This window comes from Oncorhynchus mykiss, chromosome 13 (assembly GCF_013265735.2).
Source record: "Oncorhynchus mykiss isolate Arlee chromosome 13, USDA_OmykA_1.1, whole genome shotgun sequence".
Taxonomy (NCBI): domain Eukaryota; kingdom Metazoa; phylum Chordata; class Actinopteri; order Salmoniformes; family Salmonidae; genus Oncorhynchus; species Oncorhynchus mykiss.
Window position 1 is genome coordinate 62,886,843 of NC_048577.1, and position 72,089 is coordinate 62,958,931.

Below are 72,089 nucleotides of genomic sequence, written 5' to 3' on the forward strand. Positions count from 1 at the left end.
AGATACAGCCCTGGAGGTCATGTGTTCTTACCCAGCAACAGGCCTGTGGAGCGTGGTTAGATACAACCCTGGAGGTCATGTGTTCCTGCCCTTCAACAGGCCTGTGGAGCGTGGTTAGATACAGCCCTGGAGGTCATGTGTTCCTACTCTTCAACAGGCCTGTGGAGCGTGGTTAGATGGAGCCCTGGAGGTCTTGTGTTCCTACCCTTCAACAGGCCTGTGGAGCATGGTTAGATACAGCCCTGGAGGTCATGTGTTCCTACCCGGCAACAGGCCTGTGGAGCGTGGTTAGAAACAGCCCTGGAGGTCATGTGTTCCTACCCTTCAACAGGCCTGTGGAGCGTGGTTAGATGGAGCCCTGGAGGTCTTGTGTTCCTACCCTTCAACAGGCCTGTGGAGCGTGGTTAGATACAGCCCTGGAGGTCATGTGTTCCTACCCTTCAACAGGCCTGTGGAGCGTGGTTAGATACAGCCCTGGAGGTCATGTGTTCCTACCCGGCAACAGGCCTGTGGAGAGTGGTCAGTGACTATCCGCAACACAGGTGTGTGTATCCGCAACACAAGTTTGTAAGGCAATTTTGTTTCCCACAGATAGTAGAACGGCAGATACCCAAGTTAAAATAGCAGCACTCTGTCAAAACTCTGTGAGTGCCGCTGCCAAAAGAGAGCGATGTCTCCCTGTCAGCCTTGGTAGTATTATGCGGCGAGAGAGAGGGCTGAAATATTATGCTGGCTCCATCCACAAGTTGAATGTGATTTGGACTGCCCTAATATATCGTTGCATGGCTGCCAGAACCCCATTGCCATGCTCTGGTCATTCATTCACAGCAACCACTCTAGTCAACACCGGAAACCTTAAAGCGGCAATCAGCAGTAGAAACAATAACAAAGTGGCCTCCCCACCCCTGGTTCAGTAAAAAGCTGAGCGATAGGGCTGGAGAAATGTAAGCACTCTCAAATTCATAGACAGAACTATGGATGCAAGTACTGACCTTCCTTGATACAGTATGTGTCTATACAACATTTCTATACATATATATGGTTTACAAACATTGGAATAAAACAAGCTTATGTTTTGGGTTCTGATGGGGTACGACAGTTGAATTAAGCTCCTGAGGCATGTATAAGTTCTATTCTTCAAGAATCAATGGGTACATATAACTCATTTATAAGTTATATTCTTCAAGAATTAATGGGTACATATTCCTCATTTGTAAGTCCAAAAACGGATGTAGCAGCAGCTGATTTGGCCCTTTAACACCAAGAAGACTGCAGGTGCCTGCAGCCAAAGAGCTGACTGGACATTGAATTGGAGTGCTTCATAAATTGGGGGATTCTGACTCGCTGTACATGTGCAGTGTTTCGCAAGTAACTGTAAATGTTCACACCAGTGGTGAAGCCATTATTGCAGAATCTCTTATGAATTTTTTATGTCCCACGGAGCCCTATTATATCAATTGTTTTTTCACAGCAATAGCTAGACTTACCTCGTCCTCTGCATAATGAATGGCTTAGAATCACACTAGTGTGTAGGCCATACCTTCGACTTCAAGTCCTCGGGATCTTGTACCAATACCATTGCTGCAAACAAACAAACGGTGTCCATGGGGACCATGAGGGCTTAGTTCCTGTTGGAATTCCATGTGAAGGTTTGAGGTGGGGGCTACTGCGGCGCTGCAGGGCCCTCCTGAAGCCCCGCAAATCATACACAGGTAGAGCTGATGATGATCAAACAATTAGATGGGAAATAATCTGGCAAACGCTGATCTGTCAAACAATGACATTCAGAGATATGACCAAACACAATGTAACTGTTCTCACCTGACAGTCCTGCAGACCCCACTGCCTGGTGACTCCCCTGACAGTCCTGCAGACCCCACTGCCTGGTGACTCCCCTGACAGTCCTGCAGACCCCACTGCCTGGTGACTCCCCTGACAGTCCTGCAGACCCCACTGCCTGGTGACTCCTCTGACAGTCCTGCAGACCCCACTGCCTGGTGACTCCCCTGACAGTCCTGCAGACCCCACTGCCTGGTGACTCCTCTGACAGTCCTGCAGACCCCACTGCCTGGTGACTCCCCTGACAGTCCTGCAGACCCCACTGCCTGGTGACTCCCCTGACAGTCCTGCAGACCCCACTGCCTGGTGACTCCCCTGACAGTCCTGCAGACCCCACTGCCTGGTGACTCCCCTGACAGTCCTGCAGACCCCACTGCCTGGTGACTCCCCTGACAGTCCTGCAGACCCCACTGCCTGGTGACTCCTCTGACAGTCCTGCAGACCCCACTGCCTGGTGACTCCCCTGACAGTCCTGCAGACCCCACTGCCTGGTGACTCCTCTGACAGTCCTGCAGACCCCACTGCCCGGTGACTCCCCTGACAGTCCTGCAGACCCCACTGCCTGGTGACTCCCCTGACAGTCCTGCAGACCCCACTGCCTGGTGACTCCCCTGACAGTCCTGCAGACCCCACTGCCTGGTGACATTCCTGCACACCCCACTGCCTGGTGACTCACTTGTACCCTTTTCACACTACCACGCGTGCCGACCCAAACCAACCCAGCACGGGTTGGAACACATGACCTCCAGAGCTGTATCTAACCACGTTCCACAGGCCTGCTGAAGGGTAGGAACACATGACCTCCAGGGCTCCATCTAACCACGCTCCACAGGCCTGTTGCCGGGTAGGAACACATGACCTCCAGGGCTGTATCTAACCACGCTCCACAGGCCTGTTGTAGGGCAGGAACACATGACCTCCAGGGTTGTATCTAACCACGCTCCACAGGCCTGTTGCTGGGTAAGAACACATGACCTCCAGGGCTCCATCTAACCACGCTCTATGAGTCACACTGGTCCTTTTACACACAGTTCCAGCAACTGTGGTGGATGTGTAACCAGACCGCTGAGCATAGACCAGGTTGGTTTGGCTCAGCTTGGTTTGGCTCAGCTTGGTTTGGCTCACTCGTGTGAAAAGACCTAGGTTCCCTGTTTCTAAATCCATTCCCGGGGGACTTAGATATGGCATATTCTTGATCTATCCCAGCATTAACAGCCCAGCACTAACAGCCCAACACTAACAGCACTCAGCACTAACAGCCCAGCACTAACAGCCCAGCACTAGCCCTTCATTAGTAAAATCTGATGTGTTGGTGCTCCATTAAACCAAAAATGTGCCCACCATAGGAGTGTTTCCATAGGAATGGCTGGAGAAACATTGCTTTACATAAGCCTCATCTGGTTTCACCAGCACAATGCACACCTACTGTTGTGTTGTTTATAAGGCATTGTATATTGCAAAAAGCTTCATTTTCTAATTTAAGTGAGCTTGGAACAAATTGGGGTTTTAAAAGCTGTGGTTGTGATGTTGTAAGGCATTGTTCATTTGCATAAAACTTAATTTGCCCAGTGAGCAGAACCAAAGAAGGCTTAAAACAGTTGAAACTTACAGTGTCATTAGTCTGTCTTTGTGCCAGCCACCTCGTAAGGACAAGAGCTTAGGCTTTTTATATTGTGGTAAACTTACATCATTTTGAACATAATTATATGGTCAAATTTATCAAACTTTAGAACCAGTTTGCATTTAATAGTATACTGTATTTGCATTTTATGCGCAATACTAACCTACACTGACTTCTCACAACATTCTAGAGGTTACAAGATTATTCCAATGCGATACTGTGGGTATAATGTCAGTGTATTTTACAGATGTAAAAACTAAGACCGGGATTAAAACAAACCACAATGTGCAGACATCACACTGCACATTAGAATATGCCACGTTCACGTGTTAGACAGAACTAGGAAACTCAGAAATGTCTGACTTGCTTACTGGTTGAATGCTGCACATGTATAACTATAACCAGTTAGCAAGGCAGACATTTTCCAGTTTCCTAGTTCCGACTAGCATGTGAACACGGCATAATTTACAATTGAATGGAACCAACCAACTCCACAGAAAACTGCCTTTATTAATTGTCAACTGAGGTGTTCTACCAGCTCTGTGATGTTTGTTTGAATCCCAGCCTTAGAGGGGAAAAAACGTATTTTTTTCCTGATAGCTCTTTTTTGTTTGAGGAACAATTCCCTCTGCCAAGTTTGCGCCTGCTATTTACAAAGACACAAACCCTATTATAAAATTGCCCAATTGGCAGATTGTCTGCTCAAAGAAGAATACATTGATGCTACAATTAGGTTAACACATGGACACTGAGCAATATTGATACATGCATGACTATTGACAGCATTTACACTGACATGACATTGCAGCAAACAACAACAGAAGCTGAGAGACCCCAACGTCGTATGTTAATGGTGGTCATGAGGCAAAAAGGGATCCCCTAAATTAACAGAAATATTGTCTAGAAATCGGCTAGCAAAGTTCCCGGTATTTTTTTGTCTTGCCTACTACTTACTAAAACTACATACTGTGCACTACAATACAATACAACTTTATTGTCCATGTTACAGTGAACGGCGCCAATTTATCTCATGCGAATACGGTGTTTTCCTCAATCAGCTGAAGGTGCAGTTTAGTCCTATGAACCGTGGTTATGTGAGTAACCTTGGATACCGCCTAACGGAGTGGTAAAAACTGTTTCTAGCACTTCTGGCACATCTTGAAATAGTTTTCTACGAATTTGGCTCTGCATTTTGAACGGTTGGAGCTATTACCAACTATGACCCATTCCTGAAAGCCTCTCAGTGTGTGTCTTCTGCTTCCACACACGATGCAACCTGTGCAGGACTTGTTAGACGAGAGAGTGATACATCTGAACAGCCTAACTAAAGGAAATCAATTGATTCACCACAAACTCTCATACACAAAGAGAATCAGAAGAATCAACCACAACATTTGGTTGATATTTAATTGTGTTGGCAAGAAACATGAATAATACTTTAAATAAACTAACCCTTAAAATCCTGTTGTTAAAAATCGGGGGAGAATTAGTGTACGTTGACCACTTTGTGTGTTTTTAACCAAATTGATGTTCAATGTCAGTGAGTTGACAGATGATATTCACAGACTGTTAATTCAATGTATTTTTGCCTGGTGGGATGTAAACACTTTTATTCATATTATTCGATTAACACAGAATTTCAGGGCCAAATGCTGCAGCTGTAGCATATTTATTAACCACATACTGTTTATGGTACAGTAGGTCTATGAGTCACAATGACTACATACTGTATATGGTACAGTAGGTCTATGAGTCACACTGACTACATACTGTATATGGTACAGTAGGTCTATGAGTCACACTGACTACATACTGTATATGGTACAGTAGGTCTATGAGTCACACTGACTACATACTGTATATGGTACAGTAGGTCTATGAGTCACACTGACTACATACTGTATATGGTACAGTAGGTCTATGAGTCACAATGACTACATACTGTATATGGTACAGTAGGTCTATGAGTCACAATGACTACATACTGTATATGGTACAGTAGGTCTATGAGTCACACTGACTACATACTGTATATGGTACAGTAGGTCTATGAGTCACACTGACTACATACCTGTATATGGTACAGTAGGTCTATGAGTCACACTGACTACATACTGTATATGGTACAGTAGGTCTATGAGTCACACTGACTACATACTGTATATGGTACAGTAGGTCTATGAGTCACACTGACTACATACCTGTATATGGTACAGTAGGTCTATGAGTCACACTGACTACATACTGTATATGGTACAGTAGGTCTATGAGTCACACTGACTACATATATGGTACAGTAGGTCTATGAGTCACACTGACTACATGTATGGTAGGTTTATGAGTCACACTGACTACATATATGGTACAGTAGGTCTATGAGTCACACTGACTACATATATGGTACTGTATGCCTCTGAGTCACACTGACTACATATATGGTACTGTAGGTCTATGAGTCACACTGACTACATATATGGTACAGTAGGTCTATGAGTCACACTGACTACATATATGGTAGGTCATTGAGTCACACTGACTACATATATGGTACTGTAGGTCATTGAGTCACACTGACTACATATATGGTACTGTAGGTCATTGAGTCAAACTGACTACATATATGGCAGGTTTATGAGTCACACTGACTACATATATGGTACAGTAGGTCTATGAGTCACACTGACTACATATATGGTACAGTAGGTTTATGAGTCACACTGACTACATATATGGTACAGTAAGTCTATGAGTCACACTGACTACATATATGGTACTGTAGGTCTATGAGTCACACTGACTACATATATGGTAGGTTTAGGAGTCACACTGACTACACATATGGTAGGTTTATGAGTCACACTGACTACATACAGTGTATGGTAGGTCTAAAGCTATGTTGGTTTATGAGTCACACTGACTACATATATGGTACTGTAGGTCTATGAGTCACACTGACTACATATATGGTACTGTAGGTCTATGAGTCACACTGACTACATGTATGGTAGGTTTATGAGTCACACTGACTACATATATGGTACAGTAGGTCTATGAGTCACACTGACTACATATATGGTACTGTAGGTCTATGAGTCACACTGACTACATGTATGATAGGTTTATGAGTCACACTGACTACATGTATGGTAGGTTTATGAGTCACACTGACTACATATATGGTACAGTAGGTTTATGAGTCACACTGACTACATATATGGTACAGTAGGTTTACGAGTCACACTGACTACATATAGGGTACAGTAGGTCTATGAGTCACACTGACTACATATATGGTACTGTAGGTCTATGAGTCACACTGACTACATATATGGTACTGTAGGTCTATGAGTCACACTGACTACATATATGGTACTGTATGCCTCTGAGTCACACTGACTACATATATGGTACAGTAGGTCTATGAGTCACACTGACTACATATATGCTACAGTAGGTCTATGAGTCACACTGACTACATACATGGTACAGTAGATCTATGAGTCACACTGACTACATATATGGTACAGTAGGTCTATGAGTCACACTGACTACATATATGGTACTGTAGGTCTATGAGTCACACTGACTACATATATGGTACAGTAGGTCTATGGGTCACACTGACTACACATATGGTACAGTAGGTCTATGAGTCACACTGACTACATATATGGTACAGTAGGTCTATGAGTCACACTGACTACATGTATGGTAGGTTTATGAGTCACACTGACTACATATATGGTACAGTAGGTCTATGAGTCACACTGACTACATATATGGTACTGTATGCCTCTGAGTCACACTGACTACATATATGGTACTGTAGGTCTATGAGTCACACTGACTACATATATGGTACAGTAGGTCTATGAGTCACACTGACTACATATATGGTAGGTCATTGAGTCACACTGACTACATATATGGTACTGTAGGTCATTGAGTCACACTGACTACATATATGGTACTGTAGGTCATTGAGTCAAACTGACTACATATATGGCAGGTTTATGAGTCACACTGACTACATATATGGTACAGTAGGTCTATGAGTCACACTGACTACATATATGGTACAGTAGGTTTATGAGTCACACTGACTACATATATGGTACAGTAAGTCTATGAGTCACACTGACTACATATATGGTACTGTAGGTCTATGAGTCACACTGACTACATATATGGTAGGTTTAGGAGTCACACTGACTACACATATGGTAGGTTTATGAGTCACACTGACTACATACAGTGTATGGTAGGTCTAAAGCTATGTTGGTTTATGAGTCACACTGACTACATATATGGTACTGTAGGTCTATGAGTCACACTGACTACATATATGGTACTGTAGGTCTATGAGTCACACTGACTACATGTATGGTAGGTTTATGAGTCACACTGACTACATATATGGTACAGTAGGTCTATGAGTCACACTGACTACATATATGGTACTGTAGGTCTATGAGTCACACTGACTACATGTATGATAGGTTTATGAGTCACACTGACTACATGTATGGTAGGTTTATGAGTCACACTGACTACATATATGGTACAGTAGGTTTATGAGTCACACTGACTACATATATGGTACAGTAGGTTTACGAGTCACACTGACTACATATAGGGTACAGTAGGTCTATGAGTCACACTGACTACATATATGGTACTGTAGGTCTATGAGTCACACTGACTACATATATGGTACTGTAGGTCTATGAGTCACACTGACTACATATATGGTACTGTATGCCTCTGAGTCACACTGACTACATATATGGTACAGTAGGTCTATGAGTCACACTGACTACATATATGCTACAGTAGGTCTATGAGTCACACTGACTACATACATGGTACAGTAGATCTATGAGTCACACTGACTACATATATGGTACAGTAGGTCTATGAGTCACACTGACTACATATATGGTACTGTAGGTCTATGAGTCACACTGACTACATATATGGTACAGTAGGTCTATGGGTCACACTGACTACACATATGGTACAGTAGGTCTATGAGTCACACTGACTACATATATGGTACAGTAGGTCTATGAGTCACACTGACTACATATATGGTACTGTAGGTCTATGAGTCACACTGACTACATATATGGTAGGTTTATGAGTCACACTGACTACATATATGGTACAGTAGGTCTATGAGTCACACTGCCTACATATGTGGTACTGTAGGTCATTGAGTCACACTGACTACATATATGGCAGGTTTATGAGTCACACTGACTACATATATGGTACAGTAGGTCTATGAGTCACACTGACTACATATATGGTACAGTAGGTTTATGAGTCACACTGACTACATATATGGTACAGTAAGTCTATGAGTCACACTGACTACATATATGGTAGGTTTAGGAGTCACACTGACTACACATATGGTAGGTTTATGAGTCACACTGACTACATACAGTGTATGGTAGGTCTAAAGCTATGTTGGTTTATGAGTCACACTGACTACATATATGGTACTGTATGTCTATGAGTCACACTGACTACATATATGGTACTGTAGGTCTATGAGTCACACTGACTACATGTATGGTAGGTTTATGAGTCACACTGACTACATATATGGTACAGTAGGTCTATGAGTCACACTGACTACATATATGGTACTGTAGGTCTATGAGTCACACTGACTACATGTATGATAGGTTTATGAGTCACACTGACTACATGTATGATAGGTTTATGAGTCACACTGACTACATATATGGTACAGTAGGTTTATGAGTCACACTGACTACATATATGCTACTGTAGGTCTATGAGTCACACTGACTACATATATGGTACTGTAGGTCATTGAGTCACACTGACTACATATATGGCAGGTTTATGAGTCACACTGACTACATATATGGTACAGTAGGTTTACGAGTCACACTGACTACATATAGGGTAGGTTTATGAGTCACACTGACTACATAGCTATAGGTGTACCATGTGATAAACATTTGATTCAGACATACTCCACAACGTGTTTTCACTTATCATGTCACTTTGAGTGTATAGTCTCACACATATTGCCATTCCACAAGGTGATACGTGAGTAAGTTGTGATTGATTAGTATGAGAAACCATTTTCAGCCCCAAGAGTCAACACAATTTAATGTTAGCAACATTAGGGTTTGAAAGGAGTTTGAGCATAATAAAAACCCAGGTAAGATGACACAGATGTCATTTTCTATACGGGAGTAGTTCACTTCGGTTGAACTTCAGTTGAACTGTGTGGGATTGAGTTTTAGTGATGGATACCTTCTCACAGATCCAGAAGTGCGATTCACTGCACAGTGTATCGCTCCAGCTTTCCTCTGGGCTAGAAGAATATGACCATCGTTCAGCACAGTCCTCCCTGCCATGATAGTTATTAGACTGTCCGCTCCCCTTGTAACAATACAGAGAACCTCCAATGTCCAGTGGCATTTAATGATCAACGCTTTCTTTAGGTGATAACACTGTTCTTCACTCCTGGACCTGGAACACACTGGAATAAATCAGCTAACATCGGTATAGCGTTGCAAAAATCTGCTAACTTTACAACAATTCCCTAATTACCCCATGATTCCAGCCATGTTTTAACCGGGATTTCTGGATAACCGGGTCATTTTTAGAAAGCTAGAATTCATGCCTGTGTAATGCATGGATAAATACCTAACAATAGCAGAGAAAAATCATGAACATAATTCACTGACTTTCTACTCTGCCCACTCACATATGATACTTCAGCTCTCTCTCTCTGAAATGGTTTTAATCCGTCTGTCATTTTTAAACAGACTCCCTTAGTGTTCTCTCTCTCTCTCTCTCTCTCTCTCTCTCTCTCATTTCCTCTCATCTCCCCTCTCCCCTCTCTCTCTCTCTCTCCTTTCCTCTCATCTCCCCTCTCCCCTCTCTCTCTCTCTCTCTCCTTTCCTCTCATCTCCCCTCTCCCCTCTCTCTTTCTCTCCTTTCCTCTCATCTCCCCTCTCCCCTCTCTCTCTCTCTCCTTTCCTCTCATCTCCCCTCTCCCCTCTCTCTCTCTCTCTCGTTTGTTTATGATCACCAGGTCTGCGTCTCTCCTCAGACAGTCCTGTCTGTTCTCATCCCAGGATTTCACCTCAATAGAGATGAAGCACAAACTGGATTCCAAGTTCCTCCGTCCCTGTTGAGAAGGTTGATCTGTTGATGAGAACAGAGGAACAGACTGAAAAACACCCACATGGACACACACCTTTCATGACAGTTAACTCATTCTCAGGGTTTATAACTCACCTAGCACAGAGAGCTTGTCTGAAGATCGTCTCTCTCAACCTGCATCTGATCTCTCTCTGTAGGAAGGGTTTTGTTTCTGGTAAGTACAGTAGCTGATCTCTCTGTTTAGGAAGGGTTTTGTTTCTGGTAAGTACAGTAGCTGATCTCTCTGTTTAGGAAGGGTTTTGTTTCTGGTAAGTACAGTAGCTGATCTCTCTGTTTAGGAAGGGTTTTGTTTCTGGTAAGTACAGTAGCTGATCTCTCTGTAGGAAGGGTTATTGTTTCTGGTACATACAGTAGCTGATCTCTCTGTTTAGGAAGGGTTATTGTTTCTGGTAAGTACAGTAGCTGATCTCTCTGTAGGAAGGGTTTTGTTTCTGGTACATACAGTAGCTGATCTCTCTCTGTAGGAAGGGTTATTGTTTCTGGTAAGTACAGTAGCTGATCTCTCTGTTTAGGAAGGGTTATTGTTTCTGGTAAGTACAGTAGCTGATCTCTCTGTAGGAAGGGTTATTGTTTCTGGTAAGTACAGTAGCTGATCTCTCTGTTTAGGAAGGGTTTTGTTTCTGGTACATACAGTAGCTGATCTCTCTGTAGGAAGGGTTATTGTTTCTGGTACATACAGTAGCTGATCTCTCTCTGTAGGAAGGGTTATTGTTTCTGGTAAGTACAGTAGCTGATCTCTCTCTGTAGGAAGGGTTATTGTTTCTGGTAAGTACAGTAGCTGATCTCTCTTTAGGAAGGGTTTTGTTTCTGGTACATACAGTAGCTGATCTCTCTGTGTAGGAAGGGTTATTGTTTCTGGTAAGTACAGTAGCTGATCTCTCTGTTTAGGAAGGGTTATTGTTTCTGGTAAGTACAGTAGCTGATCTCTCTGTTTAGGAAGGGTTATTGTTTCTGGTACATACAGTAGCTGATCTCTCTGTTTAGGAAGGGTTTTGTTTCTGGTACATACAGTAGCTGATCTCTCTGTAGGAAGGGTTATTGTTTCTGGTAAGTACAGTAGCTGATCTCTCTGTTTAGGAAGGGTTATTGTTTCTGGTAAGTACAGTAGCTGATCTCTCTGTAGGAAGGGTTATTGTTTCTGGTACATACAGTAGCTGATCTCTCTCTGTAGGAAGGGTTATTGTTTCTGGTAAGTACAGTAGCTGATCTCTCTCTGTAGGAAGGGTTATTGTTTCTGGTACATACAGTAGCTGATCTCTCTGTAGGAAGGGTTATTGTTTCTGGTACATACAGTAGCTGATCTCTCTCTGTAGGAAGGGTTATTGTTTCTGGTAAGTACAGTAGCTGATCTCTCTCTGTAGGAAGGGTTATTGTTTCTGGTACATACAGTAGCTGATCTCTCTGTAGGAAGGGTTATTGTTTCTGGTAAGTACAGTAGCTGATCTCTCTGTTTAGGAAGGGTTTTGTTTCTGGTACATACAGTATCTGATCTCTCTGTAGGAAGGGTTATTGTTTCTGGTAAGTACAGTAGCTGATCTCTCTGTAGGAAGGGTTATTGTTTCTGGTAAGTACAGTAGCTGATCTCTCTGTTTAGGAAGGGTTATTGTTTCTGGTAAGTACAGTAGCTGATCTCTCTCTGTAGGAAGGGTTATTGTTTCTGGTACATACAGTAGCTGATCTCTCTGTTTAGGAAGGGTTATTGTTTCTGGTAAGTACAGTAGCTGATCTCTCTGTTTAGGAAGGGTTTTGTTTCTGGTAAGTACAGTAGCTGATCTCTCTGTTTAGGAAGGGTTTTGTTTCTGGTAAGTACAGTAGCTGATCTCTCTCTGCAGATTAGTTGGGTTTATGAACCTTTTTTTAGTCCTTTGTTACTACTGGTATGCAATTGACTTTTGGCACTAATTGCAGGTGGAAACCCCAAGGGGAACTTGTGACTGAGGGCAGCTACTGTGTGTGGGACTAAAATAGCCCACTGAGACAGTATTTCAGACTAATGATCATTGTTCTACATTGTGAGGGTGAGGAGTTGCGTATGTTAGGGTCATTAGGATGTGCTGCAGCATACACAACAAACCAATTTCCTTTGTTAGCCCTCATAGTCCGTATGATTTAATGTTACTGTAGCAAGGTTTGAAAGGAGTTGGAACATAACACAAACACACACAAGACTGCCATGATGCAAGTACAAGGCAGGCATCTGTCTACTAGACAATTATTAGCTTAAAGCATTTTGAAACTTGGATCATTTCCTTTTTTCCAAATTAAATTCTACAATGCCTATTATCATTACGATACACAATCACAGAGACAAGTGGACTGAGAAACCAAAACCAATCTTCCCTACAGCAATAATGTCCTAGTGATTAACGTTGTGTCTTTCTTCATCTCACAACAACTCATTGATTAGCAAAGAGCCACAACATGAATAAATTAGTAGATTGTGACAATGTATGGAATGTGCTGAAAGTAGCTTCTGGGCTGTGAACCCTGAGTAAACCAAAGAGGAAATAGAGGAGCTAAGTAATCAAAGCCTTATTAACTACTGTTGCCCTCCAGCCATTGAGGATGCGAAAGCATTGCTCCTTTGTAGCATTCAAATCTAGTGAATTGCTATGTAATGTTGCCAGAAAGAGTGTCTTTTTGTGTGTCCTTGTGTATGATTGGATCCTTGCACATTTCGTTCAATTAGCAAAATAGAGCTGCTGCCCCCAATAATGAGACCATGTGTCCAGAGAGGGATGAATTGTGGAGCCAAGTTATTTTGCCCCTGAGACTGTCCTAATATGGACCAGTAGCTCAGAGGAGAAAGCTAGAACATGTAACATACAAGTCAGTCTTTTGGAGTTGCAATGAACTGAAGAGTTTGATCAGTGGTCACAGTCAGGGGTCGTGTTCATTAGGACACGCAACAGAAAAAAATGTAAAATGTTTGGCAACAGAGAATGAAAATGACTGATTCTGAATGGACCCTTCCAGAAGTCCCTTCCAGTTTCAGTCCGTTCTCTTTCCCTCTTCAGGCCATGGCGATAATGGTGACTCCATGGTCACGTCCCATGAGATGGGCCTTACGTGCAGCCAGCATCAGCAGCAGGCCTGCGGTCACTTCCAGGCTGAAGGAGAGACAGGCCATACCCAACGACCAGCCATAGGACACATGGACGCTGGCCAGAATCTCAGGTTCCAACAGTTCCCGAGCCCGTTGGCAGTAGCTGACGTAAACACTCAACCCGGAGAGGGTGAAGAGACCTGGATGGATACAGACAGATAGTCAAAGTTTGGCCGGGATTCAACCAAAGGCACATTATAGAGCAGCACACTAGACAGCTGACAATACACTTTTTAAAGTTAATTTACGTTCTTGCCATCATCTGCAGTATTTACCATGAATGCGACCTCCACCAAAAGCTGTCTAGTTCGCTGTTCTGGAATGTGCATTGGATTGAATCCAAGTTACTCAAATACAGTGAGTGATCAAGTATTTCCTTCATTGTTCTAATTATAGATTGACTCTTGGGAGTGTCCGGCGTTGACATCTATTTATAATTGATCATCATTCTGTTGGAGGCATAAAAAAGCATTGGAGAAGATCTGAGGTCCCTCCCCTCGGACCATCTCTTCCAATGGGTTTCAAGAGGAGGTGAGGTGAGAGGATTGTGGGAAAAGACATTTGAGATCCGCTAGAGGTATTAGCACACAGCTGTCATGCAACACAATGTACAAGGTTATCTAGTGGGTCTTGACCTCAGAGTTGTAATTATCAGTATTCTGACCTTCTGGTCAGTGCATTCAACTAAGGTTGGCAAGAAAAACACATGCCACAGTAAGTGTGACAGACATCAATGTGCTTAGCTTAACCACTTCATCCCTAATAAGCTCACCCCAAGACTAGAACCCTGGACAACTGCCTCACAAACACACCTGACCGCCCTCCTTGATAACGTCTTAGCCAACTCACCCCGAGACTAGAACCCTGGACCACTGTCTCACAAGCACACCTGACCACCCTCCTTGATAACGTCTTAGCCAACTCACCCCGAGACTAGAACCCTGGACCACTGCCTCACAAACACACCTGACCACCCTCCTTGATCACGTCTTAGCCAACTCACCCCGAGACTAGAACCCTGGACCACTGCCTCACAAACACAAATGACCGCCCTCCTTGATCACGTCTTAGCCAACTACACTAGTGAATAGCTATAAATTCAGCAGTGTGACTAGAGGCACTTCAAGCTGGGGAGTGCGGTTACAAATCCCCATCTGTTTCTACAGTATAAGACCTGTTATAGCTATGAGGGCAAAAAGAAATGATTCATGAGACCATCTCTCGACCGCTGAGCTAATATCTCAGACATCTCAACACTCAATTCCACAGTATAGCCACAGTCTAGTTGTTTTCCCATAAACAAAAGACCAACAGGCAATATTACAACCGCAGGCTTTGTTCGCTGTTTCCTCTCATTTTCCCATGGAGACCACCGAGGTCAGTAGTATCGTCATAGAGCTAGCTTGTTCCAGCTTGTTGTCCACAGAAACACACTACTACTATCCATTGAATTCAACCTATTTACCTAATCAGTTTTTAACTAAACCCTGTGAGGTATAATACATAATTGATGCATTAAGTTACAGTATAACGATCTGATGGAGATGATGTAATCCCAGCTAGATGGGCTTTTCACGCTGTGTCAACATTATTATAATCTAGTTATGAGGAAAATGTTTGCAAACATTCCAAAGTCCTCTCAATCTCTCTGTCAGTGTCCCAAATGGCACCCTATTCCCTACATAGTGCACTACTTTTTGACATGGGCCAATATACCTCTGTTCAAAAGTAGTGTACTATGTAGGGAATAGGGTGCCTTCTAGTACACAGTCTGTTTACATCCTCATCATGTTCTTTATCTTTAGTTCAAATCAAATCAAACTGCATTTGTCACATGCGCCGAATACAACAAGTGCAGACCTTACCGTTGTTGGATTCGACATTTTGAACATTGAGATATAAAATAAATGATAGAGAAGAAGCATAGAATATCTGTAGAAAGACAGATAGCTGTGGAATGTGTTGGAATGTGTTGGGGGACGGGAGCAGAGCACCGTGTTGATACAGGGGAGACAGATGGACATCTGTGGATTAGGTGAAGGAGGGGTTGAGGTGAGGAGGTGAGGAGAAGTGTTGGGTTGACTGAATACAGCTGTACAGAACCTTTGGGAATAATTAAAACTTGGTTAAAGTTTCTCTAGTGTCTGTGAGTTATTTACTCTGGAAAATAAGAACCTAACACCGTGAAATGCTTACTTACAATCCCTTAACCAACAGTGCAGTTCAAGAAGAGTTAAGAAAACATTTACCAAATATACTAAAGTAAAAATGTATAAAAAGTAGCACAATAAAATAACAATAACGAGGTTATATACAGGGGGTACCGGTACTGAGTCAGTGTGGAGGATATATACAGGGGGTACCGGTACCGAGTCAGTGTGGAGGATATATACAGGGGGTACCGGTACCGAGTCAGTGTGGAGGATATATACAGGGGGTACCGGTACCGAGTCAGTGTGGAGGATATATACAGGGGGTACCGGTACTGAGTCAGTGTGGAGGATATATACAGGGGGTACCGGTACCGAGTCAGTGTGGAGGATATATACAGGGGGTACCGGTACCGAGTCAGTGTGGAGGATATATACAGGGGGTACCGGTACCGAGTCAGTGTGCGGGGGTACAGGTTAGAGGTCATTTGTACATGTAGGTCGGGGTGAAGTGACTATACATAGATAATAAACAGCAAGTAGCAGCAGTGTACAAAACAAATGGAGGAGGGGGGGGGGGGGGTGTCAATGTAAATAGTCCGGTGGCCATTTGATTAATTGTTCAGGAGTCTTATGGCTTGGGGGTAGAAGCTGTTTAGAAGCCTCTTGGTCCCAGACTTGGCGCTCCGGTACTGCTTGCCGTGCGGTAGCAGAGAGAACAGTCTATGACTTGGGTGACTGGAGTCTCAGACAATTTTTTGGGCCTTCCTCTGACACCGCCTGGTATAGAGGTCCTGGATGGCTGGAAGCTTGGACCCAGTGTTGTACTGGGCCGTACGCACTAACCTCTGTAGTGCTTTACGGTCAAATGCCAAGAAGTTGCCATACCAGGCGGTGATGCAACCGGTCAGGATGCTCTCGATGGTGCAGCTGTAAATGCAATACATGAAACAACTAGTCCATTGTAAATGCAATACATGAAACAACTAGTCCAATGTCATAATGACTTTAACACACAGACAAAAAAATATATTTTGCATACTACGTGAAATTAATTCACAAACAGCAATAATGATAGATGATTATATTTAGATCTTTGAACTGTGTGGCATTTACACACGAACAAAGAACAGACATTCAAGGGATACAAAAAGCTATAATGATTGTCCATTTACAAACATCTGTGCCCCTTATTAGAATAGCCTGGCTTTTTAAATACCCATCTAAATTCCAGACTTGATCTAATTTCACGCTCAGCTCAGAGCCCTAATTACCTGGACTATGAGCTGAATAATCAAGCGGAGGGAGGTGTTTTCTGAAAACGTCTAACTTTACAACAGATCATAACCTGAACACGTCACAAGGTGTTAAAGGGGCAATCCGTGATTGGTACATCCATGATTTTCACTTTTTTATTTTTCAAAACTATTTGTATAGTTTTTTTTCCACAGTTACAGTGCAAACAGTAGTTGAATTATAATACACATACAACATACATTCAAATACAACATGGGAACAAAAACATTTTTGTATTTCTGATAGACTGTATAGACATTGAATAACTTACAGAAGCCTCATTCCTCTCTTAAAATCTATGTTCACTCTACCTTTTATTTATTTATTTTTATTTAACCTACTTGAATATAATATATGTAAACTTTGTGTAAACTGTCTTTCTCTAAATGTTATCCCTAGCAGCACCATATCACCAAGTACAATTCTGAGCATGTGAATCTAAATGTGCCTGGCGAATTAAGGTGATTCTGATTCTGAGGTTAGTTTAACTGTCGTACCCCATCAGAACCCAAAATATGAGCTTGTTTTACTCCATTGTTTGAAAATAGTGTAAACTTAAACAACCACTATATGGCCTCTAAACATGGTTCTAACTAGACGTTTGAGCTCATGGATGGTCAGTCTTTACATCCATAGCTCTCTCTATGAATGTGACAGTGGTTACATTTCTCCAGCCCTATCCCTGAGACGTTTACCCAAACAACCAATCCTGGATTCCCCCTTTAAATACAAGGGGTGGAGGCTGTACCTAATTTGTAAATATGATTAACATTAATTAATTCAAGCAGCGCCTTTGAGAGTGAATTAGGGCCAATTACACTGATGTTCTGCTAACAAGGAAGCAGTAGACGTGCGTTTGTTACTAATGTGGCCTTGGAAGAGATTATACATTTTGATGGACCACTTCCTCTGTACACAACTAAAATATGTTGTTGCAACATGAATCTTATTGAAGCATACTTAGGTTATGTAGCCTCCTTAGATTTGGTCATGACACTTCTCTAGATTCAAAACTCTTCAGAATATGAAAAACATTGGTCTGAAATACAATGATGCAAATAGATATACTTGTCAGTCACAAGAGAATGTCATGGCCCTGAGGGAGAAGTCTGACACACAGAAACATGAGCTGGCCTGTGTGTCCCTAATACATGTAAGCCTGTCTGTTTATCCGTAATAAACCTCAAGGGTCATTGCAGACACCCGAGTGTTTCTTTTTCTTTGATTCTGGGAAAGTCATTAAAAAGTGAAGTGTCCTCCCTGTCCTGGGGGGTCATGTTAAATGTATATTTACAGAGCCTTCAGAAAGTATTTACACCCTTTTACTGTTTCCAAATGTTGTTGTGTTGCAGCCTGCATTTAAAATGGATTACATTGAGATGTTTGCTCACTGGCCTACACTGGCCTTCAAAATGGAAATATGTTTTTCTACATGTTTATCAATTAATTAAAAATGAAAAGCTTAAATGTATTGAGTCAATAAGTACTAAACCCCTTTGTTATGGCAAGCCTAAATACGTTCTGAAGTAAAAAAAAATTCTTTAGAAGTCACATAATAAATTACATGGACTCACTCTGTGTGCAATAATAGTGTTTAACATGAATTTCAAACACAGATTCAACTACAAAGACCACAGAGATTTCCAATCCCAAGTAAAGAAGGACACCTATTGGTATATGGATTTAAAAAAATACACTGGATGGTGAATCAATGCACTCAGTCACTACAAAGATACAGGCTTCCTTCCTAACTCAGTTGCCAGAGAGGAAGGAAACCGCTCTGGGATTTCACCATGAGGCCAATGGTGACGTTAAAACAGTTGCATAGTTTAATGGCTGTGATAGGAGAAAACTGAGAATGCATCAACAACATTGTAGTTACTTCACAATACTAACCTAATTGACAGAGCGAAAAGACGGAAGCATGTACAGAATAAATATATTCCAAAAAATGTATCCTGTTTGCAACAAGGCAATAAAGTAAACGCTGCAAAAAAATGTGGCCAAGCAATTACCTTTTTGTCCTGAATGCAAAGTGCTATGTTTGGAACAAATCCAATAGAACACATTACTGAGTACCACTCTCCATATTTTAAAGCATAGTGATGGTTGCATCATGTTATGGGTATGCTTGTAATTGCTTTGGACTGGGAAGTTTTTCAGGATAAAAAGAAACAGAATGGAGCTAAGTGCAGGCAAAATCCTAGAGGAAAACTTGGTTCAGTCTGCTTTCCACCAGACACTGGGAGATTAATTCACCTTTCAGCAGAACAATAACCTAAAACACAAGGCCAAATCTACACTGGAGTTGCTTACCAAAAAGATAGTGAATGTTCATGTGGCCGAGTTACAGTTTTGACTTATATATATATATTTTTCACCTTTATTTAACCAGGTAGGCCAGTTGAGAACAAGTTCTCATTTGCAACTGCGACCAGGTCAAGATAAAGCAAAGCAGTTCGACACATACAACAACACATAGGAACACATGGAATAAACAAACATACAATCAATAATACAGTAGAAAAATCTATATACAGCATGTGCAAATGAGGTAGGATAAGAGGTGCAAAGGAGCAAGATAAATTAATACAGTATGGGGATGAGGTAGATTGGATGGGCTATTTACAGATGAGCTATGTACAGGTGCAGTGATCTGTGAGCTGCTCTGACAGCTTAAAGCTAGTGAGGGAGGTAAGAGTCTCCAGCTTCAAAGATTTTTGCAGTTCATTCCAGTCATTGGCAGCAGAGAACTGGAAGGAGAGGCGGCCAAAGGAAGAATTGGCTTTGGGGGTAACCAGTGAGATATACCTGCTGGAGCGCGTGCTACTGGTGGGTGCTGCTATGGTGACCAGTGAGCTGAGATAAGGTGGGGCTTTACCTAGCGGAGACTTGTAGATGACCTGGAGCCAGTGGGTTTGGCGACGAGTATGAAGCGAGGGCCAGCCAACGAGATTATACAGGTCGCAGTGGTGGGTAGTATATGGGGCTTTGGTGACAAAATGGATGGCACTGTGATAGACTGCATCCAATTTGTTGAGTAGAGTGTTGGAGGTTATATTGTAAATGACATTGCCAAAGTCGAGGATTGGTAGGATGGTCAGTTTTACGAGGGTATGTTTGCAGCATGAGTGGAGGAGGCTCTGTTGCAAAATAAGAAGCTGGTTCTAGATTTAATTTTGGATTGGAGATGTTTAATGTGAGTCTGGAAGGAGAGTTTACAGTCTAACCAGACACCTAGGTATTTGTAGTTGTCAATATATTCTAAGTCAGAACCGTCCAGAGTAGTGATGCTGGACGGGCTTGCAGGTGCGGGCAGTGATCGGTTGAAGAGTATGCATTTAGTTTTATTTGCATTAAAGAGCAGTTGGAGGCCATGGAAGGAGAGTTGTGTGACGTTGAAGCTTGAAAATGAAAATGATAAAATGAAATGAAAATTGTTGTCTAGCAATGATCAACAATCAATTTGAAGAATTTTAAAGGTATTATTTGGACAAATTGTAGGACAATCTGGGTGTGGAAAGCTCTTAGAGAATTACCCAGAAACATAAGCCTGTGTGTTACCCTGATAACACTGAAACATAAGCCTGTGTGTTACCCTGATAACGCTGAAACATAAGCCTGTGTGTTACCCTGATAACGCTGAAACATAAGCCTGTGTGTTACCCTGATAACGCAGAAACATAAGCCTGTGTGTTACCCTGATAACGCAGAAACATAAGCCTGTGTGTTACCCTGATAATGCAGAAACATAAGCATGTGTGTTACCCTGATAACGCAGAAACATAAGCCTGTGTGTTACCCTGATAACGCAGAAACATAAGCCTGTGTGTTACCCTGATAACGCAGAAACATAAGCCTGTGTGTTACCCTGATAACGCAGAAACATAAGCCTGTGTGTTACCCTGATAACGCTGAAACATAAGCCTGTGTGTTACCCTGATAACACAGAAACATAAGCCTGTGTGTTACCCTGATAATGCTGAAAGATCATAGCTGACATTGCTCTCAGTGCTCCCTGTTGAATACAATTTCTTTGTGAGTTTTAGACAGCGTTTCATTGTGGGTAAGAGTGTTTTAGGGTTTTAGACAACTTTTCATTGTGGGTAAGAGTGTTTGTGGGTTTTAGACAGCGTTTCATTGTGGGTAAGAGTGTTTGAGGGTTTTAGACAACTTTTCATTGTGGGTAAGAGTGTTTGTGGATTTGAGACATTTCTTTGTGGGTAAGAGTGTTTGTGGATTTGAGACATTTCCTTGTGGGAAAGAGTGTTTGTGGATTTTAGACATTTCCTTGTGGGTAACAGTGTTTGTGGGTTTTAGACAACGTTTCATTGTGGGTTATAGTGTTTGTGGGTTTTAGACAACTTTTCATTGTGGGTTATAGTGTTTGTGGGTTTTAGACATGTCTTTGTGGGTAAGAGTGTTTGTGGATTTTAGACATTTCCTTGTGGGAAAGAGTGTTTGTGGATTTTAGACATTTCCTTGTGGGTAAGAGTGTTTGTGGGTTTTAGACAACGTTTCATTGTGGGTAAGAGTGTTTGTGGGTTTTAGACAACGTTTCATTGTGGGTAATAGTGTTTGTGGGTTTTAGACAACGTTTCATTGTGGGTAATAGTGTTTGTGGGTTTTAGACACTGTTTCATTGTGGGTAAGAGTATTTGTAGCACCCCTCAAAGGTGTTTGTCACAAACATTCCCATGAGAGACTGGACAGGCACAAAAACCATACAAGACCAAAGATCTGATTGATTGGAAACAATGTCTTGTAATGTGTGTGTTTGGGCATGTTAGCCAATGACCAGGCCCTATGGTAATAATCATTTGTGACTGAGAAAAGCAACAACTCCATGTCCTGAGGGTGATGTTCTCATGTCAATACTAGCACAACACTTACAATGGATGCCCAATACACTGCGTCATAGTTCATGAACTATGAATACTAAGTGGGATGCTAGTGTGGATATTATAACAGAGACAGATCTGACTCTAGAACAGAGCTAGCTCTAGAACTGACTCTAGAACAGATCTGACTAGAATAGATCCAGCTCTAGAACTGACTCTAAAACACATCTGGCTCTAGAACAGATCTAGCTCTAGAACTGACTCTAGAACAGATCTGACTAGAATAGATCCAGCTCTAGAACTGACTAAAACACATCTGGCTCTAGAACAGATCTAGCTCTGGAACTGACTCTAGAACAGATATGACTAGAATAGATCCAGCTCTAGAACTGACTCTAAAATATATCTGTCTCTAGAACAGTTCTAATGTCCAGTGTCCTCTGTTCTAATATCCACCCTAGCTTCCCACTGAGCCAGACTGTTTTAGGGTCTGTTGGGAGACTGGCATAATGAGAATTTGAGTAAAGTCAGATGTGAGCACAGGTGTGGGCTCAGGAGATGGTAGGGCTATTACTACGGTAAACAGGACGGAGATGACTACAGTACGTGGTGCTCATACTGAACAGCCTCTCCCTCTGGAGGACGGGAGGTTGTTGTGGTGGACAGCAGGGCCACAAGCAGGAAAACAAATGTTGATTGATGTACACTGAAAAACAAATCCACATGTATATCCACAATGGGCAACCAGTTTTTCCTGCAGGTAGACTCCTGCATGGACCAGAACAACACGTTATGCCCGCAAATGAAGACTAATGTGTCAAATGAAGTGCCTCTGTAGATTCTATTTCGGCTGTGGAATGTTGTTACTGGTTTCAAAGAGGATTACAATTGTTTTATTGATAAAAAAATAAAAACAGCTACCGAATCTCAGAGGAACAAACAGAAGGAGAGAGGTACACTATGAGTGAACAGCCTCTGTGTTTTATAGTCTTGGAATACAGTACTTCAAATTGGGTCACATTTACCATGCTGTACGTAAAATGTCTCCACACATGACTGTAAGTCGCTTTGGATAAAAGCGTCTGCTAAATGGCATATATTGTTATATTATTATATTAATATATTATATTAGGACCTTGCCTTTCTCTAGCTTGTCATTACTTCCCACTCTAAAGCCAAATGTAGGAATTTTCAGAAAGCTCGGTCCTCAAGCTCAATTAAACCTATTTAATCTATTTCCTTTTGCATGGATACCCTTCATTCACCTTCTCCATAAGGACAGCCTTAAAATAGGCCCAGTGCAGGTGTTACGGATGTCACGTTGCTTTCACAGCGAGTACCACTTCCCCTTGATTCGTTCCAACGGTTTGAGCCACCCAAAGGATACCAAATGGACGGCTCCAACCACCACATTTCAAACTCGGTTACTTAGGCAGAGCCATTAGCTACCGTGGTGGTGGTGATGCAGTGTTCCTTTCATCCCATTAAGCAGCTCCATACCTCCATTTAATGGTAGGCTGGTAGGGCTTTTCAGGGGTGTCCTATTAACAGCCGTACTCTTAGCTACCTGTAATAATGTCCAGGGGTGATCCAAGAGTTACCTAGATACATAGATTTAGATTCCATTTTATAAGGCTGTAACTGGAATGGATGCTTTAGAGGAAATTATCATCCCAATATAAGGAGGAGGATTTCAACAGTTCTTATCATCCCAGAGTAAACATCTTCCTTTTTAGTTTGCATGCTTCATCCACAAGTAGGATTTTCTACTTGAACCAGGATTAAACGATGTTCCTTTAGGTTTGTGGCATTCAGCTAATCTTATACATGATGTGATGGATGTTGTGTTGACTGGTTTCCTCCAGCAGGCTGCTCTCCAGCTGAACTCTGGACAAGCTAGCCTCCAGCGATAATCACGCAACCTGCCAGACTTCTCAAGGAAACTGTTACTCAGAGTGAGGTGAGGGATATTTGTCAATGGTCTATGTTCCTTATGGAGTGGTGTCGGAGATAGAACTGCATTGGAGCTGTCAAATCCGTGATCAGCTGCTCTTGAAATAATTGAAGCCACACCCACTCCACTCACATTAAAAGTTCAGAAGGAGAAAGTGAAGGCTATATAGAAGTAATGTTCAAATCAACTAAATAATGAGGATTTTTCTCATCCTAACTGAGGTGTAGATTACATCTCACATTCCAGTGTTCGAACTTGTAAACAAGGCTACATGGGATTTGTCTTAATGCTAAAGTAGATCTGACTGAATAGAGCTATACCTCCTACCACGTAGAAGACATAAAAATCCAGCCCATACATGGCATCTATATTAGGACATTGTCAGTTGTCTGACCAAACTCCCTCAGTTGTTAGACCAAACTCCCTCAGTTGTCTGACCAAACTCCCCCAGTTGTCTGTCCAAACTCCCTCAGTTGTTAGACCAAACTCCCTCAGTTGTCTGACCAAACTCCCCCAGTTGTCTGTCCAAACTCCCTCAGTTGTTAGACCAAACTCCCTCAGTTGTCTGACCAAACTACCTCAGTTGTTAGACCAAACTCCCCCAGTTGTTAGACCAAACTCCCTCAGTTGTCTGACCAAACTACCTCAGTTGTTAGACCAAACTCCCCCAGTTGTCTGTCCAAACTCCCTCAGTTGTTTGTCCAAACTCCCTCAGTTGTCTGTCCAAACTCCCTCAGTTGTCTGTCCAAACTCCCTCAGTTGTCTGTCCAAACTCCCTCAGTTGTTAGACCAAACTCCCTCAGTTGTCTGACCAAACTCCCCCAGTTGTCTGACCAAACTCCCCCAGCTGTCTGTCCAAACTCCCTCAGTTGTTAGACCAAACTCCCTCAGTTGTCTGTCCAAACTCCCTCAGTTGTTAGACCAAACTCTCCCAGTTGTCTGTCCAAACTCCCTCAGTTGTTAGACCAAACTCCCTCAGTTGTTAGACCAAACTCCCTCAGTTGTCTGTCCAAACTCCCTCAGTTGTCTGTCCAAACTCCCTCAGTTGTCTGTCCAAACTCCCTCAGTTGTCTGTCCAAACTCCCTCAGTTGTCTGTCCAAACTCCCTCAGTTGTCTGTCCAAACTCCCTCAGTTGTCTGTCCAAACTCCCTAAGTTGTCTGTCCAAACTCCCTCAGTTGTTAGACCAAACTCCCTCAGTTGTTAGACCAAACTCCCTCACTTGTCAGATCAAACTCCCTCACTTGTCAGACCAAACTCCCTCACTTGTCAGATCAAACTCCCTCACTTGTCAGATCAAACTCCCTCAGTTGTCAGACCAAACTCCCTCACTTGTCAGATCAAACTCCCTCACTTGTCAGACCAAACTCCCTCACTTGTCAGACCAAACTCCCTCTCCCTCAGTTGTCAGACCAAACTCGCATCAGTTGTCAGACCAAACTCGCTCAGTTGTGAGAGTAGAGTAATGCTTTATTGATCCGTACTTGGGAAATTGTTTTAGCAGTCAACATCATCAATACATAACAATGACAAACATATGATCAAAAGCACACATTAAGACAGATATGAAGGCACCTGCACCTTAGTAGCCATAAAAGACACAATCCAATTCAAGGAGTTACGAAATGCTGTTGTTTATCCTCCTCTGGGGAAACAAGCAACAACAACATTTATAAGAAGAAGACATCGTAAATCAGTTAATCATTGAAAAGCCTCATGACTGTGGGTAAGAATGATCGTCTAAACCTCCCTGTGGAGCTTCTGGGCAGGATGAACCTGCTACTGAAGCTGCTCCTGCGCTTCATTCCCTGCTGTAGAGTGGGTGTGTGGCATTGTCCATGAGCATGTGTGTCTTTGCTTGCAGCATTTTTATGAACCTGCTAGCCCAAACTATCTCAGTAGTTCAAACCTTCTCAGTAGTTCAAACTATGTCAGTAGTTCAAACTATGTCAGTAGTTCAAACTATGTCAGTAGTTCAAACTATCTCAGTAGTTCAAACTATCTCAGTAGTTCAAACTATGTCAGTAGTTCAAACTATGTCAGTAGTTCAAACCTTTTCAGTAGTTCAAACCTTTTCAGTAGTTCAAACTATCTCAGTAGTTCAAACTATCTCAGTAGTTCAAACTATGTCAGTAGTTCAAACTATGTCAGTAGTTCAAACTATGTCAGTAGTTCAAACTATGTCAGTAGTTCAAACTATGTCAGTAGTTCAAACTATCTCAGTAGTTCGAATATGGATCCTGTAGATAGAATAAGCCCTTCTAATTTAGCTTGTTGATACCATTGAATTAAGCAGGACAAAAAAACATGCCTTGGCAAGGTATGGTGTCATGCATTGGATTTTGGATTGACAACAGTCAGCATCGTTATGTTTGTGACACCAATGTAGGCCTATCTAATGTTATATTCTAGGATCAAATCAATTGGTGTAGTACACACTTTATCAGATGTTATAGTGGTTGTAATGAAATCCTTGTGTTACTGGCTCCTAACGGAGGAACAAAAAAAACAAGTACACAAATAATAATAAAACACTGGGAACAAGAAATGATGAATGTTAGGACTAAACTAGTTAAATCATGAATGTTAGGACTAAACTAGTTAAATCATGAATGTTAGGACTAAACTAGTTAAATGATGAATGTTAGGACTAAACTAGTTAAATGATGAATGTTAGGACTAAACTAGTTAAATCATGAATGTTAGGACTAAACTAGTTAAATCATGAATGTTAGGACTAAACTAGTTAAATCATGAATGTTAGGACTAAACTAGTTAAATCATGAATGTTAGGACTAAACTAGTTAAATCATGAATGTTAGGACTAAACTAATTAAATCATGAATGTTAGGACTAAACTAGTTAAATCATGAATGTTAGGACTAATCTAGTTAAATCATGAATGTTAGGACTAAACTAGTTAAATCATGAATGTTAGGACTAAACTAGTTAAATCATGAATGTTAGGACTAATCTAGTTAAATCATGAATGTTAGGACGAAACTAGTTAAATCATGAATGTTAGGACTAAACTAGTTAAATGATGAATGTTAGGACTAAACTAGTTAAATGATGAATGTTAGGACTAAACTAGTTAAATGATGAATGTTAGGACTAAACTAGTTAAATGATGAATGTTAGGACTAAACAAGTTAAATCATGAATGTTAGGACTAAACTAGTTAAATCATGAATGTTAGGACTAAACTAGTTAAATCATGAATGTTAGGACTAAACTAGTTAAATGATGAATGTTAGGACTAAACTAGTTAAATCATGAATGTTAGGACTAAACTAGTTAAATCATGAATGTTAGGACTAAACTAGTTAAATCATGAATGTTAGGACTAAACTAGTTAAATCATGAATGTTAGGACTAAACTAGTTAAATCATGAATGTTAGGACTAAACTAGTTAAATGATGAATGTTAGGACTAAACTAGTTAAATGATGAATGTTAGGACTAAACAAGTTAAATGATGAATGTTAGGACTAAACAAGTTAAATGATGAATGTTAGGACTAAACAAGTTAAATGATGAATGTTAGGACTAAACTAGTTAAATCATGAATGTTAGGACTAAACTAGTTAAATCATGAATGTTAGGACTAAACTAGTTAAATCATGAATGTTAGGACTAAACTAGTTAAATCATGAATGTTAGGACTAAACTAGTTAAATCATGAATGTTAGGACTAATCTAGTTAACAACCCAAATAACACTATCGTTAATCCAAACGTGATCTATGAGTATATACACCAAAAATATATATGAATAATGATATCTACAGCAACAGATATATTACAGTGAGCTCTGTTGAGAATCCAGTATATTAATCAACCGTGTAGCAGTACATGGGACAGCAGCCTTGTCTGTGTGTGTGTGTGTCTGTGAGTGTGTGTGTCTGTGAGTGTGTGTGTCTGTGAGTGTGTGTGTCTGTGAGTGTGCGTGTATGTGCGTGTGTTTGTGAGTATGGGCATATGCATGTGTGTGAGTACAGGAGTCTGTGTGTGTATGAGGTGTGTGTCTGTGTGAGTTTGTGTGTGTGTGTGTTTTGTTTGAGTGAGTCTATCTTTGTCTCAAGTAGAAGGTGTGCACATCCAGTACAAAGACGGAACAGATGGATCTCTGTAATGTCTGTAATATTGGACAGGTAGGAGAAAAAAACTGGAAAATATAGTGCTTTGTGTTTTCATCACAACATTCATTCAAACCAGCCTGCTGCCTGAAGACCAGAGTGAAAAATAAGTAGCACTCGGAAGGTCTAGTTCAAACAGGCCCAGACTAAGTAATACCATAGCCCAGTAGAACTCTGAAGGCCTGTTCAAACAGGCCCAGACTAAGTAATACCATAGCCCAGTAGAACTCTGAAGGCCTGTTCAAACAGGCCCAGACTAAGTAATACCACAGCCCAGTAGAACTCTGAAGGCCTGTTCAAACAGGCCCAGACTAAGTAATACCGTAGCCCAGAAGAACTCTGAAGGCCTAGTTCAAACAGGCCCAGACTAAGTAATTCCATAGCCCAGTAGAACTCTGAAGGCCTAGTTCAAACAGGCCCAGACTAAGTAATACCATAGTCCTGTAGAACTCTGAAGTCCTAGTTCAAACAGGCCCAGACTAAGTAATAGCACAGGGAAACAAATATCGGAAAAATAACGTTGCTTATCAACTGTTTGGAAAAGTAGACTGGTTCAATCAGGTCAAAACAGCCCAGAAGATTCTGATATCCTGGTTCAATCAGGTCAAAACAGCCCAGAGGACTCTGATATCCTAGTTCAATCAGGTCAAAACAGCCCAGAAGACTCTGATATCCTGGTTCAATCAGGTCAAAACAGCCCAGAAGACTCTGATATCCTAGTTCAATCAGGCCAAAACAGCCAAGTAGACTGATATCCTGGTTCAATCAGGTCAAAACAGCCCAGAAGACTCTGATATCCTGGTTCAATCAGGTCAAAACAGCCCAGAAGACTCTGATATCCTAGTTCAATCAGGTCAAAACAGCCAAATAGACTGATATCCTGGTTCAATCAGGTCAAAACAGCCCAGAAGACTCTGATATCCTAGTTCAATCAGGTCAAAACAGCCAAATAGACTGATATCCTGGTTCAATCAGGTCAAAACAGCCCAGAAGATTCTGATATCCTGGTTCAATCAGGTCAAAACAGCCCAGAAGACTCTGATATCCTAGTTCAATCAGGTCAAAACAGCCAAATAGACTGATATCCTGGTTCAATCAGGTCAAAACAGCCCAGAAGATTCTGATATCCTGGTTCAATCAGGTCAAAACAGCCCAGAAGACTCTGATATCCTGGTTCAATCAGGTCAAAACAGCCCAGAAGACTCTGATATCCTAGTTCAATCAGGTCAAAACAGCCAAGTAGACTGATATCCTGGTTCAATCAAGCCAAAACAGCCAAGTAGACTCTGATAGCCTGATTCAAGCATGCCAAGCCAGTCTGATTCCTTGCCATTACCACAGGGTATTTTCCCCCCACTACCGTGATCAGCAATCACTCCACCCTCTGATCAATGCTCCATCAAATATTGAAATGATCCATTTAAATGGACGGTTTTGCTGTTTAGCACTCCTCCTGATCAGAACCAAGACAATGTAGCTGTATACCAGCAGTGATATCAGCTGTGTAACACAATAAGATTTGATCAGAATGTGGATTCAGAAAGAGAATGATCTGTTGTAGTGTCAGTGGGAGGAAAGGGATGTTTTTTTCAGTAATATACATCTGTTCTTGACAGCTGCCACAGTTGGCTGCTCTATGTGAGTGTTTCTCATAACAAGTTGGCAATTGCAAATTAACTCTCATCTTAATATCTAGAAGTCTAGGCTATTCTATCTCTCTTTGTCTCGCTCTTTGTCTCTCTCTCTTTGTCTCTCTCCCTCTCTCTTTGTCTCTCTCTCTTTGTCTCTCTCTGTAAATGTGAAAATATATTTATGTATTATATATAGAGTATAAACACATTGTTTTAATAATTAGTATAACGTTGATCTTAATTATCTTAACCCACAATGGCGTTTAAAGACTGCAAAGCTGGCAGTCAGTTGGTTAGTTGTTTTGAGTTTGAAATGCCAGGTGTTGAGTTGAGAAGTCAAAAAGCGGAGACAGTGGAGATGACAGATGTGTGTGGTGATGACAGAGGTGTGCGGTGATGACAGAGATGTGCGGTGATGACAGAGGTGTGTGGTGATGACAGAGGTGTGCGGTGATGACAGAGGTGTGCGGTGATGACAGAGATGTGCGGTGATGACAGAGGTGTGCGGTGATGACAGAGGTGTGCGGTGATGACAGAGGTGTGCGGTGATGACAGAGATGTGTGGAGATGACAGAGGTGTGTGGTGATGACAGAGGTGTGCGGTGATGACAGAGGTGTGTGGTGATGACAGAGGTGTGTGGTGATGACAGAGGTGTGCGGTGATGACAGAGGTGTGTGTGGTGATGACAGAGGTGTGCGGTGATGACAGAGGTGTGCGGTGATGACAGAGGTGTGCGGTGATGACAGAGGTGTGTGGTGATGACAGAGGTGTGTGGTGATGACAGAGGTGTGTGGTGATGGCAGAGGTGTGTGGTGATGGCAGAGGTGTGTGGTGATGACAGAGGTGTGCGGTGATGGCAGAGGTGTGCGGTGATGACAGAGGTGTGCGGTGATGACAGAGGTGTGTGGTGATGACAGAGGTGTGTGGTGATGACAGAGGTGTGTGGTGATGACAGAGATGTGTGGTGATGACAGAGGTGTGTGGTGATGACAGAGGTGTGTGGTGATGACAGAGGTGTGTGGTGATGGCAGAGGCTTGGCGTAGGACTGTACCATCCTACTCTGGACTACTGATGAGTGGTGGGCTTTCTGGGCCAACAGCTGCCAGGGCATCACCCAAGTAGGTAGAACTGGTATTGGGGGAGTAGTTACAAAGTCAAGTACTCTATAGGTAAGTTACATGTAATATAATAAAACTACTACTATAATAATATAGAAATGGCATAATACTATCTTTATGTGCATTCTTGGCTGAAGATTAATCAAACCTGCATTGGGATAAGGAACATAAATAACATGGCTCCTTCTTTCCCCAACAAAAAAATATATATTTTTGAGGTAAAGAAGTATAAACTAAATAATATACTAGCTTACGTATAATGCTTTATATACAGTAAGTGTGCCTCACAGAAAGTGTTGCAGAAACAGTCATGGTTTTATTTTATTTCCCTGTGGGGCCAATTTGAAATGTGTGTGTATTTTGCTTATTCATCACAGCACTTCACTCAGTCTCAGCTGGATTAGATCTCATATCTGATTCTGTCTGGAGGTGCTGAGTGCTGTCATCAGAAGCTATTCACAAGGAAAGCTTTTTTCTTGTCAAGTGGGCATCACGTAAGGTGTTCCTATCTCCATTAGGTAGACCAAGAGCTGTTTTTTTGGGAGGGATAAAAATGTAAGGGTTAGACATGACGAGACCTGACACTCTCATAATGTTTATTCTGCTGCTGCAAGAAAGCAAAAAACCTGATGAATGAAAGATGTCTTCTTTGTGTGAGATTGTGAACCTACGCTCTTTTTCGGAGGCTAGACAGGAACTCATCCCTTCCCAGCAAAGGCATCTATATTTCCAGAAAGGCTGTTACTGACGACAAGAGCAGGGCTGTTCAAGGCTTTTTTATTCCACTAGAGCAGGGCTGTTCAAGGCTTTTTATTCCCCTAGAGCAGGGCTGTTCAAGGCTGTTTTATTCCCCTAGAGCAGGGCTGTTCAAGGCTGTTTTATTCCCCTAGAGCAGGGCTGTTCAAGGCTGTTTTATTCCCCTAGAGCAGGGCTGTTCAAGGCTGTTTTATTCCCCTAGAGCAGGGATGTTCAAGGCTGTTTTATTCCCCTAGAGCAGGACTGTTCAAGGCTGTTTTACTCCCCTAGAGCAGGGCTGTTCAAGGCTGTTTTATTCCCCTAGAGCAGGGCTGTTCAAGGCTGTTTTATTCACCTAGAGCAGGGCTGTTCAAGGCTGTTTTATTCCCCAAGAGCAGGGCTGTTCAAGGGTGTATTATTATCCTAGAGCAGGGCTGTTCAAGGCTGTTTTATTCCCCTAGAGCAGGGCTGTTCAAGGCTGTTTTATTCCCCTAGAGCAGTGCTGTTCATCGCTGTTTTATTCCCCTAGAGCAGGGCTGTTCATCGCTGTTTTATTCCCCTAGAGCAGGGCTGTTCAAGGCTGTTTTATTCCCCTAGAGCAGGGCTGTTCAAGGCTGTTTTATTCCCCTAGAGCAGGGCTGTTCAAGACTGTTTTATTCCCCTAGAGCAGGGCTGTTCAAGGCTGTTTTATTCCCCTAGAGCAGGGCTGTTCAAGACTGTTTTATTCCCCTAGAGCAGGGCTGTTCAAGGCTGTTTTATTCCCCTAGAGCAGGACTGTTCAATGTCGGTCCTGGAGGGACAAAATACTCCTGTTTTTCATCTCCTGTTAATCAGGTACTGGTTCAGACCTGGGAAACCAGGTGAGTGCAATTAATAACTACCAGGTGAAAACAAAGAACCAGAAGTGTTTTGGACCTCCGGGACGTAGTTGAAAAGCCCTATCCTAGAAGCTGGAAGCAGCAAAGGGTCAGCTGCAGAGCAGTGTCCCTGGGTCAGGTTAGGGGTTCAGTGTCTTGCTGCAGTGCCCCTGGGGTAGGTTAGGGGTTCAGTGTCTTGCTGCAGTGCCCCTGGGGCAGGTTATGGGTTCAGTGTCTTGCTGCAGTGCCCCTGGGGCAGGTTAGGGGTTCAGTGTCTTGCTGTGTTTCCCCTGGGGCAGGTTAGGGGTTCAGTGTCTTGTTGCAGTACCCCTGGGGCAGGTTAGGGGTTCAGTGTCTTGCTACAGTGCCCCTGGGGCAGGTTAGGGGTTCAGTGTCTTGCTACAGTGCCCCTTGGGCAGGTTAGGGGTTCAGTGTCTTGTTGCAGTGCCCCTGGGGCAGGTTAGGGGTTCAGTGTCTTGCTACAGTGCCCCTGGGGCAGGTTAGGGGTTCAGTGTCTTGTTGCAGAGGCACGTACATAAGACGTGATGTCTTATGTAAAAACTGAGCTTCTGGGCAGGCCTGTCTCACTGTCAATGCTATTGGATAGAGAACAATCTCCACAGCTGTTCACCCCATATTAGTGGACAAATGGAGATTGTCAAATCAAAACCCAACCTTCATTTACCCAGTGTGATGCACAGATGTTACAAACTCTGTTGTAGACAAAACTGACTTTACGACCAAAACTATTATATTTACACTGTTGGCAATTATGACACTAGAATAATTGTTTCTGACTCATATTGATGCCTCAAAAGGATTAGTTGCCTTTTAAAAGGCAGTCGCTCTTTAATCCACAGTTGTTGTTGTTGTTTTTTTGGGGGGGGGCTATTCATCTTCTGTGGCTAAATGATGCGCTCTGGTGTATTTTACACTCCTGTGGCTGGATCTACGGGCTTGGGCTTCAGCCCCGAGAAGCCCCTGCATTCAGCCCCGAGAAGCCCCTGCATTAAACCGGCCCTGACTGAAAGTATTCAGTACAATATCTCAACCTTTCAAGACATATTTGCTGTCATCTCTAAAAATCCTTGAATGAGGTTATTTAAGCCTGTTTCAGAGAGAAAACTGAGTTGATTTGAAAGCTGAAAGCAACCTTCAATTGAATAAAGACAACAGTATGAGAATGTGTGTACTCAAATCCTCCCACACATCCACACACACTGACAGCTAGAAAATGCCCACTGGTCTTTAACCTTTCAGCATCTTGCACTGTACAATTTCAGCCTAAAGCAGTTGAACAAGACATTCATATCAGTACAACATAGAATCAATCTAAAATAACCATTTCACTGCCACAAGCTCCAGAACAACATGAAAACAAGGGTTCATATTGTTTTCTTTCAAAAGGTTCACCTTGAGTGCCAGGTGGGCAGAGTTTGCACTTTTGGACTATTCTATTGTATCCCATTGTGCTGGGAAAGCTCAAGCAAACACAAATACTATTTTAACCCTTGTCTGAAAACCAGGGTTGTGTTCATTAGGGCACACAACAGAATTTTTAAAAATCTATAAAAAAAATAAAATAAGAGTGTTTCTCATTGGACAAGTCCATGTAGTCCCCGTTTCAGTCCATTCTCCTCCAATTAGTGCCTAATGAACACAACCCAGGCCTGAACACCAGGGGATGCTCCAGAAAGTCACTTACTGCAGAAGAGGAAGTAGGATGCGGAGCCGGCCAGCAGGCTGGGATTCCTGGCCAGAGAGCTGACCAGACCACAGATCCCTCCCAACACCACCAGCAACAGACTGAGAGGCAGCAGGGTGACTATGACCTTGTGGGAGTCTGCAGGGAGACCCAGAATGCAAAGCAGGGTTACTGTGAGCTGGAGAAATACACTGTACATTGTCCTCTCACAAAAAAAATTCTGCATGGTGTGTGTGTGTGAGCAGGTCCGTTTCTAGCGTTTCGGGGACCATAAGCGATATTTGGTTGGGGGGACCCACCACCTCACGGTAATGCTTCCCCACCTCACGGTAATGCCCCCCCACCTCAAGGTAATGCCCCCCACTTCACGGTAATGCCCCCCCACCTCACGGTAATGCCCCCCCCACCTCAAGGTAATGCCCACCACCTCACGGTAATGCCTCCCCACCTCACGGTAATGCCCCCCCCACCTCAAGGTAATGCCCCCCACTTCACGGTAATGCCCCCCCCCCCCCCCCACCTCACGGTAATGCCCCCCCACCTCACGGGCAAAAAAAGGTAATGCCTCTTGGCCTCTTGGTGGCCGAGAGAATGATTTGCAGCTTTGAAGTTAATGTCTTGCAATTCTACACATTTTGCATAGAGAAATGTTATTTCTCATGGACTAATTAAGTGACTGTCAATGACTGACATAACAAGAGGAAAACTGCAGATGCACTAACAAACTTCAAAATGGTTATACTATTCTAACTCTCAACAATATGTTGAGACCCCGGCTGACTTACTAAATCGGGTTGTGGGCCCCCTAGTTGCCACTTATGTCGCTTATGCCTAGAAACATCACTGTGTGCTTGAGGGTGTGTGTGGGGGGCATTCAGACCACTTGACTTTTTCCACATTTTGTTACGTTACAGTCTTATTTTAAAATTGATTAAATTATTTGTTTCCCATCATCAATTTACACACAATATCCCATAATGACAAAGAGAAAACAGGTTTTCATAAATGTTTGCAAATGTATTATTTACATAAGTATTCAGACCCTTTGCTATGAGACTCAAAATTGAGCTCAGGTGCACTCTGTTTCCATTGATCATCCTAGGGATGTTTCTACAACTTGATTGGAGTCCACCTGTGTTAAATTAAATTGATTGGACAGGATTTGGAAACTCACACACAAGTCTATATAAGGTCCCACAGTTGACAGTGCATGTCAGAGCAAAAACCAAGCCATGCGGTCGAAGGTATTGTCTGTAGAGCTCCGAGACAGGATTGTGTCGAGGCACATATCTGGGGAAGGGTACCTAAACATTTCTGCAGCATTGAAGGTCCACTAGAACACAGTGGCCTCCATCATTCTTAAATTAAAGAAGTTTGGAACCACCAAAACTCTTCCTAGAGCTGGAAACCTGGCCAAACTGAGCAATCCGGGGAGAGGGGCCTTGGTAAAGAAGGTGGCCAAGAACCCGATGGTCGCTCTGACAGAACTCCAGAGTTCCTCTGTGGAGATGGGAGAACCTCCCAGAAGGACAACCATCTCTGCAGCACTCCACCAATCAGGCCTTTATGGTAGAGTGGCCAGACGAAGGCCACTCCTCAGTAAAAGGCACATGACAGCATGCTTAATCTGTACAAACAATAATATACAAGTATAAACACCATGGAACCACGCAGCCGTGATACCGCTCAGGAAGGAGGCGCGTTCTGTCTCCTAGAGATGAACGTACTTTTGTGCGAAAAGTGCAAATCAATCCCAGAACAACAGCAAAGGACCTTGTGAAGATGCTGGAGGAAGCAGGTACAAAAGTATTTATATCCACAGTAAAAACAAGTCCTATATCGACATAACCTGAAAGGCCACTCAGCAAAGAAGAAGCCACGGCTCCAAGACCTCCATGAAAAAGCCAGACTACGGTTTGCAATTGCTCATGGGGACAAAGATCATACTTTTTGGAGAACTGTCCTCTGGTCTGATGAAACAATAATAGAACTGTTTGGCCATAATGATCATCGTTATGTTTGGAGGAAAAAGGGGGATGCTTGCAAGCCAAAGAACACCATCCCAACCGTGAAGCACGGGGGTGGCAGCATCATGTTTTGGGGTTGCTTTGCTGCAGGAGGGAGTGGTGCACTTCACAAAACAGATGGCATCATGAGGAGGAAAATTATGTGGATATATTGATGCAACATCTCAAGACATCAGTCAGGAAGTTCAAGCTTGGTCGCAAATGGGTCTTCCAAATGGACAATGACACCAAGCATTCTTCAAAAGTTGTGGCAAAATGGCTTAAGGACAACAAAGTCAAGGTATTGGAGTGGCCATCACAAAGCCCTGACTTGTTGTGGGAAGCTTGTGAAAGGCTACCCGAAACGTTTGACCCAAGTTAAACCATTTAAAGGCAATGCTATCAAATACTAATTGAGTGTATGTAAAAATTTGTACTAGGATTAAATGTCAGGAATTGTGAAAAACTGAGTTTAAATGTATTTGGCTAAGGTGTATGTAAACTTCCAACTTCAACTGTACGTGCTTAGTAATGAACCTTATAATTTTATGGGGTCTATATTGTATTGTTAAAGTGGAGTGCAATGATGTTGATTCACTTTGTAAACATTGAGCCCATCGTACAGACTCAACAACCTGTGCTGTTTTGTGTGGGTGTGACAGAGCTAGAACTAACTACAGCTGTGCCCTAACTGGTGTAAAGAACTGAAGTAAAAATACTTTAATTACTACTTAAGTAGTTTTTTGGGGCTATCTGTACTTTACTATTTATATTTTTGACTACTTTTACTTTTACTCCACTACATTCCAAAAGAAAAGAATGTACTTTTTACTCCATGCTTTTCCCCAGACAACCAAAAGTACTCGTTACATTTGGAATACTTAGCAGGACAGCAAAATGGTCAAATTCCCACACTTATCAAGAGTCATCCCTACTGCCTCTGATCTGACACACTCACTAAACACACATGCTTTATCTGTAAATGATGTCTAAGTGTTGGAGTGTGCCCCTGGCTATCTGTAAATGATGTCTGAGTGTTGGTGTGTGCCCCTGGCTATATGTAAATGATGTCTGAGTATTGGAGTGTGCCCCTGGCTATCTGTAAATGATGTCTGAGTGTTGGAGTGTGCCCCTGGCTATCTGTAAATGATGTCTGAGTGTTGGAGTGTGCCCCTGGCTATATGTAAATGATGTCTGAGTGTTGGAGTGTGCCCCTGGCTATATGTAAATTATGTCTAAGTGTTGGTGTGTGCCCCTGGCTATCTGTAAATTATGTCTGAGTGTTGGAGTGTGCCCCTGGCTATCTGTAAATGATGTGTGAGTGTTGGAGTGTGCCCCTGGCTAGCTGTAAATGATGTCTAAGTGTTGGAGTGTGCCCCTGGCTATCTGTAAATTATGTCTGAGTGTTGGAGTGTGCCCCTGGCTAGCTGTAAATGATGTCTAAGTGTTGGAGTGTGCCCCTGGCTAGCTGTAAATGATGTCTAAGTGTTGGAGTGTGCCCCTGGCTATATGTAAATGATGTCTGAGTGTTGGTGTGTGCCCCTGGCTAGCTGTAAATGATGTCTAAGTGTTGGAGTGTGCCCCTGGATTGTCTGAAAATTAGAAAATAACAAGAAAATGGTGCCGTCTGGTTTGCTTAAAATAAGGATTTTTTTTATAATTCATACTTTAACTTTTACTTGAATTATGTTCTATTAAGGTATCTTTACTTTTACTCAAGTATGACACTTGGTTACTTTTTCCACCACTGCTACTTTTTACCAGGGCTCATAGGTTAAATGTTATACACTATGTAGGGAATAGGGTGCCATTTTGGGACCCAAATACAGTCTTCATGTCGAAGGCGTCGGAGGCCACATACTCACTGATAAGGTGCTTCTCTATGTCAGTTTTGTTGGAGGTATCCACAAAGAAGGACTGGATTGGCCAAGAGGTGCCATTTTTCCCTGTAAAAAGAGCAAACAGAAGATATGTGCTGACCTTTCAGACCGGTAGACGATACGTAAAATGGCATGCATGACTGTACGTCGCTTTGGATAAAAGCTTCTGCTAAATGGCAGATATTGCATAATATGTTGGACTGCTCAGACTGGTAGACATACATGACAATGTTAAAGTACCAGTCAAAAGGTAGGCCTATGACACAACATACTTATGGCTGTGTAACACCTATATGGTTGCTAATATCCTATTACTAAGTGTGTGCCTAACATCGACAGCTGCTTCACCTCTGAGCTCTCCGACAGAACTCTTTACAGGCCATGAATCAACAAATCTATAGCAATGATTTATACTGTTGACACACTGTACTGCAGTATTGTGGTGTAGCACTTGACTTGATACACTAACAGACACTGCAGGCGCTCCCTGCGTAATGTGTCACTCCCCTATGTTTGCATCCCAAATAGCACCTTATTTACTATGTAGTGCACTACTTTTGACCAGAGCTTTATGGGAATAGGGTGTGATTTGGGACGCACCCACTGTCTGGAACAGGAAATATGCTCTAGGCTGACTGAGATGCAGTTGAAAAAACAGCCGGAAAGATACAGGTGAGCTATGTGAATAATAATAATACAATTAATATTATTAATAATAATAACAATAACAATCAGATTAATAATAATAACAATAGTGATAATAATAATAACACGAAAAATAACAAAAATAATAATGATAATATTAATAGCAATCATAATAATATTATTAATAATAATGTATATGCAAAATGTAAATGAGCAGGAGCACAATAAAACAGATGTGGAAAAAATGCTTCTAAAGTGCACCTGTTTATTACAATGTCCTGTGTATGCAAACGCGTCTCGGGTGGGGAAGAGATTAACTGGCATACAACAGAGATGGCTATGGACCAGCATTGGGTCCATTCTGAATGGGGTAGCATTTTGAAAGTGAAACTCGATTCAGTTTTTGATGTTGAATTTAAATAAATGTAATCTAAAATAAAGCGAGGAAAACAAAAATGTGATGAGGTTGAATCAACATTGAAAAGTGATTGGATTTGCAAAAAGTCATTAATTTATGGGAATGTCTTATTTTTTTCCATCCAACTTTTAACCTAAAGGACATTTTTGGTTGATGTCACGTTAAATTCACGTTAGTTGACAACTCAACCAAATATACATTACAATTAGACGTTGAATGGACGTCTGTGGCCAGTGGGTCGTGGAAGCAGGCTGACATGGGTGGTGAAACAGGTAGACTCCGTTGTTTAAATTTGGCATATGTATTTCAAGTTATATGACAAGCTACCAGAAAACACAGCGCAATATTGAACCGCAATATCAAAGTGTGCTAGGCTATGGCATTTAATTTGGGGTGCTTAAAAAAAAAATACGTGGACATACCTTCACGGATCCTCCAGAGACCGGAATGCGAACTCAGGTCCTCCAAGTCCGACTGGTTCGCCTTGTTCACATCGATGATGTACCAATAGTCGCTGCCAATTGCCACTGCAAGAAGGCTGAAGCTGAGTAAGCCTGAAAATCCAGCCGTGATAACAACCATTCCGTACTTCATTGTCAATTAAACTTCGTTAAAAACAAAACCGTGAGCAATTCAAATGAACGTCATGGTCACAAAGAAATCCGTATCACATAACGTTCTGGACCGGGCACCCGAGATGGAGAAATGCGCAAAGCTCTCCAACATGGTCTTTATTCTTCTCCCCGCCGTCTAGTGCTGACTTGTCAAATTATTCTCGGCAACATCTGGTCAAGAGGGTTCTGTTTTGATATTGTCGAATATAATGGAACGAATAATAAAAGACAACTGCGCTTTGAAATAGTAAATAACGGGAGAGAGAGTAGCCGACCGATGTATAATTAGACACTACTGAGAGGGTCCTTATGTAACCCACTCCTCACTCCTGGGTAAGTACACCAACGCTAGTTCGTAGGAGTAGTGAGAGTAAACATTGGGTCTAATAAGGTAAATGAGCAGGACACCAGGAATACATTTTATAGAAAAAAGCCGGCTTTAGTAGCAATATGAAGATATATCACCATAGATGAACACTTTATTTTGAGAAACTTTTCTAGCTTCAAACTCAAAATGGAAACTTTCTTTCCAGATGCTGATGAGGACTCAAAACGCACTTATTTTCTCTTTCTCAAGCAGGTTGAACAGAAGGTTCTCATCTGAGAGCTGTCAATCAGAGGGCGGGACTGTCAATGGGAAACCCAATAGAATAACGGAAGGTGCAGTACTACTTGCTCAAATGAAATATAGTAAACTATTAGCTTAATATGTACTCAATTGAAGCAATGGGTTACACCTAACGGAGAGGATACTTGTAGCACTGGCTACCACGCTGCAGCCCAGTCCTACTCAATTCTCTTAGAACGTTTTTCATGCGCAGTGGCACTGCTAATAAATGTTGCATTTCAGTAGCGGACCTGTTTTGGAACAGATGATCCGTTACCCCAAACACTCAATGGATGACGAGCTACATTTCGGAACCTTTTAATAATATTGTGACCATTTCTTAGAATGGCCAGTCAAAAAATCAATCAGGTTACCTGGAATGGGGGAATGTTGTATTAGTAGTAGGCTACTTCTATAACAAGCTGGGTACACAATTATTGTATTGGATTCAATTGTATTCAGCACCCTCTTATGTCCTCATGTCCCCAATCGACATCGAGTGATCCCTGGGTTGCATGAGACTCTTGTGCATATCAAGGCAATAGCCCACTGAGCAAAAGCCTGTGCACTAGATTGGGGAGCCGACAACAAGTTTCCTAGTCAGGCTACCACCCAGATGTGGGGTTTAGGCTGGGTTTCTGTATGAGCACTTTGTGACATCTGCTGATGTAAAAAAGGGCTTTATACGTACAGTTGAAGTCGGAAGTTTACATACACTTATGCTTAAAATTAGTTTTCAACAACTCCACAAATTACTTGTTAACAAACTATAGTTTTGGCAAGTCGGTTAGGTCATCTACTTTGTGCATGACACAGGTAATTTTTCCAACAATTGTTTACAGACAGATTATTTCACTGATAATTCACTGTATCACAATTCCAGTGGTCAGAAGTTTACATACAAATTGACTGTGCCTTTGTACAGCTTGGAAAGGTCCAGAAAATGATGCCATGGCTTTAGAAGCTTCTGATAGGCTAATTGACATCATTTGAGTCAATTGGAGGTGTACCTGTGGATGTATTTCAAGGTCTACATTCAAACTCAGTGCCTCTTTGCTTGACATCATGGGAAAATCAAAAGAAATCAGAAATAAAATTGTAGACCTCCACAAGTCTGGTTTATCCTTGGGAGCAATTTCCAAACACCTGAAGGTACCACATTCCTCTATACAAACAATAGTACGCAATTATAACCACCATGGGACCACGCAGCCGTCATACCGCTCAGGAAGGAGACGCGTTCTGTCTCCTAGAGATGAACGTACTTTGGTGCGAAAAGTATTATTCTGACACTCACATTCTTAAAATGAATTGTTGATCCTAACTGACCTAAAACAGGGATCTTTACTAGGATTAAATGTCAGGAATTGAGTTTAAATGTATTTGGCTAAGGTGTATGTAAACTGCCGACTTCAACTGTACATTTGATTGATAGATACTAAAGTACTACATAAAGAATAAGAAGGTCAATAGGATGTTTCACTTACAATTTTTAATTAACTTTCAGCGTCAAAATGTGTTCCATTTGATGTTCACAGAAGCGTGGTCCAAACCCTAATCTGCAGAAACATTCTGTTTAATGGAGATTGTAGAGCTCAGGGCCATGATCAAAAAGGAATTACATGGTGTGTGACTCTCAAAGACAAACCTCAACCAAATAACTAAATAAGAGTAGCAAGTCCGGTAACAATTTAAATATAGCCTGCAGATATAGTGCTTTGTGACATGGTATAAAGATGAATGAGCATTATGACAAGGCTTAGAATTACGCTTTGTCTTCCTATGTGTCAACCGACTCAAAATGGAAGGTATTCAGTTTATTTATTATGAGATGATTGTAAGGGGATCTTACAATGCATTATACCCTTTAGGCTTTAAGATCAAGTGTTACTACAAGTCCCTGTTGAGTTGGTCAACACATAATGGATGAAGAAACTTCAATAGCTCCTACAGTGGTCAGTTGTGTCGCAGCAGTGTAGATGTACCAGTACAGCCTTGTTTGATGAACTAGGACACTCTTAGAATAAATCATTCCAAAGAGGTTCTTCGGCTGTCCCTTTTTTTACCCTTTTTGGTTCCAGATAAAACTATTTTGGGTTCCATGTAGACCGCTCTATGTAAAGGGTTCTACGTGGAACTCAAAGGGTTCTACCTGGAACCAAAATGGGTTCTTCACAGGGTTCTCCTATCCTATGGCAGGGGTATTCGAGGTCCGGAGCCTGCAGGTTTTCTGTTCTACCTGGTGATTAATTGCACCCACCTGTTGTCCCAGGTGTAAATCAGTCCCTGATTAGAGGGCAACAATAAAGAAAATGCAGTGGAACTGGCTTTGAGGTCCAGAGTTGAGTTCGAGGGTCCTATGGGGACAGCCAAATAACCCTTTTAGGTTCCACCTTTTTCTCTAAGAGAGTACAGCCAATTCAAACTACATTAACAATCAACTGGTGCAGAGCCATGGTTCAATCCCTGTCTACCTTTTTCTACTGTGTCTTCCATTCTCATCTATATCCCCCTGTAAATCAAATCTGTCTAAGGAGAAAGAAGTAAGCCTTCTCTGAGCCAGAATGGCCCTAGTGCAGCAGCCTGTTACCTGTTTCTGTAGGTTGTAAGCCTTCTCTGAGCCAGAATGGCCCTAGTGCAGCCTGTTACCTGTTTCTGTAGGTTGTAAGCCTTCTCTGAGCCAGAATGGCCCTAGTGCAGCATCCTGTTACCTGTTTCTGTGGGTTGTAAGCCTTCTCTGAGCCAGAATGGCCCTAGTGCATCCTGTTACCTGTTTCTGTAGGTTGTAAGCCTTCTCTGAGCCAGAATGGCCCTAGTGCAGCCTGTTACCTGTTTCTGTGGGTTGTAAGCCTTCTCTGAGCCAGAATGGCCCTAGTGCAGCAGCCTGTTAACTGTTTCTGTAGGTTGTAAGCCTTCTCTGAGCCAGAATGGCCCTAGTGCATCCTGTTAACTGTTTCTGTAGGTTGTAAGCCTTCTCTGAGCCAGAATGGCCCTAGTGCAGCAGCCTGTTGCCTGTTTCTGTAGGTTGTAAGCCTTCTCTGAGCCAGAATGTCCCTAGTGCAGCAGCCTGTTACCTGTTTCTGTAGGTTGTAAGCCTTCTCTGAGCCAGAATGTCCCTAGTGCAGCAGCCTGTTGCCTGTTTCTGTAGGTTGTAAGCCTTCTCTGAGCCAGAATGGCCCTAGTGCAGCAGCCTGTTACCTGTTTCTGTGGGTTGTAAGCCTTCTCTGAGCCAGAATGGCCCTAGTGCATCCTGTTACCTGTTTCTGTAGGTTGTAAGCCTTCTCTGAGCCAGAATGTCCCTAGTGCAGCAGCCTGTTACCTGTTTCTGTAGGTTGTAAGCCTTCTCTGAGCCAGAATGGCCCTAGTGCAGCAGCCTGTTACCTGTTTCTGTAGGTTGTAAGCCTTCTCTGAGCCAGAATGGCCCTAGTGCATCCTGTTACCTGTTTCTGTAGGTTGTAAGTCTTCTCTGAGCCAGAATGGCCCTAGTGCAGCAGCCTGTTACCTGTTTCTGTAGGTTGTAAGCCTTCTCTGAGCCAGAATGGCCCTAGTGCAGCAGCCTGTTACCTGTTTCTGTAGGTTGTAAGCCTTCTCTGAGCCAGAATGGCCCTAGTGCAGCAGCCTGTTACCTGTTTCTGTAGGTTGTAAGTCTTCTCTGAGCCAGAATGGCCCTAGTGCAGCCTGTTACCTGTTTCTGTAGGTTGTAAGCCTTCTCTGAGCCAGAATGGCCCTAGTGCAGCAGCCTGTTACCTGTTTCTGTAGGTTGTAAGCCTTCTCTGAGCCAGAATGTCCCTAGTGCAGCAGCCTGTTAACTGTTTCTGTAGGTTGTAAGCCTTCTCTGAGCCAGAATGGCCCTAGTGCAGCAGCCTGTTACCTGTTTCTGTAGGTTGTAAGCCTTCTCTGAGCCAGAATGGCCCTAGTGCAGCCTGTTGTCTGTTTCTGTAGGTTGTAAGCCTTCTCTGAGCCAGAATGGCCCTAGTGCAGCATCCTGTTGCCTGTTTCTGTAGGTTGTAAGCCTTCTCTGAGCCAGAATGGCCCTAGTGCAGCAACCTGTTGCCTGTTTCTGTAGGTTGTAAGCCTTCTCTGAGCCAGAATGGCCCTAGTGCAGCAGCCTGTTACCTGTTTCTGTAGGTTGTAAGCCTTCTCTGAGCCAGAATGGCCCTAGTGCATCCTGTTGTCTGTTTCTGTAGGTTGTAAGCCTTCTCTGAGCCAGAATGGCCCTAGTGCAGCAGCCTGTTACCTGTTTCTGTAGGTTGTAAGCCTTCTCTGAGCCAGAATGGCCCTAGTGCAGCAGCCTGTTACCTGTTTCTGTAGGTTGTAAGCCTTCTCTGAGCCAGAATGGCCCTAGTGCAGCAGCCTGTTACCTGTTTCTGTAGGTTGTAAGCCTTCTCTGAGCCAGAATGGCCCTAGTGCAGCAGCCTGTTACCTGTTTCTGTAGGTTGTAAGCCTTCTCTGAGCCAGAATGGCCCTAGTGCAGCAGCCTGTTAACTGTTTCTGTAGGTTGTAAGCCTTCTCTGAGCCAGAATGGCCCTAGTGCATCCTGTTAACTGTTTCTGTAGGTTGATGCAGCTTGATGTACAACCCCCAGGATGCTCGTCTGTCTCAGGGCCTTATCCGCAATTCATCACCTTAATGCTGAGTATCAAATCAAACCCCCAACCTTCCAATCTCAGGGCGGACAGTAACCACAAAGCCTCTGAGTTGTTAAATCTGTCTAAATATATTGGAAATCCACTCTCCTTAAAAACACAATCAACTGGACTCATTAGTGTGAGCTTCTAGAAAGTGCAGGACAGATGTGCCTCCGCTGACACTTTAAACCAAGCCTGCAGATCAGTGGTGTAAAGTACTTCAGTAAAAATACTTTAAAGTACTACTTAAGGAGTTTTTTTGGGTTATTTGTACTTTACTATTGACATTTTTGACAACTTTTACTTTTACTTCACTACATTCCTAAATAAAATAATGTACTTTTGACATTTTCCCTGACACCGAAAAGTACTCGTTACATTTTGAATGCTCAGCAGGACAGAAACATGGTCAAATTCACACTTATCAAGAGAACGTCCCTGGTCATCTCTACTGCCTCTGATCTGGAGGACTCACTAAACACATGCTTTGTTTGTAAATTATATTTGATTGTTGGTGGAAGGGGAACTGAAATAACTGTGTTTCCAACGGCGCAGTTTACTAACAAAACCCACCGGGAAACAGAATAATATAATAAATGGGTCCATAACCCAACACACACCAGGACAGACGAGCACAAACACTACAATAAACAATCACCCACAAGGACATGAGGGGGAACAGAGGGGTAAATACACACCAGGACAGATGAGCACAAACACTACAATAAACAATCACCCACAAGGACATGAGGGGGAACAGAGGGGTAAACACACACCAGGACAGATGAGCACAAACACTACAATAAACAATCACCCACAAGGACATGAGGGGGAACAGAGGGGTAAATACACACCAGGACAGACGTACACAAACACTACAATAAACAATCACCAACCAGGACATGATGGGGAACAGAGGGGTAAATACACACCAGGACAGACGAGCACAAACACTACAATAAACAATCACCAACCAGGACATGAGGGGGAACAGAGGGGTAAATACACACCAGGACAGATGAGCACAAACACTACAATAAACAATCACCCACAAGGACATGAGGGGGAACAGAGGGGTAAATACACACCAGGACAGACGAGCACAAACACTACAATAAACAATCACCCACAAGGACATGAGGGGGAACCGAGGGGTAAATACACACCAGGACAGATGAGCACAAACACTACAATAAACAATCACCCACAAGGACATGAGGGGGAACAGAGGAGTAAATACACACCAGGACAGACGAGCACAAACACTACAATAAACAATCACCCACAAGGACATGAGGGGGAACAGAGGGGTAAATACACACCAGGACAGACGTACACAAACACTACAATAAACAATCACCCACAAGGACATGAGGGGGAACAGAGGGGTAAATACACACCAGGACAGACGTACACAAACACTACAATAAACAATCACCTACAAGGACATGATGGGGAACAGAGGGGTAAATACACAACATGTAATGAATGGGATTGGAACCAGGTGTGATGGAAGACAAGACAAAACCAAAGGAAAATGAATAGAGGATCAGCGATGGCTAGAAGGTCGGTGACTTCGACCGCCGAACGCCGCCCGAACAAGGAGAGGGACCAACTTCGGCGGAAGTCGTGACAGTTGGACTGTGACCCTGGCTATTTCTTGAAAAACAAAACTGGAAAATTGTGCTGTCTGGTTTGCTAAATAAAAGAATGTTAAATAATTGACTGTTACTTTTGACACTTAAGTATATTTCAGCAATGAAGTTTCATTTTGAGAACCTATTTCCTTTGATCTGGTGGACTCACTGAATACACATGACGTCTGAGTGTTGGAGTGGGCCCCTGGCTATCCATAAATACACATGACGTCTGAGTGTTGGAGTGGGCCCCTGGCTATCCATAAATACACATGACGTCTGAGTGTTGGAGTGGGCCCCTGGCTATCCATAAATACACATGACGTCTGAGTGTTGGAGTGGGCCCCTGGCTATCCATAAATACACATGACGTCTGAGTGTTGGATTGGTCCCCTGGCTATCCATAAATACACATGACGTCTGAGTGTTGGAGTGGGCCCCTGGCTATCCATAAATACACATGACGTCTGAGTGTTGGAGTGGGCCCCTGGCTATCCATAAATACACATGACGTCTGAGTGTTGGATTGGTCCCCTGGCTATCCATAAATACACATGACGTCTGAGTGTTGGAGTGGGCCCCTGGCTATCCATAAATACACATGACGTCTGAGTGTTGGAGTGGGCCCCTGGCTATCCATAAATACACATGCTTAGTTTGTAAATGACGTCTGAGTGTTGGAGTGGGCCCCTGGCTATCCATAAATACACATGACGTCTGAGTGTTGGAGTGGGCCCCTGGCTATCCATAAATACAAGTCTGTTATTTAGGTTGCCTTCTTGATTGCTTAATATCAGGAATAGAAAATGATTCATACTTTTACTGTTGATACTTAAATATATTTTTGAAATTACATTTACTTTTGATACTTAAGTATATTTAAAACCAAATACTTTTAGACTTTTACTCAAGTACGATTTTCCTGGTTGACTTTTACTTTTACTTGAGTGAATTTCTATGAAGGTATCTTTACTTTTATGACAATTGTCTACTTTTTCCACCACTGCTGCAGATCTAACGTTTTATAGCTTGTTATAAGCATGTTTTAGCCTTTATAATGTCTTATAATAAGGGTTAGATATCGCTCTTCAGGATACCTCCAGAGTGGGATAGAGATATGGAGAGACAAACACCTGTAGAAGAGTCCTAAGAGCCATTTCTACACCACAATATCAACACTAAATCAATGCATTGCCCTACTACCTACTGGATGGACTGTGCTGCTAGAGTGTGACACTACTATTACTACCTACTGGATGGACTGTGCTGCTAGAGTGTGACACTACTACTACCTACTGGATGGACTGTGCTGCTAGAGTGTGACACTACTACTACTACCTACTGGATGGACTGTGCTGCTAGAGTGTGACACTACTACTACTACCTACTGGATGGACTGTGCTGCTAGAGTGTGACACTACTACCTACTGGATGGACTGTGCTGCTAGAGTGTGACACTACTACTACTACTGCCTACTGGATGGACTGTGCTGCTAGAGTGTGACACTACTACCTACTGGATGGACTGTGCTGCTAGAGTGTGACACTACTACTACTACCTACTGGATGGACTGTGCTGCTAGAGTGTGACACTACTACTACTACTACCTACTGGATGGACTGTGCTGCTAGAGTGTGACACTACTACTACTACTGCCTACTGGATGGACTGTGCTGCTAGAGTGTGACACTACTACTACTACCTACTGGATGGACTGTGCTGCTAGAGTGTGACACTACTACTACTACCTACTGGGTGGACTGTGTTACTAGAGTGTGACACTACTACTACTACTGGATGGACTGTGCTGCTAGAGTGTGACACTACTACTACTACCTACTGGATGGACTGTGCTGCTAGAGTGTGACACTACTACTACCTACTGGATGGACTGTGCTGCTAGAGTGTGACACTACTACTGCCTACTGGATGGACTGTGCTGCTAGAGTGTGACACTACTACCTACTGGATGGACTGTGCTGCTAGAGTGTGACACTACTACTACTACCTACTGGATGGACTGTGTTGCTAGAGTGTGAATTAGTTAGTCCTAGTTGTAAATCCTACCCTAATTACCTGCAGTCGTTGGCTTATAACAAGTGCTGCATCACTCTTCAGGTGATCCACACTAACTGATAGACTGGATTTGAGAGCATGAGTCATAGTTCAATAGACACTATGGTCCGACAACACTAAGAAGGTGACTGTTGGTTACGTTGACAACATCATGTGGTCTGTCAGTCACTAGACTGGAGTTGAACAGTTAGTTGACGTGAAGCAGCTAAACAAACAACATATATGGGCATTGTTTATTTTTATTATCGTCAACACTTTTATAGACAAAAATAAAAATCTATTTGACCGACATTACATCACTGTTGTAGTGTCTAAAGCTGGATCCGCGGCTCCTCTTCAGCTGATAGGGCTGTATGCTTTGGAGACAGTTGACCACAAACTCACACGTCACAGAACCTTTGGTCTTAATTGGTTCAGACTGTAAACTGTTGCAGATGTGGTACGTCCATGGTAGAATTGGAAGTCTTTCGGGCGAGTTGATTGCAGGACAGAGGCTAAAGGAGAGGGTATAGGATGGGAGAGGGCACACTAGAGGGCATCCATGCCAGAAATGTACCACTTTAAAATGGAGATAGCCCTCAATGGCGCTAGCCATGCTGTCCCAGTTGGTAAAACAGCAAATGGGGGTGGGCCCTCTTTGCAACTCAATGGGTGCACCGTGGAAGATTTTTTGAAAGCCCCAAGGCAGGAAATCAGAGCAGCACTTGATAATGTTGTGCGTGTTTGAGTTTCACAACATTGCAGTCAGTCTGCCAGAATCACTGATCTAAATAGCATCCTAAATAATTCTGATTCTGTGCTTTGCCTTGGTCAAACGGATTCCCTGAAACACAGTTTTTCTCGCTGGTTTTATCGTCTTGTGACTGCAGACTTGTAGACTGACATGATAGAGTACAGCCCATACAGTCACCAATATAATTTGTTCTTAACTGACTTGCCTAGTAAAATAAAGGTAAAACAAATAAATAAAAAAATAAAATAAAATACATAGAGTCAGAGGGTTAGAACAGGTGTAGTCAACTCTGACCCTACGAGGACCTGATGCTTTTCTGTTCCACCTGATAATTCATTGCACAAACCTGGTGTCCCAGGTCTAAATCAGTCCCTGATAAGAGGCGAACAATGAAGAAAATGCAGTGGAACTGGCTTCGAGGTCCAGAGTTGAATTTGACGGGATTGGAACATTTCAAATGGCCCGTGTAGTACGCTCCCCTCGCAAACAATGTTGATCTCTTGCTTTTCCCTCATGTTGATGTCTTACAACTATCTAGTACTGTGATACTACTGAATGATCCCACATAGTGGACAACTGATGTTTTCCTGTCTTTGTTATATTTAATTCAAATTAGCTATATCATCTGTAGCGGGACCAGACATTGGCCCTGCTAGACTACTCTTTAAATACATCCTCCAGGTAATCACTGATCTGACACGCATGGTTGCTTACATCAGTCATGTCAAATCAGGGATTACTTCAAGGAAGGGAAGAAGGATCGTATTGCATTGTAAGATAATGACAACAGGGCCATTTGGGCCACTCTGGGCTACTCAAACAGGGCCATTTGGGCTACTCTGGGCTACTCAAACAGGGCCATTTGGGCTACTCTGGGCTACTCAAACAGGGCCATTTGGGTTACTCTGGGCTACTCAAACAGGGCCATTTGGGCTACTCTGGGCTACTCAAACAGGGCCATTTGGGCTACTCTGGGCTACTCAAACAGGGCCATTTGGGCTACTCTGGGCTACTCAAACAGGGCCATTTGGGCTACTCTGGGCTACTCAAACAGGGCCATTTGGGCTACTCAAACAGGGCCATTTGGGCTACTCAAACAGGGCCATTTGGGCTACTCAAACAGGGCCATTTGGGCTACTCTTGGCTACTCAAACAGGGCCATTTGGGCTACTCAAACAGGGCCATTTGGGCTACTCTGGCTACTCAAACAGGGCCATTTGGGCAACTCAAACAGGGCCATTTGGGCTACTCTGGTCTGGTATTCTACACCATTAATTTGGGCATTTTGGAAGCTGATTCGTGTCCTCTTTGGAAGCAGTGAGTATGTTTGGGAGCAGTGTTGGATAATCATTGTACTGATACACTGTTGTTAAAGACAACAGTAAACATCACAACAAAGACATATTGATGTGAAAAGCTGCCTTTATTCAGGCATCCAGATAATAATTTAAGGACCGCTATACAGAATCTGATGTTTTTTTATAGGCTGTGTGAGTGACCAAAATTAGCAGATTTTATTAAGTATTCGCTGTTGTTGATGTTGGCAATGTCACTTGGAAAAAAACTATATTTAGGTAACCAATGTTTTTTTTGGAAAACAAATCAAATATAATAAAATAAACACAAAGAAACTTTCTACACATTTTCACTCTTTGCCAAAACAAAACAAAGAAGTGGGAACGGCCTCTCCTTTGCCGCTAAAGTAGAAAAGAGAGTAGTGAAAATGTTCCCCAGTCAGTCTGTGTAATGTATCGTTGTTGGTTGAGCTGTGAACCCAGGTGGGAACCAGGTCCTCCCTCTCTCCTTCTCCCTCCACCCCTCCACGGGCTTCAGGGGTCGTTAGGAGGTCGCGCCAGGTTAGTACTCCCAGAGACAGGAGGGGTCCACGGTAGCAGCGTCGCCCTTCAGCGTGCCGCTGTCCCCACGCAGGTACTTGCCGTTCTTGCCCTTGATGCCCACCCGCCCGTGCTCCAGGAACTCCAGGAAGAAGTCCTCAGGCTTGTCTCCGTCTGAGCACACCAGGCCGCTGCGGGAGACATACCAGAACTTTCCACCTACGCCTGAGTGGAGATGGACAACGTTATTGTTAGTTAGAGATAAAGAGTGACATACTTGGTTTGGTGTACTTTGTAGTAATACTGATAGAACTATGCCACATTTTACTCTAAGACAGTAGAACACATGCAGATAGAACATTTACACATACATGGTACATGAAGACATGCACACAAATGCAAACATGCATCCATGCAAGCACACACACACACACACACACACACACACACACACACAAACACTGACTTTTTATGTGGTAGGCGCCATCGCTGAAAAGCAGTAAGAAGATGTCATAGACGGATCGGTTGGCATCCAGCGTGTTGGAGCTCTTGTGATGACACACAAAACCGTTCTCCCCTCGCAGGATCAACATGGGCCGATTAATGAGCTTCATCAGGAAGAGCTCATCATCACCTGCAACACAACGACAGGAAGGTAGAATAACAATAATGACAATAATAATAATGACAACAACAATAATTATAATAACAATAATAAAATAATGACAACAATAATAACGACAACAACAATAATAACAATAATAATAAAATAATAACAACAATAATAATGACAATAAAATAATAACAACAATAATAATACAATATTAACAATAATAACAATAATCATAATGACAATAATAATAATGACAATAAAATAATAACAATAAAAGAATGACAATAATGACAATAATAATAATAATAAAATAATGACAATAATGACAATAATAATAATAAAATAATGACAATGATAATCATGACAATAAAATAATAACAATAATAATAATGACAATAAAATAATAACAATAATGACAATAAAATAATAACAATAATAACAAACAACAATAATAACAATAATAATAATGACAACAACAATAATAACAATAAATAATAATGACAAAATTAATAATAATTTGGTGGGTGCTTATATTTGTCCTATTTCTGACATCTAAGAGTGTGTTAATACACATATGTGAATTGGAACCCACTGGGCACAGACGTCAGTTCAACATCTATTTTTGACTTACATTAGGTTGACTAATATGAATTCAACTTGAAATCAACAAAAAAATGTCACCATGACATTGAATTTAGTTTAAAAGTTGAAAAAAAAATGACAAAATACATTTACGTTGACGACTTTTTGCAAATCCAATCAGTTTCCCCCATGCTGATTCCCATGCTGATTCCCATGCTGATTCCCATGCTGATTCCCATGCTGATCCCCATGCTGATTCCCATGCTGATTCCCATGCTGATTCCCATGCTGATTCCCATGCTGATTCCCATGCTGATTCCCATGCTGATTCCCCATGCTGATCCCCATGCTGATTCCCATGCTGATCCCCATGCTGATTCCCATGCTGATTCCCATGCTGATTCCCATGCTGATTCCCATGCTGATTCAACGTCATCACCTTGATTTGTTGTTGTTGAAATGATGTGGAAACAACGTTGATTCAGCCGTGTTTTGCCCAGTGGGAAACTAGGTTTTTGCATATCCCAACTCCCCCTGACAGTGGGGTCATGGCCAGGTGAGGCTTTAATAGCACATGTCCTTTTGACAGAAACGGACTGTCCATAGTACGGTAGGGACATAGGGCGGTGGGGACATAGGGCGGTAGGGACATGGTAGGGACATAGGGCGGTGGGGACATAGGGCGGTAGGGACATGGTAGGGACATAGGGCGGTAGGGACATGGTAGGGACATAGGGCGGGTGGAAAATAGGGCTATAGGGCGGACATAGGGGGGTAGTGACATAAAGGGGTAGGGCAGGTGGGACATAGAGGGTAGAGACGTAGGGCGGTAGAGACATGGGGCGGGTGGGACATGGGGCTGTAGAGACATGGGGGGGATGGGACATAGAGCCGGTGGGACATAAAGCGGGTGGGATATAGGGGGTAGAGACATGGGACAGTAGAGACATAGGGCGGTAGAGACATGGGGCGGTAGAGACATGGGGCGGTAGGGACATGGGGCGGTAGAGACATAGGGCGGTAGGGACATGGGGCGGTAGGGACATGGGGCGTGTCGTAGCTGAATCAGAATTAGTTAGGTAACATTGATAAATAAGATTTTATTTACTTTCATAATATGCTTATGTGAGATACTTGTCATTAGGATGTCTTCTTTTGGACTATACTGTTGGCAGTTGCATTTTCCTCTCTCTTCTCTAGGGAAAATCACTTGGGGCCCAGCGAGGGGAGAGGTCAGGCTTGTCTTTTACATGTCTGGTAATAGGCAGAATATCAGAAAGGGAGAAGTCAGGTTTGAACATTGTCTTCATAATGAATATATCTGTGAAACCATGTGAAGGGCTCCACTATGTCTGTACTCCAGTCACTCCCTCCTTTTCCCATTGAGTGTCTGGAACCATTTTATGTCCCCTCTGATGTTGCCCTTCTCTTGACCTAGTATATGACCTAGAGACTCACTCTCCTCTGTGAGCTTGTCCAGGAGGGATTGTATGTGAGATGGGAGTATCTAGAATTGACAAGTGATATATGCCATTGGATGAGGTAATGTTTTGGTAATATGAAGTACCAAGAACAAGAAGTAGAACCTCGTCTAAGAGACCAAACTGAACAATAATTTATAGCTAATGCTATCTGGCTATGGAATACTCCTCTTTCAAGTAAAATACCCTTTGTGAAGTTCCTAAGATCTATGGTTCGTCATTGTGAGTTGAGAGGGGTGTATCTTGGCTCTAAAAGATGAAGTATTCTTTTGTAAGCTCTCTCAGAATTAATTTATAGACACTGAATTGATCTGAGAGTCACAGGGCTATGGTGAAGCTCATATAATTAAAGATGAAGTTTAAATAACTCTGACTGGTGTGTGGTTTGCTCTCTCATCATTTGGTAATGCAGGAAATTGCCACGACAGGCGGTAGATACATGGGACGGTAGAGACATAGGGCGGGTGGGACATAGGGCGGGTGGGACATAGGGCGGTAGAGACATAGGGCGGGTGGGACATAGGGCGGTAGAGACATAGGGCGGACATGGGGCGGTAGAGACATAGGGCGGGTGGGACATAGGGCGGTAGAGACATAGGGTGGGTGGGACATAGGGCGGGTGGGACATAGGGCGGTAGAGACATAGGGCGGTAGAGACATAGGGCGGGTGGGACATAGGGCGGTAGAGACATAGGGCGGGTGGGACATAGGGTGGTAGAGACATAGGGCGGACATGGGGCGGTAGAGACATAGGGCGGGTGGGACATAGGGCGGTAGAGACATAGGGCGGTAGGGACATAGGGCGGTAGGGACATAGGACGGGTGGGACATAGGGCGGTAGAGACATAGGGCGGTAGGGACATAGGGCGGTAGGGACATAGGACGGGTGGGACAGAACGGTAGAGACATGGGGTGGACATAGGGCGGTAGGGACATGGGGCGGTAGGGACATAGGACGGGTGGGACATAGGGCGGTAGGGACATGGGGTGGACATAGGGCGGCTGAGACATGGGGCGGGAGAGACATGGGGCGGGAGAGACATGGGGCGGGTAAGGCCAAATGCCAGATGGGACTCTGGATTTTAGCCCTGTGGACCTGTCAGAATTATATTTTTTGAGCTAGTATTTTCTATTTGTATTATCTATTTGTATTATGGATCCCCATTAGCTGTTGCCAAAGCAGCAGCTCCTCTTCCTGGGGTCCAGCAAAATTAAGGCAGTTTATACCATTTTAAAACATTATAATACATTCACAGATTTCACAACACACTGTGTGCCCTCAGGCCCCTACTCCACCACTACCACATATCTACAGTACTAAATCCATGTGTATGTGTAGTGCGTATGTTATTGTGTGTGTGTGTGTGTGTAGTGTGTAGTGTGTGTGTGTGTGTGTAGTGTGTAGTGTGTGTGTGTGTGTGTGTGTGTGTGTGTGTGTGTGTGTGTGTGTGTGTGTGTGTGTGTGTGTGTGTGTGTCTGTGCCAATGTTTGTGTTGCTTCACGGTCCTCGCTGTTCCATAAGGTGTTTTTTCATCAGTTTTTGAAATCTAATTTTACTGCTTGTGTCAGTTACTTTATGTGGAATAGAGTTCCATGTAGTCATGACTCTATGTAGTACTGTGGAATAGAGTTCCATGTAGTCATGGCTCTATGTAGTTCTGTGGAATAGAGTTCCATGTAGTCATGGCTCTATGTAGTACTGTGTGCCTCCCATAGTCTGTTCTGGACTTGGGGACTGTGAAGAGACCTCTTGTGGCATGTCTTGTAGGGTATGCATGGGTGTCCGAGCTGTGTGCCAGTAGTTTAGACAGACAGCTCAGTGCATTCAACATGTCAATACCTCTCATAAATACATTTAGTGATGAAGTCAATCTCTCCTCCACTTTCAGCGGGGGGAGAGTTTGACATGCATATTATTAAAATTAGCTCTCTGTGTACATCCAAGGGCCAGCCATGCCGCCCTGTTCTAAGCCAATTGCAATTTTCCTAAGTCCTTTTTTGTAATGGGGCCCTAAAGGAAATAAATGGGCCAGTGAGAGAAATTCCCAGGCTGATGTCTGGTCCTTCCCTGTCCTTTGATCACCATCGATCTTCTATTCTTCTTCTCTTTCGTCCTCTGATCACATGCCAATTCTCTTTACACGTGACACGTGCTCATTCGTCCCTCAGTCGTGTTGAGCACATTCCATGTGACACATTCAATGTGATCTCTATGCTACCTGAATCACATCAGAGATGTGGATCTCGAAGCACTTACCTACGGAATCGCTGACGGCTGAAAGCTGCCCATTCTTTTTGGTGCACACGTACTTCCCATTGCTTGCCTTCAGTGCTACACTGCGACCGAGCCATTCAATGTCAAACATTGTGTTGGCCTCCCTGTGGTTGTCCGGATAAGGGGATGAAAGAGAAGAAGGAAAAGAGGGGGGGGGGGGGGGGGGGGGGGGGGGGGGGGGGGTTAAGTTGAAAATAATTTAATGGAAGGTTGTTTAAATCTAGTATAATTGTTTAAACCTAAGTGTTTTGATGTATGCCCTCAGAAGCGACATTACATAGAACTGTTCATATCCTCTGGTTGCAGATCTGTTTAGTAGAGGTGTTTCCCTGTCCATTCTTCATGCACCCTAAACTGTGGCACATATTTGTTCTATTCCAGAACAAGAACACTAAGATTAAATTAATTTGGTTTATTCGTTGACAAGTTCAATCAGGTGTGCTTGTTCTGACAAAACAACATCTGAATGTCCAACAGATAATGTTAGCATGTTAGCAAGAATGTCCAACAGATAATGTTAGCATGTTAGCAAGAATGTCCAACAGATAACGTTAGCATGTTAGCAAGAATGCCCAACAGATAATGTTAGCATGTTAGCAAGAATGTCCAACAGATAATGTTAGCATGTTAGCAAGAATGTCCAACAGATAATGTTAGCATGTTAGCAAGAATGTCCAACAGATAATGTTAGCATGTTAGCAAGAATGTTCAACAGATAATGTTAGCATGTTAGCAAGAATGTCCAACAGATCATGTTAGCATGTTAGCAAGAATGTCCAACGGATAATGTTAGCATGTTAGCAAGAATGTCCAACAGATGATGTTAGCATGTTAGCAAGAATGTCCAAAAGAATGAATTGGGAAGCCGTCTGTAGCCAACTCTATGGTGTGCATTCTCATGACAAACTAGTGAGTGTAAAATAGATCTACTTACACCTCCGTGGCTGTGGACTGGATCCCTCCGTGGGAGACCAGTGTCCAGTAGTTACCGCCGTTGGTCCTAAACATGCACTTCTTGCTCTCCTTATCAATCTCCATCTGGAAGGTCTCCATGTCTGTCTCCACATCCTGGTTGGCTGAGATGCTCACACCTATAATGATACAACACAACAAACTTAATTGCTCCATTATACAGAGACAACAAAACTTTATTGATCCATTATACAGAGACAACAACAAAAGGGAAATAAAAGAGAAAAAGACAGTTGAGATAAGAATGCCATGGCTCGGAGTCGAAGGGCATTACAATGACGATGATTACAAGCTCTTCTCACAAGCCATTTACACTCAAAGGTGATTTGCAGGAGAACCATGGACACAGCAGTGATGTGACAGCTCATTAAAGAACTGTCTGTCTCTCGTCTCTTCTTCTCTAGTGTTACACAGCTCAGGGACTCACAGCACAAAACCTGGTCAGAAGACAGTGCTATTCTTATATCCCGGGCCTTGTCTAAATGGGCTGTGTGGTTAAGGTTAGGTACGCTAGATCATGTCTCGTAGGCCAAAGCTTTAGACATCCTATTCATTTAGGATGATGAGTTCTTCCTTATAGAGCTTCTCTGAAAGCTGACTATTCTGAAGTATATCTCTCTCTTTTTAAAGGAGTAGGGCACCGAGCTCCACCGACCTAGACTGGATATAAAGTATCAGAGAAAAACAGGGTAGGTTCACACACAAAGTCAACAGATTTATGATCCTTTTCATTTAGTGATTTTAATGTATTTGTTTTTTAAATCTCTTGCACTTCTGTATCATCCAACCCCAAATATGAGCTCCTTCCAATCATCCACATTTCTTCCCTTGATACAAGCCCACATCTTTTAAATCACTTCCACTCATAAATGCACTCTGCTCCTTTATAGTGCAGGACTGTCAGGACAGAACATTGCCAACGTGTCATGTTAAACAGTACAATAGTCCTGGTCTTCTCGGTGTGTAACTCTGCAAGTATACCCTCATGTTGTGAGCAGGGGGGATATTACAGTATGCAACCACCGCTACTGCAGGACTGTGAGCTCATAAAACACACACAGTACCTAAATAAAAAATGATGAGGACATAAACACATTGCACCAACAATCTGAATGTGAATTACCGAGGCAACGCCGCTGCAACCTTGTCTCAGAGGAAAACGTGTTAAATTTGACCAAAATCCGTGCCTCTATTTAGAATGATAGGTTACTTTACATTGGCCTACAATGTAACAGCAGCCATACAATATAACATAATACGAATTGTAGGACGTATAGTATCCTACGTCTTGATCGCTTTAACCAGTTTAGCACAGTATGATATATTATCTTCAACTGCTGTACTGTAGTACGTTAGGGGTCAGGGTTAGGAGTTGGGTCATAGGGTTAAGGTCAGGGTTAGGAGTTGGGTCATAGGGTTAAGGTTAGGAGTTGGGTTATAGGGTCAAGGTTAGGAGTTGAGTTATAGGGTTAAGGTTAGGAGTTGGGTTATAGGGTTAAGGTTAGGAGTTGGGTCATAGGGTTAAGGTCAGGGTTAAGGAGTTGGGTTATAGGGTTAAGGTTAGGAGTTGGGTCATAGGGTTAAGGTTAGGAGTTGGGTTATATGGTTAAGGTCAGGGTTGGGAGTTGGGTTATAGGGTTAAGGTCAGGGTTAGGAGTTGGGTCATAGGGTTAAGGTAAGGGTTGGGAGTTGGGTCATAGGGTTAAGGTTAGGATTAGGAGTTGAGTTATAGGGTTAAGGTCAGGGTTAGGAGTTGGGTCATAGGGTTAAGGTCAGGGTTAGGAGTTGGGTCATAGGGTTAAGGTTAGGAGTTGGGTTATAGGGTTAAGGTCAGGGTTAGGAGTTAGGTTATAGGGTTAGGAGTTGGGTTATAGGGTTAAGGTCAGGGTTGGGAGTTGGGTCATAGGGTTAAGGTTAGGAGTTGGGTTATAGGGTTAAGGTCAGGGTTAGGAGTTGGGTTATAGGGTTAGGAGTTGGGTTATAGGGTTAAGGTCAGGGTTGGGAGTTGGGTTATAGGGTTAGGAGTTGGGTTATAGGGTTAAGGTCAGGGTTAGGAGTTGGGTCATAGGGTTAAGGTTAGGAGTCGGGTTATAGGGTTAAGGTCAGGGTTAAGAGTTGGGTTATAGGGTTAGGAGTTGGGTTATAGGGTTAAGGTCAGGGTTGGGAGTTAGGTTATAGGGTTACGGTCAGGGTTAGGAGTTGGGTCATAGGGTTAAGGTCAGGGTTAGGAGTTGGGTCATAGGGTTAAGGTAAGGGTTGGGAGTTGGGTCATAGGGTTAAGGTTAGGATTAGGAGTTGAGTTATAGGGTTAAGGTCAGGGTTAGGAGTTGGGTCATAGGGTTAAGGTCAGGGTTAGGAGTTGGGTCATAGGGTTAAGGTTAGGGTTAGGAGTTGGGTCATAGGGTTAAGGTCAGGGTTAGCTAACATGCGAAGTAGTTTCAAAGTAGCTAAAATGGTGTAAGTAGTTGCAAAGTTGCTAATTAGCTAAAATACTAAAGTTGTCTGTGATGAGATTCAAACACCCAACATTTGGGTTGCTACAGTGCCTTGCGAAAGTATTCGGCCCCCTTGAACTTTGCAACCTTTTGCCACATTTCAGGCTTTGGGAAGCCCCACTGGTTGTAATAAGGTTGTAACGTAATAAAATGTGGAAAAAGTAAAGGGTTATCAATACTTTCGAATGCACTGTATAATACGTTTTGCTCTGAGACCAGGCTGGATCACTATAGAGTTCAGCTGTATAATATTCTATAGGTTTTGGGATCAGCTGTATAATATTTTATAGGTTTTGGGTTCAGCTGTATAATATTCTATAGGTTTTGGGTTCAGCTGTATAATATTCTATAGGTTTTGGGTTCAGCTGTATAGTGTGTTATTTGTTTTGGGTTCAGCTGTATAATTTGTTATTGGTCTGGTGCATGAAAGGGGCAGGAGTTTTTCCTGACTACGTGACCTGGTCAGGAAAAACTCTGGTTTCTATGTATAGCCTAAAACTCTGGGCCATAGATATAGCCTAAAACTATGGCCATAGATATAGCCTAAAACTCTGGGCCATAGATATAGCCTAAAACTCTGGCCATAAGATATAGCCTAAAACTCTGGGCCATAGATACAGCCTATAACTCTGGGCCATAGATATAGCCTAAAACTCTGGGCCATAAATATAGTCTAAAACTCTGGGCCATAGATAAAGCCTAAAACTCTGGGCCATAGATAAAGCCTAAAACTCTGGGCCATAGATATAGCCTAAAACTCTGGGCCATAGATAAAGCCTAAAACTCTGGGCCATAGATAAAGCCTAAAACCCTGGGCCATAGATAAAGCCTAAAACCCTGGGCCATAGATAAAGCCTAAAACTCTGGGCCATAGATAAAGCCTAAAACCCTGGGCCATAGATAAAGCCTAAAACCCTGGGCCATAGATAAAGTCTAAAACTAGGACCAGGAGTTATCTTCTAATTAGGTAATGTGGACAGGAAAAACTCCTGGCCTCTATACAAAGCATGCATTTCCTCCTGATTTGGGATCTCCCTGAGGTTTGAACGTCCAAAGAGGAAGTCCCAGGATGTGAGAGGACCAGGGTGGTGTTCATTAGGCACTAAACGGGATAAAACTGAATGAAACATTGCATTGCATGCCCTAATGAACACGACCATAGGAGAGGTGGTGTGAGAGTTGACCTTGGCACCGCCTTGCCCCGAGGTATCCCGCTGCTCGGATGAGCCTGTCATTTGCACGTCCTGTCTTATCCTGCCAGTTTATCTCACACAGCAGATTACACGTGTCCCGAGGTGACCGCAAGTTGTGACACTTACATTGTGATAAAAAAAAAATATTAAACTAACATGTCTGGTTGTGTTGTGACAGACGAAGCAGTGCACATGCGGGATTAGGTTCTGGGTGCCACGATGACATGTTGGGTAACACAGGTACTGTAGGCCTATGTACAGCGCCTTCAGAAATGATCCCCACCCCTCAACATATTCCACAATTTGTTATGTTACAGCCTGAATTTGACATGCATCAAACATTTTCTCACCCATCTACACACAATACACCATATTGACTAAGTGAAAACATGTTTTTGACATTTTTCAAATGTATTGAAAATGAAATACAGAATTATCTAATTTACATAAGTATTCACATCCCTGAGTCAATTCTTTGTAGAAGCATGTTTGGCAGCGATTACAGCTGTGAGGCTTTCTGGTTAAGTCTCTAAGTGCTTTCCACACCTGGATTGTGCACCATTTTGTATTTATTTATTTGATTTAACCAGGTAGGCCAGTTGAGAACAAGTTCTCATTTACAACTGTAACCTGGCCAAGATAAAGCATAGCAGTACGACGAAAACAACAGCACAGAGTTACACATAAACAAATGTACAGTCAATAACACAAAACAAAAGAAAATTGAAAGATCTATGTACAGTGTGTGCAAATGTAGAAGAGTAGGGAGGTAGGTAATAAATAGGCCATAGAGGCGAAAATATTACAATTTAATATTAATACTGGAATTATATACTGTATGTGCAGATGATGATGTGCAAGTAGAGATACTGAGGTGCAAAAGAGGGTAAGTAATAATATGGGGATGAGGTAGTCGGTTGTGCTACTTACAGACTGGCTGTGTACAGGTATAGTGATCGGTAAGCTGATCTGACAGCTGATGCTTAAAGTTAGAGAGGGAGATGTAAGACTCCAGCTTCAGAGATTCTTGCAATTCGCTCCAGTCATTGGCAGCAGAGAACTGTAAGGAGAGGCGGCCAAAGGAAGTGTTGGCTTTGGGGATGACCAGTGCAATATACCTGCTGGGGCGCGTGCTACAGGTGGGTGTTGCTACCAGTGAGCTGAGATAAGGCAGGGCTTTACCTAGCAAAGACTTATAGATGACCTGGAGCCAGTGGGTTTGGCAGTGGATATGTAGTGAGGGCCAGCCAACGAGAGCATAGAGGTCGCAGTGGTGGGTAGTGTATGGGGCTTTGGTGATAAAAATGGATGGCACTGTGATAGACTACATCCAGTTTGCTGAGTAGAGTGTTGGGATTGGTAGGATAGTCAGTTTTACGAGGGTATGTTTGGCGGAATGAGTGAAGGAGGCTTTGTTTGCGAAATAGGAAGCCGATTCTAGATTTAATTTGGGATTGGAGATGCGAGTCTGGAAGGACAGTTTACAATCTAACCAGACACCTAGGTATTTGTAGTTGTCCACATATTCTAAGTCAGAACCGTCCAGAGTAGTGATGCTAGTCAGCGGGAGGGTGCGGGCAGCGATCGGTTGAAGAGTGTGCACTTAGTTTTACTAGCATTTAAAAGCAGTTGGAGGCCACGGAAGGAGTGTTGTATGACGTTGAAGCTTGTTTGAAGATTTGTTCACCAGTAGCATTAATCTTTTCAAAATTCTTCAAGCTCTGTCAAATTGGTTGTTGGTCATTGCTAGACAGGTCTTGTCATAGATTTTTTTGTAGATTTATGTCAAAACTGTAACTCGGCCACTCAGGAACATTCACTGTCTTCTTGATAAGCATCTCCAGTGTAGATTTGGCCTTGTGTTTTGTGGTATTGTCCTGCTGAAAGGTAAATTAATCTTCTAGTGTCTGGTAGAAAGCACTCTAAGGCAAGTTTTCCTCTAGGATTTTGCCTGTGCTTACCTCCATTCCGTTTCGTTTTATCATGAAAAACTCCCCAGTTCTTAACGATTACAAGCATACCCATAACATGATGCAGCCACCACTATGCTTCAAAATATGGAGAGTGATACTCCGTAATGTGTTGTATTGGATTTGCCCCAAATAAAACACTTTTGTACTCAGGCAAAAAATGTATATTGCCATATTTTCTTGGCAGTATAACTTTAATGCTTTAGTGCCTTGTTGCTTTAGTGCCTTGTTGCTTTAGTGCCTTGTTGCTTTAGTGCCTTGTTGCTTTAGTGCCTTAGTGTGGAGAAACAATGTTGTTGATCCATCTGCACTTTTCTCTAATCACAGCCATTAAACTCTGTGACTGTTTTAACGTCACCACCTCATGGTGAAATTCCTGAGCGGTTTCCTTCCTCTCTGGCAACTGAGTTAGGAAGGACGCCTGTATCTTTGTAGTGACTGGGTGTATTGATACACCATCCAAAGTGTAATTAATAACGTCACTTTGCTCAAAGGGATATTCAATGTCTACTTTTTATATTTTTACTAATCTACCAATAGGTGCCCTTCTTTGTGAGGCATTGGAAAACCTCCCTGGTCTTTGTGGTTTAATCTATGTTTGAAATGCAATGCTCGAGTGAGGGACCTGACAGATGTATGTATGGGGTACAGAAATGACACAGTCATTCAAAAATCATGTTAAACATTATTATTGCACACAGAGTGATTCCATGCTCATGTGACTTGTTTAGCACATTTTTACTCCTGAACTTATTTAGGCATGCATTACAAAGGGGTTGAATACTTATTGACTCAACACATTTCAGCGTTTAATTTTAAATTAATTTGTAAACATTTCAAAAAACATAATTCCACTTTGACATTATGGGGTGTTGTGTGTAGGCCACTGACAAAATAATCTCAATATAATCCATCTTAAATTCCGCCGGTAACACAACAACATGTGGAAAAAGTCAAGGGGAGTGAATACTTTCTGAAGGCTCTGTATGTGTGTGTTTGTGTCCCCGCAGTTCCTTCAGATGTTTCCAGGTGTTTGCCAGTGTCTCCGCAGTTCCTTCAGATGTTTCCAGGTGTTTGCCAGTGTCCCTGCAGTTCCTTCAGATGTTTCCAGGTGTTTGCCAGTGTCCCCGCAGTTCCTTCAGATGTTTCCAGGTGTTTGCCAGTGTCCCCGCAGTTCCTTCAGATGTTTCCAGGTGTTTGCCAGTGTCCCCGCAGTTCCTTCAGATGTTTCCAGGTGTTTGCCAGTGTCTCCGCAGTTCCTTCAGATGTTTCCAGGTGTTTGCCAGTGTCCCCGCAGTTCCTTCAGATGTTTCCAGGTGTTTGCCAGTGTCCCCGCAGTTCCTTCAGATGTTTCCAGGTGTTTGCCAGTGTCTCCGCAGTTCCTTCAGATGTTTCCAGGTGTTTGCCAGTGTCCCTGCAGTTCCTTCAGATGTTTCCAGGTGTTTGCCAGTGTCTCCGCAGTTCCTTCAGATGTTTCCAGGTGTTTGCCAGTGTCCCTGCAGTTCCTTCAGATGTTTCCAGGTGTTTGCCAGTGTCCCCGCAGTTCCTTCAGATGTTTCCAGGTGTTTGCCAGTGTCCCCGCAGTTCCTTCAGATGTTTCCAGGTGTTTGCCAGTGTCCCCGCAGTTCCTTCAGATGTTTCCAGGTGTTTGCCAGTGTCCCCGCAGTTCCTTCAGATGTTTCCAGGTGTTTGTGTCCCCGCAGTTCCTTCAGAAGTTTCCAGGTGTTTGCCAGTGTCCCCGCAGTTCCTTCAGATGTTTCCAGGTGTTTGCCAGTATCCCCGCAGTTCCTTCAGATCTTTCCAGGTGTTTGCCAGTGTCCCCGCAGTTCCTTCAGATCTTTCCAGACATGGGTTCTAATCATTTCTGTTTGAAAGCTTTTAAATGCTTTGAGTGTTTGATTGAGTCTGCCTTGAGTACCAGATGGGCAGGGTTTGTACTTTTGCTTAAGCTTAATCAAGCGCAGCCCAAAGTATTTGATAGAAAATAAATACTGAATCCTGCTCTTGCTTTTCACCACTGACCCCTCACGCCACCCATAGTGGTGCAATATCACTGTGTAATAGAGATATCTCCCGATGTGGTACTGTAGGGAAGCACAGCTACTGCAACAGTTCTAGAAATACTCAAATGAAGGACTGGAAATGTATTTGGAGAAACCTGATGCGACCAAATAACTGTTGGGAATGGCCCATCATCCAAAAGGCATAGATATTGACTGAGGATACAAATATGTTTGAAAAGCACAGCATTCACAATAGAAAACAAGTAAGCACCAATGACATCATTAAAGATGCACTCCAGGATCGTAAGCACAATAACATATCATACATATCATACGATTTTCACAATGTATATGTATATAAATTATATAAATTGTTTGCAGGATGTAACTTATTATACGAAATGGATGACGTAGTACACAATTTGATGACGTAGTACACAATTTGATGACGTAGTACACAAAATCGGGGCCCACTTTTGGCTCGTGAGCACCACTTAAAACTACTGGCTGAAATGATACAGAAGTTTGAGAGTGCATCTTTAATGAAGGCTATATATAGCTGAGCTTTCAAAGTATAAAATATAGTCATTTTCTAAATGTTGCAACATTACAAACTGAAGCCTTCACTTTAGAGCATTATTCAATCAAGTCTAGTGTTAAATTACATCATCAAAACTAGGAGTGGGGGAGAATATTTGCCGTAAAATGAGATGCATGAGATACCCTACACACTGACATTAAAGATTGTCCTACACACATCCCGTAGGGACTGACATTAAAGATTGTCCTACACACATCCCGTAGGGACTGACATTAAAGATTGTCCTACACACATCCCGTAGGGACTGACATTAAAGATTGTCCTACACACATCCCGTAGGGACTGACATTAAAGATTGTCCTACACATATCCCGTAGGGACTGACATTAAGGGTTGTCCTAGGGACTGACATTAAGGGTTGTCCTATGCACATCCCGTAGGGACTGACATTAAAGATTGTCCTACACATATCCCGTAGGGACTGACATTAAGGGTTGTCCTAGGGACTGACATTAAGGGTTGTCCCATGCACATCCCGTAGGGACTGACATTAAGGGTTGTCCTAGGGACTGACATTAAGTTTAAAATCTATATTTTTACTAATTAAACATTAAGGGTTTTCCCATACACATCCCGTAGGGACTGACATGAAGGGTTTTCCCATACACATCCCATAGGGAATGTCCTTGAATGGCCCAGCCTGAGCCGGGACTTGAACCCGATCGAACATCTCTGAAGAGACCTGAAAATAGCTGTGCAGCGACGATCCCCATCCAACGTGACTGAGCTTAAGAGGATCTGGAGAGAAGAATGGGACAAACTCGCCAAATACAGGTGTGCCAAGCTTGTACCCAAGAAGAATTGAGGCTGTAATCGCTGCTAAAGGTGCTACAACAAAGTACTGAGTAAATGGTTTGAATACTTATGTAAATGTATTTTTATTTTTATAAATGTATTTTTAAAAAATTTGCTAATATTTCAACAAATCTGTTTTTGCTTTGTAGATTGATGAGTAAAAAAAACAATTTTAGAATAAGGTTGTAACGTAACAAAATGTGGAAAAGTCAAGGGGGCTGAATACTTTCCGAATGCACTGTAAATAGCAGATTGTGTCTGCTGGAGTTCAAATTAGATACCACAGAAATATCCCTCAACCTTTCTCTTAAGCCTGTTACCACCCTAATCCCATACACACACCCCTCCACCCATCCTGCTCATTCGCCTGCAGTAATTCCCTCGGTGCAAATCTGCACCACAGGGCCCACTAAGCAGCTTGCTGGTGCCTGCCTCGTTCCTAAAACAAATGTTGGGGGAGAGGAGACACCAGTGGTGTATTCATTCGTGCACATTGTAGCAAAACGAAAATGAGAGTTTCTTAGTGGATAAGTTCAGATTAGTCTCTCCCAGTTTCGTCCCGTTTGCTTCAGTCTGTTTCCTAGTGAATACACCCCATGCAAAAACACTCCTCTTCAGAGAGACCAAGCACAAGATTATGGGCTGAGTTGCCATATTGGACATTTTGAAAAGCCACTTGTTGAACATTTTAACCAAAGGAACAGTAGAATGAACTGGGGATAATATTGAGTGCTATTTTTTTGCGATCAAATATACTATTTCATGCCTGATCAATATTTGAGCCAGTAGTCTACATACATTATTTTATAAATCTATTTTTATTTTTTTATTTAACCTTAATTTAACAAGTCAGTTAAGAACAAATTATTATTTACAATGACGGCCTACCCAAGCCAAACCTGGATGACGCTGGGCCAATGCCTTAGACCACTGTACTATTTCATATTTATTTTGTTGATCTGTAAAATCATCCTGAACTCGTACAATTTAAAATCACATTTACCTCTACATTTTTACCAAATCGTAAGAAATAGCATACCAGGGGAGGCCTGTGCAGGGTAGGGAGGGAAGAATGCATCTCCCTAGTAAATTTGGGAGAAATTGTAATGAATAAAACCTATATAAAAATCATTTTGGTACTTGTAGGTTATGTCATTGTGAATGTAGTTGTGGCAGGGTGACACCCTCACTGAATGACGCCTTACAAGTCTTTGTTTGGAACTTCATCCAAACCTGTGACCAGAAACAGCCAAAGTCCCTTCAGTCTCTTTCTAACCTGTCCTCCTTGCCTGCTGGCCTGTCTCTAGGTATGTCACTGTCAGCAGAGGAGATCTCTCCACCTTCATTCCTCTCTCAGGGAAAGCCTCTGCCGAGAGCTAATGATGGGTGTGGGTAACTGATCAGTCTGACTAGTTCTCCTATTTTAACTGCTCTCTCACTGCCTGTCCAGACTAATGGATGACTTCCTCTACCTGCCACAATCAAACAACCTCAGCCCCCATTACAATTACAACCACTCACTCTCCTCACTCTCACTCCACAGATAAAGCATCAGGTAGTTTCAGTTTGATAATAGAATGGTTGTGATCCTGAAATGCACATTGATAGGAATTAGTTAATAGCACCAGCAGGACCCCTCTGCCTCCCTGGAGTCATCAGCCTGCGCTCTGCCTAATCTCTTCTATGGAACACACAGTGGAAATGACAAAGCCCATTACCATGACGACCCGGATGACACGCGTAATGGCGTCCAATGGCTGACTGACCATATGCACCGTGCAGAGCGAGGAGACAAGCATGGCTGCCCTTCAGTTGTACCGTACTTGACACTTGTCACATGCTTTCACAATGTTCTTTCTGAACATTTCCAGGAGAGGGTCTCTGACAATCTTTTTGGATCCCCTAATTGATGACTTTATTTCTGATTCTCGTTGAGTAGAGAACCTTCCCCTATGTGGGCTAACATTCCTAGTGGGCTGCTACACTGCATGCTTAATGTATTTTGAGATATGTCTCAATGCTCACTTGAGTGAATGGTTTCTGAAATTGACAAATATGACTGAACTGACAGAGACAGACCCACGGGCTTCACTAAGGGTGTAGAGCAGAGGAGGCTGATGAGGCGAGGACAGCTCATAATAATGTCTGGAATGGTATCAAACACATGGTTTCTATATGGTTGATACCATTCCATTGACTCCATTCCAGCCATTACTATGAGCCGTCCTCTCCTCAGCCGTCACACTGGAGCAGAGCAGCACCCAAGACCATGCCATCATCCTGTCGCGCCGAGACACATTTTCTGATTCTAATTGTTGAGATGTAAGGAGTCTTTCAACAGCATGAACTTTTCATCTAATTGCTAAGGAGTGTAACTAAAGACAAAGTGAGCTTCAGCACTGAGCTAACTAATGGTGATTCTATTGGACTGCCATTTGCTTGTGATAGAACCAACCAACCTCTACAGGGAAATTATGCAAACGTGAACATTTTCCTACTTGGAATTTCTTGACGTCAACTATAACGCATGAAGTGTGGATTTGCAGGTCAATTACACTGGAGGTTGATCTGTGCCGAGCACAGTACAATAAGACTTATTATTTTCTGAACCAAATGGATTTGTACTCTACTCTTCTCTGTGTGTTTAATGTCATGTCAGGTTTGTAGCAATTAAAAGCGTTGAACAAAAAATAAAAAATACTTTCAGCAATTCTAAAGCTCCCTGAGAATGTCACTTGTTTTTTTCCCAATGGGTTCACAGCTGGCCTACCTACTCTATTTTCTCCATCCTGTTCCTTTCTCAAAATAGAGCAGGCAGAACCTCCCTGGTTAGTCCGTTTGCCGTCCAAATGGAAAATAGAAAGCCGTTTAGAACATTAGTTTCCTCCGTTCTGGGTGGATTCCAAGGAAAGTATAGCAGGTCAATTTGATAGCAATCTCCTGGGAACCCTACTGTGAGCCTAATGGGGTTCTGCTGACATTATTCTTTTCAATTCTTCTGCAGCTAGATGTGCACCTTCAGAGAGGATATTGAATGTATCACCCAAGACATTTCCAACCCCAAATATTGTCCAAACATCAAATTAGTTCAAAGTTTTCATCTCAGTAGAGACTATACAAAAACACTTAAATAATGTGCATTACAGCAATAAATATATACATTGGCTGGATAATTACCTTGTTTGACGGAGACAAATCTTTTGTTGGCTGCCTGGAAAATGACTTGTGGGTGGCTCTCCTCTAGATCAAACAGCTCATCCTTGCCAGGCTTGGAGCACCTGCCTGAGCGCAGCGTGCCGGTCGGGCCCATGGGTGTCAGGTACTTCCCATCGCAGTCCTTGAAGGCCAGCTTGCCTGACTTGAGCTCCAGGGTGAAGCTGGTGGTGGGGGTGTTCTCTTTGACCAGCTTCCCGTCGTTGCTGAGGAAGCGGCTGTCACACGTCTTCAGGAAGTACTTTCCTTCCAGGTATACCAGGGTGACCAGGGAGTCCGAGCCCCAGGGGATGTTGCTGTCCACCGAGATCTCTCCTTCCCTGGCAAACAGGTGGGCGTAGCGTTTGCGCGCAACACTGAGCAGGCTAGATTGCGGATGGAGGGCCAGGTGGACGGCCCACAGCTCGGGCTCCCCGATGGCCTGGGCGAAGCAGGACAGGTAGTCAGCCGAGCCTCCGAAGAAGCGCAGGTATGTCTCCGACTGCAGCGCCCAGCGGCCGTCCGACTGGGCCACGATCAGGAAGCGGCAGCCAGGCGAGTCGGGCTGCTCTGCCCCGCAGCTCACCTTACCATCCTTGTCGGAGGCCAGGTAGCGGCCCAGATGGCTGCGAAGGAACACTACCTGGGTGTCCTGGTCCTCTTGCTCCAGAGTCCAGATCTGCTTCTTCTTCATGCTGGAGGCCGAGGCGTTCACCTTGAAGCCGAAGGCCTCGGCCGTTAGGTAACGGCTCTCGTGGTTGATGAGGCCAAACTGCAGCTTCAAGGCTTTGTTAATTCCGTTCGTGGGCATCGTCGATCCGTTGTCCATAGACACACACACACACACGCAGAGGTCTGGAGTGGAAAGCTAGGATGAACGAGGGGGAGGGTAGAGGGGGAAGTGTTCCCCTTTCTCTTCTCTCCAGGCGCAAAATTTCCCTGCTTTAACAACCTCCTTCTGTCTAAATGCTTGACTTCCTCTCTCTCTTCCCCCAGAGGGTTTGCACAGGCGCTTGCTCTCTGTTACCTAATCAGCCAGGATTAAAATCAGCAGGACACAGGACCTCAATCCAACGAGCCGCTGACGTCACATACCAGTGCACTAAACCCACCTCTCCCTCTCCTCTTGCCTTCATTCTCTTCCTACAAATACACTTTATCTCACGCCTTTTTTTATTTCACACTCTCTCTATCACTCACAATGACACTCTCATTTCTCAGCCTTAAGTCTCTTCAGGCTGGCTCTCCATCACATAGTTAGGCCTGTGTATACTGGAAACACATCCAGCATGGGGATTACCCCAGCACTGATCTCCTGGTGAGCCACAGCCTAATTGGAAAACGTCCAGTCGAGTAAAGGTGCTCTTCGTCTCCCTCTCTCTCTCTCCAGATTCTCATCTCTTTCCTTTCCCCTGCTCAAACAGGTTTTTATCTGAAAGATTGGGTTTTACAGGGACAATGTATTGTACAATAGTCACCATTTGAATCGCCAGATTTCCCTAATTCAAATAAGCTTTCTCTTGTGTACACACAATGTTAACAGGAGGGGATTTGAATATGTCCACAAAGCCCTCTTTCACTTCTTTCCTTTCTTCCTTTTGTTTAAATTAACTGGGAGAGTGTGCCTTGAGTCATACTATGCCTTGAGTTGACTTGATTGATTAACTTGAATTTACAGTACAGTTCGGGAATTTATCAGGTTCAAGAGTGTGAGTCATTTATTGATCAAAACAGAACCGTGTTTGTTCTAACACCCATCAACTACTGCAGGAGATTCAAGAGAACAAGATTTAATATATAATATATAAATAATATATAATATATAAATATCCCTTCTTTAGTTTAACACTGGCTACTTACCTCAGACCACTCTCCCCTGACAGTCTACTGCTAAACCCAGACCACTCTCCCCTGACAGTCTACTACTAACCCAAAACCACTCTGCCCTGACAGTCTACTGCTAACCCCAGACCACTCTCCCCTGACAGTCTACTGCTAACCCCAGACCACTCTCCCCTGACAGTCTACTACTAACCCCAGACCACTCTCCCCTGACAGTCTACTGCTAAACCCAGACCACTCTCCCCTGACAGTCTACTACTAACCCCAGACCACTCTCCCCTGACAGTCTACTGCTAAACCCAGACCACTCTCCCCTGACAGTCTACTACTAACCCCAGACCACTCTCCCCTGACAGTCTACTACTAACCCAATACCACGCTGCCCTGACAGTCTACTGCTAACCCCAGACCACTCTCCCCTGACAGTCTACTGCTAACCCCAGACCACTCTCCCCTGACAGTCTACTGCTAACCCCAGACCACTCTCCCCTGACAGTCTACTGCTAACCCCAGACCACTCTCCCCTGACAGTCTACTACTAACCCAATACCACGCTGCCCTGACAGTCTACTGCTAACCCCAGACCACTCTCCCCTGACAGTCTACTGCTAACCCCAGACCACTCTACCCTGACAGTCTACTACTAACCCCAGACCACTCTCAAATCAAATCAAATCAAATGTATTTATATAGCCCTTCGTACATCAGCTGATATCTCAAAGTGCTGTACAGAAACCCAGCCTAAAACCCCAAACAGCAAGCAATGCAGGTGTAGAAGCACGGTG

At 43.0% G+C, this 72,089-nt stretch overlaps 2 protein-coding genes across 2 annotated transcripts; both read right to left on the bottom strand.

Moving 5' to 3' along the window:
- Positions 1-12,764: 12,764 nt before the first annotated feature.
- On the bottom strand, positions 12,765-40,077 carry LOC118938348 (transmembrane protein 235-like). The gene is made up of 4 exons (XM_036941853.1): positions 39,582-40,077; positions 38,082-38,162; positions 34,211-34,348; positions 12,765-13,924 (listed from the first exon to the last, which is right to left on the bottom strand). Exons 1-4 carry the CDS (start codon positions 39,751-39,753, stop codon positions 13,692-13,694), a joined length of 624 nt encoding a protein of 207 aa, XP_036797748.1. The 5' UTR covers positions 39,754-40,077; the 3' UTR covers positions 12,765-13,691.
- A 10,248-nt stretch (positions 40,078-50,325) lies between these two features.
- Positions 50,326-70,564, bottom strand: LOC110487151 (fascin-2-like). Its single transcript, XM_021559074.2, has 5 exons — positions 69,448-70,564; positions 57,176-57,332; positions 56,224-56,345; positions 51,757-51,924; positions 50,326-51,515 (listed from the first exon to the last, which is right to left on the bottom strand). Exons 1-5 carry the CDS (start codon positions 70,289-70,291, stop codon positions 51,313-51,315), a joined length of 1,494 nt encoding a protein of 497 aa, XP_021414749.2. The 5' UTR covers positions 70,292-70,564; the 3' UTR covers positions 50,326-51,312.
- Positions 70,565-72,089: the final 1,525 nt, after the last annotated feature.

What these genes read in the sequence shown, in the direction of transcription:
- LOC118938348 (XM_036941853.1), bottom strand. Translation starts at nt 39,753, where the DNA reads ATGAAGTACGGAATGGTTGTTATCACGGCTGGATTTTCAGGCTTACTC. An exon ending in CATAGAGAAGCACCTTATCA is followed by an intron (nt 34,349 to 38,081) that starts GTGAGTATGTGG and finishes GTCTCCCTGCAG; the next exon opens with ACTCCCACAAGGTCATAGTC. An exon ending in ATCCTACTTCCTCTTCTGCA is followed by an intron (nt 13,925 to 34,210) that starts GTAAGTGACTTT and finishes GTATCCATCCAG; the next exon opens with GTCTCTTCACCCTCTCCGGG.
- LOC110487151 (XM_021559074.2), bottom strand. Translation starts at nt 70,291, where the DNA reads ATGGACAACGGATCGACGATGCCCACGAACGGAATTAACAAAGCCTTG. An exon ending in CAGTCCACAGCCACGGAGGT is followed by an intron (nt 56,346 to 57,175) that starts GTAAGTAGATCT and finishes GGACAACCACAG; the next exon opens with GGAGGCCAACACAATGTTTG. An exon ending in TGGCGCCTACCACATAAAAA is followed by an intron (nt 51,516 to 51,756) that starts GTCAGTGTTTGT and finishes ATCTCCACTCAG; the next exon opens with GCGTAGGTGGAAAGTTCTGG.